Source organism: Vipera berus, assembly GCF_964194415.1.
Source record: "Vipera berus genome assembly, chromosome: W".
Lineage (NCBI taxonomy): Eukaryota > Metazoa > Chordata > Lepidosauria > Squamata > Viperidae > Vipera > Vipera berus.
In genome coordinates this window covers 63196306-63268394 of record NC_138210.1, presented here as the reverse complement: position 1 = coordinate 63268394, position 72089 = coordinate 63196306, and the positions used below count along the sequence as shown (strand labels likewise).

General features: G+C 45.3%; 1 protein-coding gene across 1 annotated transcript; it reads left to right on the top strand.

Annotated features, from left to right (window-relative positions):
- Nucleotides 1-25144: 25144 nt before the first annotated feature.
- On the top strand, nt 25145-45101 carry LOC308676806 (transcription factor Sp2-like). Its single transcript, XM_081342835.1, has 6 exons — nt 25145-25217; nt 31194-32144; nt 32517-32829; nt 35382-35556; nt 42818-43011; nt 44471-45101. The coding sequence occupies exons 1-6, from the start codon at nt 25155-25157 to the stop codon at nt 44569-44571; spliced, it is 1797 nt and encodes a 598-aa protein (XP_081198961.1). The 5' UTR covers nt 25145-25154; the 3' UTR covers nt 44572-45101.
- The last annotated feature ends 26988 nt before the right edge of the window (nt 45102-72089 follow it).

Genomic DNA, 72089 nt, shown 5'->3' with positions numbered 1-72089 from the left:
TAAAAGAAATAGTTCCGGCTTAAAAATCTACATGTTTTCTTAACATTTTCTCTAACCACATATGTATTTTTGACCAGAATTTTTTTGCTTTTAGGGCATGTCCACCAAAGGTGGTAGTATGTGCCTGGCTTTTGCCTACATTTCCAAGAATTGCTAGACATGTTTTTAAACATTTCCAAGAATTGCTAGACATGTTTTTAAACATTTTTGCTAATCTTGCAGGTGGTAAATGCCATCTATAAAACATTTTATATAAATTTTCTTTATAGGTAGCTGCCCTTGTTATTTTACAGTTTCTTTCCCACAAATTTTACCAATTTTCTAACTCTACATTGTGCCTGTCAGAACCCACTCCAATCCACATCTTAAGAAAGAAAGACTCTTGGAGACAAGATTGTCCAAGCAGGAACTTTTACTAAGACATAAATGGTAGAAGGTATAATAGACAGGATCTGAAAAATCTCTTCACAGATCGATATTTTTAAAGTGTCCTCAAGCAAAACCCCACCCCTCAGTTCATTTGGTCAGTTCCGGATCAGTCAAGTTTCAGGTGGCAGCCCCCTCATGGGAAAGGGAGAACCATTAGTCCAGACATGTCAAACACAAGGCCCGGGGGCCAGATCTGGCCCGTGAAGTGGTTTCATGCGTGAAGCCATCCTGGAAACAGTGAAGAAACGGCCCCCACTGCCTTGGACCTGGCCCAGAGAGCCTCCTCCTGCCAGAGACCCTGTTGTGATTCAGGGTCAGCCTGTGGGTTCGGCAGTTGGGTCGGACGACTCAGAGGAGGAGGGGGGTGTTGAAGACCTTGCTGATGATAGCCCTCAGGCAGGCCCCTTCCACTTGGTCACCATGGAGACCCAGCTGTGTGAGCCTGACAGTGTGGATGAAGATGACCCACAGCTGGCCCTGTTCAAGGACGCCTGACGCAGGAGGCAGTCAAGTAGGAGTAAACAGAGGAAGGCAATGGGGCTTCTCGGAAGGAGGCAGAGAGAAGCCACGCCCTGAACTCTTTATAAAGGACTTGTGTGGGGAGGGCTGGTTTGCTGAAAGCAACCACTCAGACAGTGTTTCAAAGCTCCTGTATCTTGGTTCGTGTCTTGTTTGTTTTTGTAATAAATTTGGCAGACGTCATTCCAGCCTCTTGCCGTTTGTAAAGGGGTTGCCTTTTCTGCAAGACCGGTAGCAGGCTGGTACAGAACAGTTTGCTTTCAGCCTTCCACCCCTTACTAATATTATGGAGCAGCTACGTGCTGAGAATGCCCAGCTCACCCAGCAACTCACTTTGCTGGCAGCTCAGGTGGCTCAACTGCAAGCTCAGGTTCATGCTGCACCCCCACCATCACCCCCACCCAGGAGAAAATGCCAAGTTGCAATGCCGGATAAATTTACAGGCACTCCAGAACTGTTTCCTGCTTTCCTGGGACAATGCCAGCTCTTTATCAGCGTGAGAGCAGCTGAATTCCCCACTGACCGGGATAAGGTGGGGTTTGTGTTAAGCCTTCTTTCGGGTGATGCAGCTCGTTGGGGCACGCCTCTGCTGGCTCAACCTAGCCCATTGTTGGACAACTTTGTGGGGTTTTGTGATCATATGCGTCTGATGTATGAGGACCCTATTAAGACGCAGACTGCTACTCGACGCCTGAAAGCTCTGAGGCAGGGTCAACGCCCCCTACAGGGCTATATCAGCGATTTTCGGCTGCTTAGCCAGGATTCTGCCTGGAATGAGGCTGCGCTTGTGGATGCCTTCCAGGATGGATTGTCGGAGGAGATGTTGGATGAGCTGGCCCGTGTGGATATTCCCTCAGACCTGAATGGGCTGATCCATCTCTGCCTGCGGATCGATGCTCGGTTGCAGCAGCGAAGGAGTCGCCGTGCCACCCCACAGACCCCTGCAGCCCCTGTTGTGCGTGAGCCCCCAGTTCAAAGGGAGGAGCCAATGGACCTGGGTGCCGCCAGGTCTCGTCTATCGGTGACTGAAATGAACAGACGACGATCGGGGGGGTTGTGTTTTTACTGTGGGGACCCTGGGCATTTGGCTGCTTTTTGCACAAAGAAGCGACAGCGGGCATCAGTGACCGAGCCTGCCCCGAGAAAGTCCCCTACTTTTCTGTCGGGAAACGCCCCGAGCCCGATCTAGACGGTGTGATAGATCGGGCGTCCCACAATAACACTGACCGACGTCTTTCCGATGCTGCCTGTGGACCTCCACGGCATCTGATTTTTGAGGCACGTCTGATCCTTCCTGGCAAGCCAGAGGGGATTCCAGTCCATGCCTTAATTGACTCTGGGGCCACTACAAATTTTATGGACTCAGCATTTGTGGCCAAATGGGCTGTTCCCCAGTGCCCGGTGGATCCGCCCATGTTAGTGGAGACTATCGATGGTCGAGTGCTCCTGTCTGGGCCAATTACGGCCGCCACGCAACCATTATGTATGGCCATCAGTTCCCATGTGGAGGCCATCCAATTCTATATCACCTCAGATCTGCATTTCCCCGTGGTCTTGGGACTGGTGTGGCTCCGGGCGCATGACCCACAGATCTATTGGTCACAGAACTTGGTCACCTTCCCAAGCTTGCAGTGCGTGGACCACTCCCGCCATATCTGTGCCGGCCAGGTGGAGGGTTCCCCAGGGGTTTCCTTGCCTCCCGAACTGTCCGGCTTTGCTGATGTGTTCAGCGAGACAGAGGCGGATCAATTACCCCCGCACAGGCCCTATGACTGCCCCATTGATTTAGTCCCTGATGCGCCTCTCCCAGTGGGGCGTTTGTACTCCATGTCGGACCCCGAGTTGGCTGCATTGCGGGACTTTCTGGAGAAGACTTTGGCTCGCGGGTTCATCCGGCCCTCGTCCTCGCCAGTGTCTGCACCCGTGCTCTTCATCAAAAAGAAGTCGGGCGAATTGCGGCTTTGCTGTGATTATAGGAAACTCAACGCCATCACGGTGCGCAATCGTTACCCGCTGCCCCTCATCCCCGAACTCTTGGACCGACTCCGGGAGGCTAAGATCTTCACGAAACTGGACCTGCGTGGAGCTTACAACCTCGTCAGGGTTCGGCCGGGTGATGAGTGGAAGACGGCGTTTGGTACTCGCTATGGACATTTTGAGTACACAGTGATGCCGTTTGGCCTGCCCAACGCCCCCGCCGTGTTTCAGCATTTCATGAATGACATTTTCCGGGATTTGTTGGATCAGTTTGTCGTGATCTACTTGGATGACATCCTGATCTACTCCCCGTCGCATGAGGTGCACCATCAGCATCTCCATCAGGTCCTGCAGCGACTCCGAGAACATCGGCTGTTTGCCAAGTTGGAGAAGTGCCAGTTCTACCGGGTGACCATCGATTTCCTGGGTCACCGCATTTCTCCTGAGGGCATCGCCATGGAGCCGAGTAAGGTTGAGTCTTTGCAGAGTTGGCAACCCCCGCGTCGCGTGAAGGATGTTCAGCGACTTCTTGGGTTCGCCAACTATTACCGAACTTTCATCCCTGGGTTTGCTGCCTTGACAGCCCCCCTCACCCGGCTCCTGCAGAAGAAGACTCGGTTCCAGTGGAACGCTCCAGAACAACAGGCTTTCCAGACTTTGAAGGAAGCCTTCATGAAGGAGCCCATCTTGAAGCATCCTGACCCGCAACGGCCGTTTGTCGTGGAGGCGGACGCCTCCGACATTGCCATTGGGGCGGTGTTACTCCAGGCAACGACGCCCAGCGGTACCCTCTTCCCTTGCGCGTACCATTCACGAAAACTGAACCCTTCGGAGCGCAATTATACAATCTGGGAGAAGGAGCTGCTGGCCATCAAAGCGGCGTTCGAGGCCTGGAGGCATCATCTGGAGGGAGCGCGGCATCAAATCGAGGTCCGGACGGACCATAAGAATTTGGAAAGCCTGCAGACCGCTCGGAATTTGAACCAACGCCAGATCCGGTGGTCTCTTTTCTTTGCGAGGTTTGACTTCCGGGTTCGGTACATACCTAGCGGGCACAATCAAAGAGCGGATGCTCTGTCCAGGAAGCCCGAATATTCCCGAGTGGAAGACAAGCTTCTGCCCAGGACAGTGATCCCCATCGAGTCTTTTGCTGTGGTGCGGGAGCCGGTTGATATACGGGCTCGGATCCGGGAGGCACAGCAGCAGGAGGTGTGGGTGGCTCAGTGGAAGGAGGAGGTGGGGCCAGATTCTCCTTGGACGGTCACGGATGGACTCTTGTATTATCGTGACCGGCTCTACGTTCCGGGAGGGCCACTCAGGGGATTCATCCTCAGCCAGTGTCACGATAACCCGGCGGCGGGGCATTTTGGCCTGTTCAAGACCCTGAACCTGGTCTCCCGTACCTTCTGGTGGCCCCGAGTCCGACACGACGTCCAGTCCTATGTTACCTCCTGCATCCCATGCAGGCAGGCCAAGTCAGCGACAGGGGCCCCGCCTGGATTACTGCAGCCCTTGCCGACACCCAAAAGACCCTGGGGGGCTGTGTCCATGGACTTTCTGACAGATTTACCCCCATCCTCTGGTTTTATGACAGTGTATGTGGTGGTGGACATGCTGACCAAGATGGCGCACTTCATCCCCTGTCGCGGCTTACCGTCAGCCCGCGCCACTAGTCATATGTTCATTCAGCAGGTGTTTCGGCTGCATGGCCTCCCTGATAGAGTCGTCTCTGATAGGGGGGCCCAGTTTACAGCCCGCTTCTGGCAGGAGTTGATGCATGCGTTGGATATCAAGATTTGCCTCTCGTCCGCGCATCATCCTCAAACTGACGGGGGAACCGAGAAGGTCATCGGTATCCTGGAACAATATCTGCCCTGCTACGTCAAGCTGCAGCAAAACAATTGGGTGGATTATCTGGCCATAGCTGAGTTTGCATTCAACAATTCACAGCACACCTCCACACAGATGACACCGTTCTTGGCCAATGTGGGATATCACTTTCTTAGTTGCTCATAAGATCAGAGAGAGATTGCCTTTCATTGATGTTATTGTGAGGGGCAACAAGCAGGCTAGATAAACAAAAAGTTACATCTAAGGAGAGGAAATGGAGATAATAAACTCCCATGCTTATTCCCTTTCCCCCTTGGGAATGGCAGAATCAAAGGGGGGGGGTGAGATTTGGGTTTGCACAGAAAGAGAGTTAGAAATGAAATATAAATGGATTCTGACATCCTGCCCTCCTTTTAAAAAAGGAGAGGTCCACCTGTAGAGGAAACAAAAATATAGATGTTAGCCCAGTTTGCTGGGATATTCTGTATGAAACTTCTTTAGGAACTTGGGTGCTCTAATGTGATGTTTATTGACCCACTCATTTTCTGAGGAGGGGAGGTGTTTCCAAGCTACTAAGTATTGAATTGCTCTGTGGTGTTTCCTAGAATCTAGGATTTCTTTTACCTCGAAGTGTTGTTCTCCTTCAACCATGATAGGAGGTGGTGGTGGTAGGGTTTTTGGTCGTAGGGTTGACTATTGTTCCCTTTTTAGTAAACTGCAGTGAAAAATTGGGTGTATCTGCCTAAGATTTTTGGGTAGTTCTAATTCTACTGTTACTGGGTTTATGATTCTTTTAATTGGAAAAGGTCCAATATATTTTGGTCCAAGTTTTTTACAGGGTTGTAGGGACTTTAGGTATTTTGTGGATAAATATACCATCTTTCCCACCCTGAATGGTGTGGGATCAACTATCTTTTTGTCTGCCTGTACTTTGTATGCTTGTCTAGCTTTGTCTAAAGCTTTCCTAATGGTTGGCCAGGTGTTTTGTAATTGTGCAATCCAATCCTTCAGCAATGGGATTTCCGGTTTGTTTGGGATTAGTTGTGGCATAGGGTTGAAACTTTGATCGGTGGCTATTTGAAAAGGAGTGTAGCCTGTGCTGGGGTGGACTGTGTTATTGTAAGCAACTTCTGCGAAAGGGAGTAGGTCCGTCCAAGTTGTTTGCTGGAAATTAATAAAGCATCCTAAATATTGCTCCAGTACTGAGTTCGAACGTTCAGTTGATCCATTAGTCTGAGGATGATGACTAGATGACAGTCCTTGGGTGGTTCCTAAGAGGGACAGAAATTCCTTCCAAAACTTTGATGTAAATTGTACTCCCCTGTCAGATATGATGCGTTGGGGTGCTCCATGCAGTCTGTAAATGTGCTGCACGAATAGTTCCGCTAGGGCTTTTGCTGTGGGAATCTTTTGGCACGGGATAAAGTGTCCCTGTTTGGAAAACAAATCTGTGACCACCCAGATGACAGTGTTCCCATTGCTTTCTGGTAATTCCACTATAAAATCCATGGCTATTTCTTTCCAGGGGGCTGAGGGGTTCGCCACTGGTTGTAACAGTTCGGGCGACTTCCCTTGCAGCCTCTTAGCCATCCCGCACATTTGACAGCTGGCCACGTAGCTTTGTATGTCCTTTTTCATGGATGTCCACCAAAATTGCCTTTTAGTTAAGTGTAAGGTTTTTACAAACCCAAAGTGTCCTGCTGATTTTGTATCATGGCACAACTGCATGAAATTGATCCTCTGGGTGGCAGGTATGTATAACTTCTCACCCACCCAGTGTAGTCCGTCTTTGATTGTGCACACATGTCTATTTTTCTGGAACCATTCATCAGTTTCCAAGGACTTTTGGAATTTTATTCCAGTTTGGCTATCCACCTGCGACTTTATTTTAGCTTGGGCCCTGGTGGTTACTGGTGCTGCCAGTTGTTGTTCGGGCATAAGTGGTTTAGAGTCAGTGGCCCATGTGCTGTTATATTGGGGCATGCGAGATAATGCATCTGCCAGGAAATTCCCAGTAGCGGCCGCCATTTTGAGTGCCACGATCGCATTGCTTTTACTCTAAAAAGGCTTGTGCAGCCTTCTTTGCTAGCTTCTGAGAAAGTGGGGGGTAGATTTCAGCCACCACCACCACCAAAAAAAAACAGACGTCAAAGGGGCTTACCTTGCCTTCCAGCTCAGGGAAGTTGGTCCCTGAGCCTCTGGTCAGTCGCAGGGGTCCTTTTTCAGACTCCTCCTCTCCCAATCATTGCAGAGGGTTCTGAGTTCAGATCCCTTCTGACTGTAGCACAATCATTGTTTGCCTTGCCTGAAACCTTTCAAAGTGGATGGTCAAGTACAGGAGGCTTCAACTGTAGCTCTAGGCCTCAACCTAGCTATCTCATTGTCCATTCCAACAGAAGAAGTGTGCTGGCCGTGCCATTCTTGGCCTTGCTGCCACCAACTAGGACTAGTGAGCTGGCTGTTATCACTGAGGTGATCTTGTCGCCACTAGGTATCTACCTGTGAGCTGGCTGTTATCACCGAATGAATGAACCTTTATTGTCAAAGTACAACCATGTATACATTGAGATTGGCTGAGCCTCCCTTCGTGCCCCACCACCACCACAACTCACAGTGAGAACAAACGCACCATCTTATTACACCATGTGAGCTAATTGCACAACACACTGGCCTCGCAAGTCAATCATGCATAAAGTTTATAAAATTATTTCCCGTTCAAGAGCCTAACAGCCCATGGATAAAAGCTGTTCTTCAGCCTGTTGGTACGGCTGGCTATACTCCTATATCTCCTACCCGATGGTAGGAGTGTAAAGAGATACCGACCAGGGTGTGAGTTGTCCCTGAGAATTTTCCTCACTCTTCCAAGGCAGCGAGCCCTGGTGATGTCATCCAGTGGTGTCAGGGGACAGCCCACAATGTCTTGTGCAGTGCTCACCACCCTCTGTAATACTTTCCTATCCGCGGCTGTCAGACCAGCATACCAAACCACAATACAGTACGAGAGGACTCTCTCTATAGTAGACCAGTAAAAGAGGGTCATTAGCCGTTGTTCTACCCTGTTCTTCCGCAAGACCCTGAGGAAGTGAAGTCTCTGTTGGGCCTTTCTGGCCCAACAGGTGATCTTGCTGCCACAGTAGACTTGGCCTGTGCTCCAAAGGTGCTTCAACTAGTCTTAAGGCCATCAGGAGCTTTGCAGGTGTGCCAGTTGTCCATTAAGTTGGGCCTGCAGCCACCATTGCCATAGAGTACTTATTGATCCCTGGGAGTGGCACACGGCCTCAGATCAGTACTCTACTCCTCTGTTTGAGATCCCTCTCAGCATTCCACTGAGATATCTCCCAATTGTGATGGCAGACAACACTGCACCTCAGGCTTCACACGGTGCCCCTACCACTCCTGTGCAATCAAAGCATAAGTCCTCCAAAATGGAGGCTGCTGGAAAGCTCAAGGCCAAAGCCAAGGCCATCTCTGGCAAAAGGTCCTCCAAGGCGGCAGAGAAAGCGGCCAGCAGGAGGCACCTGTTCTGTACCAGCCTGCTACCGGCCCTGCAGAAAGGGCAGGGACAACCCCTTTTTCAAGAAGGCAAGAGGCTGGAATTACGCCTGCCAAATTTATTGCAACAAAAACAAACGGAACAAGACAAACCAAGAAACAGGAGCTTTAAGAAACATGAACTATCCGAGCGGTTGCCTTCAGCAAACCAGCCCTCCCCACACATTCCCCTTATATAGAGTTCAGGGCGTGGCTTCTCTCTGCCTCCTTCCGAGGAGCCCCATTGCCTTCCTCTGTTTACTCCTAATTGACTGCCTCCTGCGTCGGGCGTCCTTGAACAGGGCCAGCTGTGGGTCGTCTTCACGCTGTCAGGCTCACACAGCTGGGTCTCCGTGGTGACCAAGTGGGAGGGGCCTGGCTGAAGGCTCTCATCAGCAAGATCTTCAACCCCCTCAGCAAGGTCTTCAACACCCCCCTCCTCCTCCTCTGAGTTGTCCGACCCAACTGCCGAAACCACAGGCTGACCCTGAATCACAAAACTATCCCGCACCGCAGGGCCCTTCCCCCGGGTCTGCCGATCCGGATGCAGTCGGGATGGAAATTGTTCATGAAAAGCGGTCACCAACGCAGGGGCATGAACGGCGGTCGCGTCTTCCCAGGTGAAGTCCTCTGGTCCGTAACCTTTCCATTCAATCAGGTACTGGAAACGACCTTTCAGCCAACGGGAATCCCTGATGCTGGCGACCTTGTACTCGGGGGTGCTGCCTCCATCACGAGGTCCTGATGGGGGAGGTTCCGCTCGGCGGAGTGGACAGGCCGGTTGCTCGGGGACCAACAGAGACCGATGAAGGACTGGGTGCACGCGCAGGGAACGTGGCAGAGTTAAGCGATAGGCGACCGGATTGATGACAGCCTCGACTGGGAACGGTCCTAAATATCGGTGATCTAACTTTCTCACCGGCCGTGTTGACGGTAGGTTCCTGGTGGACAACCAGACCCGATCTCCCACCGATAGTGGAGGCGTATCCCGTCTTGACCGATCAGCAAACCTTTTGTAATCAGCCTTGGCCTTCTCTAACTGACGTCGCACCAATCGATGGATCGCCTGTAACTCTGCCATGAAGTCGTTCGCTGCCGGCTCCGGTGAGTCCACGGGAGAAAGGGGGAAAAACCGGGGCTGATATCCCACATTGGCCAAGAACGGTGTCATCTGTGTGGAGGTGTGCTGCGAATTGTTAAATGCAAACTCAGCTATGGCCAGATAGTCCACCCAATTGCTTTGCTGCAGATTGACGTAGCAGCGCAGATATTGTTCCAGGATACCGATGACCTTCTCGGTTCCCTCGTCAGTTTGAGGATGATGCGCGGACGAGAGGCAAATCTTGATATCCAACGCATGCATCAACTCCTGCCAGAAGCGGGCTGTAAACTGGGCCCCCCTATCAGAGACGACTCTATCAGGGAGGCCGTGCAGCCGAAACACCTGCTGAATGAACATACGACTAGTGGCGCGGGCTGACGGTAAGCCGCGACAGGGGATGAAGTGCGCCATCTTGGTCAGCATGTCCACCACCACATACACTGTCGTAAAACCAGAGGATGGGGGTAAATCCGTCAGAAAGTCCATGGACACAGCCCCCCAGGGTCTTTTGGGTGTCGGCAAAGGCTGCAGTAATCCAGGCGGGGCCCCTGTCGTTGACTTGGCCTGCCTGCATGGGATGCAGGAGGTAACATAGGACTGGACGTCGTGTCGGACTCGGGACCACCAGAAGGTACGGGAGACCAGGTTCAGGGTCTTGAACAGGCCAAAATGCCCCGCCGCCGGGTTATCGTGACACTGGCTGAGGATGAGTCCCCTGAGTGGCCCTCCCGGAACGTAGAGCCGGTCACGATAATACAAGAGTCCATCCGTGACCGTCCAAGGAGAATCTGGCCCCACCTCCTCCTTCCGCTGAGCCACCCACACCTCCTGCTGCTGTGCCTCCCGGATCCGAGCCCGTATATCAACCGGCTCCCGCACCGCAGCAAAAGACTCGACGGGGATCACTGTCCTGGGCAGAAGCTTGTCTTCCACTCGGGAGTATTCGGGCTTCCTGGACAGAGCATCCGCTCTTTGATTGTGCCCGCTAGGTATGTACCGAACCCGGAAGTCAAACCTCGCAAAGAAAAGAGACCACCGGATCTGGCGTTGGTTCAAATTCCGCGCGGTCTGCAGGCTTTCCAAATTCTTATGGTCCGTCCGGACCTCGATTTGATGCCGCGCTCCCTCCAGATGATGCCTCCAGGCCTCGAACGCCACTTTGATGGCCAGCAGCTCCTTCTCCCAGATTGTATAATTGCGCTCCGAAGGGTTCAGTTTTCGTGAATGGTACGCGCAAGGGAAGAGGGTACCGCTGGGCGTCGTTGCCTGGAGTAACACCGGCCCAATGGCAATGTCGGAGGCGTCCGCCTCCACAACAAAGGGCTGTTGCGGGTCAGGATGCTTCAAGATGGGCTCCTTCATGAAGGCTTCCTTCAAAGTCTGGAAAGCCCGTTGTTCTGGAGCGTTCCACTGGAACCGAGTCTTCTTCTGCAGGAGCCGGGTGAGGGGGGCTGTCAAGGCAGCAAACCCAGGGATGAAAGTTCGGTAATAGTTGGCAAACCCAAGAAGTCGCTGAACATCCTTCATGCGACGCGGGGGTTGACAACTCTGCAAAGACTCAACCTTACTCGGCTCCATGGCGATGCCCTCAGGAGAAATGCGGTGACCCAGGAAATCGATGGTCACCTGGTAGAACTGGCACTTCTCCAACTTGGCAGACAGCCGATGTTCTCGGAGTCGCTGCAGGACCTGATGGAGATGCTGATGGTGCACCTCACGCGACGGGGAGTAGATCAGGATGTCCAAGTAGATCACGACAAACTGATCCAACAAATCCCGGAAAATGTCATTCATGAAATGCTGAAACACGGCGGGGGCGTTGGTCAGGCCAAACGGCATCACTGTGTACTCAAAATGTCCATAGCGAGTACCAAACGCCGTCTTCCACTCATCACCCGGCCGAACCCTGACGAGGTTGTAAGCTCCACGCAGGTCCAGTTTCGTGAAGATCTTAGCCTCCCGGAGTCGGTCCAAGAGTTCGGGGATGAGGGGCAGCGGGTAACGATTGCGCACCGTGATGGCGTTGAGTTTCCTATAATCGCAGCAAAGCCGCAATTCGCCCGACTTCTTTTTGACGAAGAGCACGGGTGCAGACACTGGCGAGGACGAGGGCCGGATGGAACCGCGAGCCAAATTCTTCTCCAGAAAGTCCCGCAATGCAGCCAACTCGGGGTCCGACATGGAGTACAAACGCCCCACTGGGAGAGGCGCATCAGGGACTAAATCAATGGGGCAGTCATAGGGCCTGTGCGGGGGTAATTGATCCGCCTCTGTCTCGCTGAACACATCAGCAAAGTCGGACAGTTCGGGAGGCAAGGAAACCCCTGGGGAACCCTCCACCTGGCCGGCACAGATATGGCGGGAGTGGTCCACGCACTGCAAGCTTGGGAAGGTGACCAAGTTCTGTGACCAATAGATCTGTGGGTCATGCGTCCGGAGCCACGCCAGTCCCAAGACCACGGGGAAGTGCAGATCTGAGGTGATATAGAATTGGATGGCCTCCACATGGGAACTGATGGCCATACATAATGGTTGCGTGGCGGCCGTAATTGGCCCAGACAGGAGCACTCGACCATCGATAGTCTCAACTAACGGGCGGATCCACCGGGCACTGGGGAACAGCCCATTTGGCCACAAATGCTGAGTCCATAAAATTTGTGGTGGCCCCAGAGTCAATTAAGGCATGGACTGGAATCCCCTCTGGCTTGCCAGGAAGGATCAGACGTGCCTCCAAAATCAGATGCCGTGGAGGTCCACAGGCAGCATCAGAAAGACGTCGCTCAGTGTTATTGTGGGACGCCCGATGTATCATACCATCTAGATCGGGCTCGGGGCGTTTCCCGACAGAAAAGTAGGGGACTTTCTCGGGGCAGACTCGGTCACTGATGCCCGCTGTCGCTTCTTTGTGCAAAAAGCAGCCAAATGTCCAGGGTCCCCGCAGTAAAAACACAAGCCCTCCGATCGTCGTCTGTTCATTTCAGTCACCGATAGACGAGACCTGGCAGCACCCAGGTCCATTGGCTCCTCCCTTTGAACTGGGGGCTCACGCACAACAGGGGCTGCAGGGGTCTGTGGGGTGGCACGGCGAATCCTTCGCTGCTGCAACCGAGCATCGATCCGCAGGCAGAGATGGATCAGCCCATTCAGGTCTGAGGGAATATCCACACGGGCCAGCTCATCCAACATCTCCTCCGACAATCCATCCTGGAAGGCATCCACGAGCGCAGCCTCATTCCAGGCGGAATCCTGGCTAAGCAGCCAGAAATCGCTGATATAGCCCTGTAGGGGGCGTTGACCCTGCCTCAGAGCTTTCAGGCATCGAGTAGCAGTCTGCGTCTTAATAGGGTCCTCATACATCAGACGCATATGATCACAAAACCCCACAAAGTTGTCCAACAATGGGCTAGGTTGAGCCAGCAGAGGCGTGCCCCAACGAGCTGCATCACCCGAAAGAAGGCTTAACACAAACCCCACCTTATCCCGGTCAGTGGGGAAATCAGCTGCTCGCCTGGAATGAGGCTGCGCTTGTGGATGCCTTCCAGGATCCCTCAAATTGCGGCTTTGCTGCGATTATAGGAAACTCAACGCCATCACGGTGCGCAATCGCTTGGACCGACTCCGGGAGGCTAAGATCTTCACGAAACTGGACCTGCGTGGAGCTTACAACCTCGTCAGGGTTCAGCCGGGTGATGAGTGGAAGACGGCGTTTGGTACTCGTTATGGACATTTTGAGTACACAGTGGTGCCGTTTGGTCTGACCAACGCCCCCGCTGTGTTTCAGCATTTCATGAATATTTTCCGGGATTTGTTGGATCAGTTTGTCGTGATCTACTTGGACGACATCCTGATCTACTCCCCGTCGCGTGAGGTGCACCATCAGCATCTCCATCAGGTCCTGCAGCGACTCCGAGAACATCGGCTGTTTGCCAAGTTGGAGAAGTGCCAGTTCTACCGGGTGACCATCGATTTCCTGGGTCACCGCATTTCTCCTGAGGGCATCGCCATGGAGCTGAGTAAGGTTGAGTCTTTGCAGAGTTGGCAACCCCCGCGTCGCATGAAGGATGTTCAGCGACTTCTTGGGTTTGCCAACTATTACCGAACTTTCATCCCTGGGTTTGCTGCCTTGACAGTCCCCCTCACCCGGCTCCTGAAGAAGAAGACTCGGTTCCAGTGGAACGCTCCAGAACAACGGGCTTTCCAGACTTTGAAGGAAGCCTTCATGAAGGAGCCCATCTTGAAGCATCCTGACCCGCAACGGCCGTTTGTTGTGGAGGCGGACGCCTCCGACATTGCCATTGGGGTGGTGTTACTCCAGGCAATGACACCCAGCGGTACCCTCTTCCCTTGCGCGTACCATTCACGAAAACTGAACCCTTCGGAGCGCAATTATACAATCTGGGAGAAGGAGCTGCTGGCCATCAAAGTGGCGTTCGAGGCCTGGAGGCATCATCTGGAGGGAGCGCGGCATCAAATCGAGGTCCGGACGGACCATAAGAATTTGGAAAGCCTGCAGACCGCTCGGAATTTGAACCAACGCCAGATCCGGTGGTCTCTTTTCTTTGCGAGGTTTGACTTCCGAGTTCGGTACATACCTAGTGGGCACAATCAAAGAGTGGATGCTCTGTCCAGGAAGCCCGAATATTCCCGAGTGGAAGACAAGCTTCTGCCCAGGACAGTGATCCCCGTATAGTCTTTTGCTGCGGTGCGGGAGCCGGTTGATATACGGGCTCGGATCCGGGAGGCACAGCAGCAGGAGGTGTGGGTGGCTCAGCGGAAGGAGGAGGTGGGGCCAGATTCTCCTTGGACGGTCACGGATGGACTCTTGTATTATCGTGACCGGCTCTACGTTCCGGGAGGGCCACTCAGGGGACTCATCCTCAGCCAGTGTCACGATAACCCGGCGGCGGGGCATTTTGGCCTGTTCAAGGCCCTGAACCTGGTCTCCCGTACCTTCTGGTGGCCCCGAGTCCGACACGACGTCCAGTCCTATGTCACTTCCTGCATCCCATGCAGGCAGGCCAAGTTAGCGACGGGCCCCGCCTGGATTACTGCAGCCCTTGCCGACAGCTAAAAGACCCTGGGGGGCTGTGTCCATGGACTTTCTGACGGATTTACCCCCATCCTCTGGTTTTACGACAGTGTATGTGGTGGTGGACATGCTGACCAAGATGGCGCACTTCATCCCCTGTCGCGGCTTACCGTCAGCCCGCGCCACTAGTCGTATGTTCATTCAGCAGGTGTTTCGGCTGCACGGCCTCCCTGATAGAGTCGTCTCTGATAGGGGGGCCCAGTTTACAGCCCGCTTCTGGCAGGAGTTGATGCATGTGTTGGATATCAAGATTTGCCTCTCCGCGCATCATCCTCAAACTGACGGGGGAACCGAGAAGGTCATCGGTATCCTGGAACAATATCTGCGCTGCTACGTTAATCTGCAGCAAAGCAATTGGGTGGACTATCTGGCCATAGCTGAGTTTGCATTTAACAATTCGCAGCACACCTCCACACAAATGACACCGTTCTTGGCCAATGTGGGATATCACCCCCGGTTTTTCCCCCTTTCTCCCGTGGACTCACCGGAGCCGGCAGCGAACGACTTCATGGCAGAGTTACAGGCGATCCATCGATTGGTGCGACGTCAGTTAGAGAAGGCCAAGGCCGATTACAAAAGGTTTGCGGATCGGTCAAGACGAGATACGCCTCCATTATCGTTGGGAGATCGGGTCTGGTTGTCCACCAGGAACCTACCGTCAACACGGCCGGTGAGAAAGTTAGATCACTGATATTTAGGACCGTTCCCAGTCGAGGCTGTCATCAATCCGGTCGCCTATCGCTTAACTCTGCCACGTTCCCTGCGCGTGCACCCAGTCCTTCATCGGTCTCTGTTGGTCCCCGAGCAACCGGCCTGTCCACTCCGCCGAACGGAACCTCCCCCACCAGGACCTCGTGATGGAGACAGCACCCCCGAGTACGAGGTTGCCAGCATCAGGGACTCCCGTTGGCTGAAAGGTCGTTTCCAGTACCTGATTGAATGGAAAGGTTACGGACCAGAGGACTTCACCTGGGAAGACGCGACCGCCGTTCATGCCCCTGCGTTGGTGACCGCTTTTCATAAACAATTTCCATCCTGACTGCATCCGGATCGGCAGACCCGGGGGAAGGGCCCTGCGGTGCGGGATAGTGTTGTGATTCAGGGTCAGCCTGTGGGGTCGGCAGTTGGGTCGGACGACTCAGAGGAGGAGGAGGGGGGTGTTGAAGAGCTTGCTGAGAATAATATTGAGGCTCCACAGAGCCCTCAGCCAGGCCCCTCCCACCTGGTCACGATGCAGACCCAGCTGTGTGAGCCTGACAGCGTGGATGAAGATGACCCACAGCTGGCCCTGTTCAAGGACGCCCGACGCAGGAGGCAGTCAATCAGGAGTAAACAGAGGAAGGCAATGGGGCTCCTCGGAAGGAGGCAGAGAGAAGCCACGCCCTGAACTGTATAAAAGGGGAATGCGTGGGAGGGCTGGTTTGCTGAAGGCAACCGCTTGAATAGCTCCTGTTTCATGGTTCGTGTCTTGTTCTGTTTGCTTTTGTATCCATTTGGCAGGCTTAGTTCCAGCCTCTTGCCTTCTTGTAAAAGGGGTTGTCCCTGCCTTTTCTGCAGGGCCGGTAGCAGGCTGGTACAGAACACTTTGGGGCTCATGGAGTACAGCCTGGGCTTTGGGAATTTTGCCCCGGGTTTGAATTCTATAGCACAGTCTGTGGGTCGGTGAGGGGGAAGCTCATCTGCCCATTCCTCACTGAAAACTTCAGCAAGGTCCTGGTGTTCTTCCGGTATTTCTGGTAACCCCTTCTCTTCCTTCACTAATGCTGTCTCCTCTCCTTGGGTTGGGGGGGTCCTTTGGGGTTTTAAGTTCCTATGCTCCCCCTCCAGGTCTGCTGTCCTCCAATTTACCCAGGGGTTCCATTTCTTCAATCATTCCAGCCCTAAAATCATTGGGCATTCCATGCCTGGGGTCAGTACAAATGTTATGTCTTCCTCATGGGTCCCCAGGGACAGGTGAACTGGTAATGTGGCTAGGGTAGCTGGTACCCCCCCCCCCGCTATGGAACCATCTAACTGGCCAAAGGAGATTGGTTGCTTTAGTCTCCTCACCGGAATGCCCAAATTCCCTGTTAGAAATTGTTGTGCAGAGGTCTCCTTGTGCTAGCAAAGGGTTGCACAAACAAGGAAGGGTACTGAGAGCAGTAAGAGTCACACAGTAACCAAAAGAGTACACTGAGTTGTGAAAACAAAGTATTTTACTTTTGAGGTGGTGTAAAAACAAAAATGCACGGTCAAAAAGAAAAACAGTCCAGGTCATACACAATAGTAACAGTCCAAGGATTATTCCAAATACTAAGTCTTCTTTCCGGTCCAGAGGTCAAATACACAGTTCAGGTTTATCACAGTAGTAAACAGTAGTAAACAGTAATAGTAGAGAGAGCAGTGAATTCAGAGAGAAAGAAGCTACGTTCCTAGCTCCCTCTTATGGCCATGAGAACATTTACACACCCATTGGCCAATTAACATCTTAAAGTCACAACATCCCATGTTATTATCATTGTTTCTTTGACTTGTTAATCTTCTATCTTTAAATTTAACAAAAATTTATACAGCTTCTTAATCAATTTTTCATCTGATGACAATAGTAACTGGTCAAACTGTCAAGCCCCTAGGCTCGACACACAGCCGGGTAGGGGGGGAAATACTCCGTTGTGCTGCCTCACTGACCTGCCAGCCACGTGGAGCTCTGCTGCTCAGCTGAGAGCCGGTACCATTACTGCCAGCCACTGGGCAGCCCACCGAGCAGCTGAGAGCCGGAGCCGTCAACGCTAGCAGCCAGGCAGCCTGCCAAGCAGCTGGGAGACCAGGATGTCAAAGCCAGCCATTGGAGAGCCTCACCTCTCAGCTGGGAGCTGCTGACCTGCTGGAAACGCTGGCCCCTGCGCTCAACGGCCGCTGAACAGCTGGGGAGCCGGGTGACAGCTCCCAGCTCATTGTAGGCAGGCTGGAGGTGATTTTCCTGGAAAGCCTCCCTCCCTTTTGGAACTGGCCATGCTTGCAAGGACAGTGAAGGACCTCACCGGGTGGCAGAGTGGACAGCAGAACAGACAGCTCCACGGACAGCAAGGGACAGCCAAAGGCTGTATCTGAGGAGGGGGGAGGGATTTATACACTACCACCAGGATGCTGGCTTGTTGGGAAGGGAAGGGTGGAACTGGGTGGGACTGCAGGGGCAGGATATATAGAGCACTGAGAGCAAACCACTCTCAGTGCTAACTTTGTTTGCTTTTCTAGCTTCTGTTAAATTCTGTGTTCCTGTTTCCTGGTTTCCTGGGTTTTTGTTCTGTGTTTGGTGGGGAAAGAATCCAGGACCGTTACGGACCTAACAGATTAAAGTTAGCACTCATCTGCTTCCTTACCCTTACCCTTACACAAGAGGCCACACCAGTGACTGCAGAAAGCAGTCCGGCTGAGGTTGCTGAGCCGGTGGTTCCTACTGAAGGAGGAGAGGCTCAGCCAGTGGTCTGGTCTTTATAAAAAACATATGTTTTGACATCTTTCTCATATCTCATTTGCATTTGCTGGTACGGCCACCATGATAGCTCAATGCCCTGTTCTTCCAATTCTTGTTTAGTTTGTAATTTCCCTTCAGTATTCAAAATGTCTCTATAAGTCACAGGTTTCTCTTAAGTTAATTAAATTTGGGTGCACAAACGCTTCTATTGTCAAGATCCATCCTGGTATTTTCATATAATTTTTTTTTTATCTTTTCCCATGTTAGAAGCAAAGCATTTCTTACATAGTGATTTTGAAAGTGTTTATGGATTTTGTTCTTCCCATGCCATAGGAAGGCATGCCATCCGAGTTGTAAGTCGTGTCCTTCTAAGTATAGTAATCTTTTGTGTCTAAGGTTTATCCATGCTTTTAGCCATGTAAATGCAGCTGTTTGATAATATAGAACCCAGTCTGGTAACCCAAATCCTCCATTTTATTTTGCTTCTTGTAACATTTTCAGTCTGATTCTGGCTTTTTTCCCTTGCCAGATACAGGTGAAACTCGAAAAATTAGAATATCGTGCAAAAGTTCATTTATTTCAGTAATGCAACTTAAAAGGGGAAACTAATATATGAGATAGACTCATTACATGCAAAGCAAGATAGTTCAAGCCGTGATTTCTCATAATTGTGATGATTATGGCATACAGCTCATGAAAACCCCAAATCCACAATCTCAGAAAATTAGAATATTACATGCAATCAATAAAACAAGGAGTGTACATACAACAATATCGGACCTCTGAAAAGTATAAGCATGCATACTGTATGTACTCAGTACTTGGTTTGGGCCCCTTTTGCAGCAATTACTGCCTCAATGCGGCGTGGCATGGAAGCTATCAGCCTGTGGCACTGCTGAGGTGTTATGGAAGACCAGGATGCTTCATAGCGGCCTTCAGCTCTTCTGCATTGTTCGGTCTCATGTCTCTCATCTTTCTCTTGGCAATGCCCCATAGATTCTCTATGGGGTTCAGGTCAGGCGAGTTTGCTGGCCAATCAAGCACAGTAATCCCACAGTCATTGAACCAGGTTTTGGTGCTTTTGGCAGTGTGGGCAGGTGCCCAGTCCTGCTGGAAAATGAAGTCAGCATCCCCATAAAGTTCGTCTGCGGATGGAAGCATGAAGTGCTCCAAAATCTCCTGGTAGACGGCTGCGTTGACCCTGGACTTAATGAAGCACAGTGGACCACCACCAGCAGATGACATGGCTCTCCAAATCAACACAGACTGTGGAAACTTCACACTGGACTTCAAGCATCTTGCAGTGTGTGCCTCTCCATTCTTCCTCCAGACTCTGGGTCCTTGGTTTCCAAATGAGATCCAAAAGTTGCTCTCATCAAAAAAGAGAACTTTGGACCAGTGAGCAACAGACCAGGTCTGTTTTTCTTTAGCCCAGGTAAGACGCTTCTGACGTTGTTTGTTGTTCAGGAGCGGCTTGACAAGAGGAATACGACATTTGAAGCCCATGTCCAGGATCCGTCTGTGTGTGGTGGCTCTTGATGCACTGACTCCAGCCTCAGTCCACTCCTTGTGAAAGTCCCCAACACTTTTGAATGGCCTTTTCCTGACAATCCTCTCCAGGCTGCGGTCATCCCTGCTGTTTGTGCACCTTTTTCTTCCACACTTTTCCCTTCCACATAACTTTCTATTAATGTGCTTTGATACAGCACTTTGGGAACATCCAACTTCTTTTGCAATTACCTTTTGAGGCTTTCCCTCCTTATGGAGGGTGTCAATGATGGTTTTCTGCACAACTGTCAGGTCAGCAGTCTTCCCCATGATTGTGATTCCTACTGAACCAGACTGAGAGGCCATTTAAAGGCTCAGGAACCCTTTGCAGGTGTTATGGCTTAATTAGCTGATTAGAGTGGGACACTGAGCCTAGAATATTGCACCTTTTCACAATATTCTAATTTTCTGAGATTGTGGATTTGGGGTTTTCATGAGCTGTACGCCATAATCATCACAATTATGAGAAATCACGGCTTGAACTATCTTGCTTTGCATGTAATGAGTCTATCTCATATATTAGTTTCCCCTTTTAAGTTGCATTACTGAAATAAATGAACTTTTGCACAATATTCTAATTTTTCGAGTTTCACCTGTAGGTATTGTTTGGAATAAAAAAAAGTAGTTTTGGTAAAATGTTCATTTTGTCCGTCGCTATTTTTCCAATATTGATAGCTGTAGATTTTTCCATTTTTCCAGGTCTAGTTTTATTCGTTTTAATAGTTTTACATAATATATTTTCTTTTATTTTGCACACCTTGGTGTTAATTATATCCCCAGGTATTTAACTTTCCTGACTACCTGGAGGTCTGTTTTTTCTGACAGTTGGTTTTTTTGTTTGTAAGGTTTTTGACTATCACTTTAGTCTTTTCTCTGTTTATTTTCACTCTTGCTACTTCTCTAAATGCTTCAATCTTTTGTCAATAATTTAGGGCTTGTCTCCAATGGGTCTTCTAATATAAATACCAAATCATCTGCAAATGCTTGTAGTTTATATTTTTCGTCTTTTATCTCCATTCCTTTAATTTCTGGGTCCTGTCTGACATTTCTATTCAGCACTTCCAACGTTAAAATTAATAATAATGGAGGTAGTGGACACCCTTGTCTTGTGCCTTTTTTAATATTAAAGTTCTTTGTGAAATCTCCATTTACTATTACTTTAGCCGTTTGTCTATGATAAATTGTTTTGATTATATTTTTGAAGTTTTCTCCAAAATCTATATAGTTTAGTTGTACCATAATTTGCCATTTAACATTATCATGATCTTAGTTTTTTTAATGTTGAGTTTGAAGCCAACTTTTGTACTCGCCTCTTTCACCCTCATCAAGAGGCTCTTTACTTCCTCTTCACTTTCTACTGTTAGAGTGGCATTATCTGCATATCGGAGGTTGTTGATATTTCTCCTGGCAATTTTAATTGCAGTTTGTGATTCATTCATTCAGCCTGGCATTTTGCATGATGTACTCTGCATATGGTCTTATTAGGGTGGTGCAAAGGAAGAAGTAATTCTGAATGCACAGGGACACTTGTGTTACACCTAGTGGCAAATCCTTAAGCTGTATCTTTTCTTAGGCTTGAAAAGATTGGTTTGAGAAGCACTGACAGGTATAACATGCTTCCATATATGCTCTGAATGACCTTTTCCCTTTGGAATTTTAGTCACAGGACTATGCAGGATGCACAAAACATTGCTTAGAAAAGGCTAAAAGATTGTTTCTTCTAGACCAGTGGTGGCGAACCTTTTTGAAACTTGAGTGCCCAAACTGCAACCCAAAACCCACTTATGCATCGCTGGGTGCTGGGGGTGTGGCCACTGAGTGGGCATGGCTATGGTAGTCATGGCAGCATGGTTGGGCATGGCCAGGGTGGGCGTGGCCACCTCGATGTCGCTCCTGGGGAGGGATGCCTGTGGGGGCTGGGCAGGGTTGAGGGAGATCCATGGGGTCTCTGGCGGGTGGGACAGTGGGCAGGAGGCTCATCATCTTGTTTCGGCAATGAGCCAATCAGATCACAGTAGGATTCAATTATTGTTGTCATGTATGGAAGCTGACAGGAGGACATTTGTCAGTGTGTTATGTGATTGCTATCAAGTTGGTTGGGGTTTTTTGTGTTCTTTCATTTAGTGAGCTTGTAAAAAGTAATAAAATTAAAGTAATGGTGCAAAGAGTTGACTGGTCGCCCAGAAAGCAATGTAAAATAGAATTATTAAGTGAACAAGGCTACAGTTATAAAGAAATTAGAAGGAAAATTGGTGGAAACTTAACCAAAGGTGGCATTTCTACTGTACACTTTTCCCAAAAGGTTTCCACAATTTTGGCCACTACTGTATGAGGGGGGAAATAAACAATGAAACAAGTGTCTTTGATTTTATAGGTTGATGGAAAAGTACTCATTCATTTTACCAGATGCTGAAAATAACAGAAATCTGAAGCAGAATGCCTCTACTAGCAGATGAAACTGATATAAAATCTGGATGAAGAATGGTCAATAAAGCATTCTTGGTTGTCTATTTTATCTTTCCTAATAAGGTGTAACCAACTTCCTCACTTAACTTTGCACAACCTGTGGGTCCCATGCCATTCCACATACCTGCTGCAATCTGAGTACTCTAGCTCGGGGCTTTTCCAGTTGCCTAGCAAGGGGTCAAAAACCTGACCACCCCCTCCCCAAAAAGGAAAAAAGTGATAAAGTACAGTAGTCCTCGACTTACAACAGTTACCTTAGTGACTGTTCGAAGTTACAAAGGCACTGAATAAAGTGGCTTATGACCATTTTTCACTTATGATTGTTGCAGCATCCCCAGGGTCATGTGCCTCCCCCTCCTTCTCATTCCCATCTCCTTCCTGCTTTCCTTCCTTCACTCCCTTCTTTCCCCCTCCCCTCCTTCATTCCTCTCTCTCTCCCTTTCTCCAAGGTGCAAACACATGTGTCCTCCTCACCCCCCCCACACCCCCACACCCCCGCTCACAAGCTTCTGCAAAGCGCAAATGGACTCCATTTTGCATTTAGGACAAGAAAGGGGATGGACACAAACTTACATTTTTGAATGGGATATCCGAGTGAAGGCACCTCCCTGCTAAGTTTGATTAATAAGGTAGCGTGGGAGGCTCAGAGAAGTCTTAAAGCGCCGGAAAACCCATTCCAGAGGGCAAAACCACCCCCCAACCTTTGCTCTCCAGCTGTTGTCTGATCCGAGAAGCCAAGGCTGAACTGGTTTTGCAAATTCGAGCTACAGCTTTTCCATCACACGCCACATCCACACAACCCGAGAGAGGGTCGCTCCTAAGGGGTGAACGACTTCAGAGGGGGGTGGAAAAAAACAACCAGAAAGGAGCAGCCGCCTGTCGCGAAGCAAGCTTGCTGCAGCACATTCGCTTCTCCCTCCTGCCTTCCGCTTAGTTGGAGCTTTTTCTTTCTTTTTTTCCCTTTGGAGGCGCAGATTTTCCCCTCCCAGTAAGGCGCGCATGTAGCAGATAAATCCAACCACTTCCTTGACTCTAACCTTCTTTTCTCCACATGGTTTTGGCCTGCAGCCTTGCTCTGCACGGAGGATGGAGACCCATTGGAGGCTTCCTGACCGAGGCTGTGGAGGGGCACCCAGCAGGGCAGGACAGCCGCCCATGGCCAGAACCACGGGTGGCGGCAAGGAGATGGCCTGGCTTCCCCTCGTCACTGCTGGCTGTCTGGGCTCTGTGGCCCAGCGCCCCCCCCTCCCACAGCTCGTAAGGCCAGAATCGCAGCTGGAGATCCGCGCCTCTTCTCAGCCTCAGCCCTGGAGGTGCGCTCGCCTCCTGCCAAAGCGCTGCTCGCCTTGCCTAGAGCCGCCCCACCTGGAGGCAAAGATCCGCACCACAATGAAAATGGCCATTAACTGGGACACACAAGGCGCGACCCCGACCTTACAAGCTGCGGCAGGAGGTGAGGCGCTGGGCCGCAGAGCCCAGACGGCCAGCAGCGACAAGGGGAAGCCGGGTCGTCTCCTTGCCACCACCCAGTGGTGGCCTCAGGGCAAGGCGGGCCGCGTTTCGGCGGGAGGCGAGCGCGCCGCGAGGGCTGAGGCCGAGAGGAGGTAAAGATCCACGCCACACCAAAACTGTCAGTTTCCCCCCGCACAGATGTCCTTTCTCCCGCTGCCGTTCCCCTCCCACCTGCCGTTTATCTCCACAGCTGTAAAAACTAGAGGTTTGCTTTTGGAACACTCCCCATATACAGAACTTGACAAATAAGAGTCGCCTTGTGGCGAGATGGGCAGCAAATAAGTTTTCATAATTAGAAAATAATTGCTACTTAGCAATTTAGCATGGATATTTATTTATTTATTTATTTATTTATTTATTATTTGGATTTATATACCGCCCCACTCCCGAAGGACTTGGGGCGGTGTACAGGGAAATTAAAACACTATATACAACACTATATACAACACTATATACAACAATATTTGTAGGATGTGTCAAGCCAGTAGCGAGTATTGTCATCTTTTTAGCTTATTACATACTACAAATGTGTAAGCACCAGAAACAATGCATATAGTTTTATTTTGGTGCTTACCATTTGTAAAGACTTTTGCTTAAATTCCATCTGGCTTTTAACCCTGCATTTATTTGGCTGATTGTTTTTTTATGGTGAGGTAGCAGAAAGTGAGAGCTTATTTTTTCTTCCCTAATGTGATAAACATCACCTGAATATAGTCCTACTAAGTATTGATGACATCACTGTCAAATTCTCTCAAATATGTTACAATTTTTTTCCAATGTAATAGTTGTTACACTACTTTTCTAACCCATACTGAATGCAGTCCAACTTCTGTTTATTAATCATTTTGATATCTGTCAGCTTCACTGGCAAAAAAATGCATAATGTGGGACAATCCCCCCCCCACGAGAATGAAATATTTGGGGGAATATTAAGAGAGGCAGAATATTATATTTCCCCTAAAGGAGAAGAGGAGAAACATGTTCTTAAAGGCAGAAAGCAGCCCCAGTCTTCCTGCTATAGTAAAAACAACCTCAAGCAGAAGCCTGAAGTCTTTAGAAATGGATGTTTTGTACCCATTAAGTAAGCCAGGCCACCCCATTCATAAACAAAACACCTTCAGCCACAGCTCCCACAGAAGGCTGGAGCTGATGGGATTAGAAAAACAAAGACTCCTAAAATCTACATTCCCCACCCAGCTCCAAGGACAGGGCATGACCTCCCAGGCACAATGGCAGTCAGGCAACAATAATTAGATACTAAAAGGGCACACTCAAGCATACGTCAAAGCATGTTTCAAATGAACAGGCATCTCAAATACAAAGCTCCAAAGAATGTATAAAAACCCACCTGCTCTCCATTTTGTCAGCCACCCCAGAAATATGCTGCTGTCACTAGTTTCTGGCTACCAAATAAACAGTGACTTCCTTTCCTGCAGCCTGCCTCCATTTTATTGCCAGCATCTTTCTCCTGGCTTGGAACTGGACCTGATTTTTCTTCCAACAATAAAATGGATTACAGTTCATTTAAATAAATACTTAAGTTGTGGATATAATTATCCAGTTTTATGCTGTGACTAATTTTAACAGACTGATGTATTATGACAAATTCAGTACCAATATCTTGTGCACGTTGAAAATATTGCTATCAATATTGAAAAATTCAAATTAATCACTTTTTTTGCAGATTTGGAGACAGTATGTCTGCCACTGCTGCAGTTAGCCCCAGGGAATACTTACAGCCTGCTGCTTCAGCAGCTCAGGTGGGTCATTTCTGTCCATGGTGTTACTGCATAAAAATGTGAATGTTTGGCTTGGAATCTTGCACTGTTGAAAGCTTTCTGGTGGAGGTGTTTACAGTAGAGAAGACTCCTACTAGCCTACAAATATGTTTGCTGATTTTATTTATTTGTTTAGAAAATTAGGCCAGAGGCAGATTTTAGTTTACCTAAAATCTCAGGGATTATTGCAAGTAATGCTATTTCAAATTAGTATTTCAAATTTCAAATATTTCAAATTCCAGTGTTGTTGTTGAACTTTATATTATATTACTGTATTAGATACTTGCATACCACAGTCCAGCAGCCCCCCAACCTTTTGGGCACCAGGGACCATTTCTGTGGAGAGAGGTTTTTCCATGGACCGGAGAGGGTGTGGTTTCATGTGCTCCCTGCATCCTGCAGATGGGGCTTCGCTTGTTTGTGCTGCCCGGTTTCTGGCATGCTGTGGCCTGGTGCTGGTCCACGGACTGGGGGTTGGGGACCCCTGCCATAGTCAATATTTTAGGTTGTTGGATTTATATTCCAGTTTGCGTTGTTAGACTCATAATACTAATCTGTAAATATTCACATTTAGAGCAACGTGTTGTGATACTTGCCAGTTAGTTATGATTCAACAAGTATTTGGTGGTCTAAGCAATTTCTTGATTTTTCAAGATTTCTTGCACTTAGAATTATATTTAATTTGGCAGAGCAAGTGACAAAGTACATGTGGCAGAAGTGAAAAAAGTATGAGAGAAAAATTGAGCTTTTCACTGTGTGTTTGGGACCAATACTCCCAAGTGGCAGCATCTATTGGGGAAAAAAAGTTTAGACTTAGTTATTACATAGATGAGAGTCCATAAGACATTCCCAGGGCTGTACGTTAGACTAGAAAATTGAAAAAACATCCAGAAAAAAGGTAGTGGCAAACCACTTCTGTTTCACATTCAAGAAAACTATTATTAGCATGTCCAAAGATTCAGCTGGGATTGAACTCAACCTAAGTATTTACTTTAGGATCAATACGTTGTATAATTCACTAATTGTGTTGGCTAGTAGTATAGAATGATGATTTTAGATATTTGCTGGAGAACTACACAGAGGAAAAATGTATGGCCGCTATCAGTATTTATATAAATGGAATTTCCAGAGGAATAACTGGTAAGAGTGTGCATGCTTTGAAAATGATTTAGAAGATATACTTCCAAATGTATTGGAGCATGAACTTACTATCTCTTTGAAGTAGCTGTGCCTTCTTTGGCTTCCACATGGATTTGAAAAGAGACACAGCTGACTTAAGGACTGCATCCTTAATGCAACTCCTTAAAGTAGCCACATTTGTTTTCAGGCTTGTGCAGAAGTCTGAAAGTTTAAAGAGATGCTATGCTACACAATCTGAAGCACTTCTTCCATATCATTTTTGAAGCAAGAATTATGCACAGCTTTAATGATTTACCAACATTGAAAACATGCAAAAAGATTCACAAGGTCAGTGCAATAAGATTATGAACTCTTGTAATAACAGAACTCTCCCTTTTATAAGTAATCAAGTTAATAAAGCATTGTAATGAAAAATGTTTCTTTGCTTTTTTCCATATAAGGAAGAGTTATTTTAACTGGAGACTTCATTTGAATCTAACAAAATATTTATTTTGTATTTCATTTTACTATGCCAATAACTCATTTATGAATTTTCCAGAGGGACCTTGGTGTCAACTATATGAGAAAGTGTGGTTGGCTATGGAATCTAGCAGAAAAATACTTTCTTTTATACGCTACTAATTATCAGAGAAGAGAAGCAGAAAATGCATCTGAAACCAGTACTGGTCTAAAGTTCAATAAAAAAATGCATCGCTCCTTCAACCCTTCCCAAGGACCTAAGAAACACTGGGTTCTGTTAACCCAAAGGTGCTTTTCAAAAGGAAACTGGACTTTCTTGATTTTTTTTCCTTGAAAACGTTTTGCTTCTCATCCAAGAAGCTTCTTCAGTTCTGAACTGAAGACGCTTCTTGGATGAGAAGCAAAACGTTTTCAAAGGGAAAAAACCACAAGAAAGTCCAGTTGCCTTTTGAAAAGCATCTTTGGGACAACCATGACCTGGATGATTGAGAATCTTCATAGACTTTTGGGTTCCATTAAGAACCTTGGAATGATATCTAAGCCAACTTTCATTAAACAACATGCAACATTTAGGTATATCCTCCCTTTTCCTGGGTGACATAGTAGAAGCATGTACAAAATTTTTGGTACATACATGTGTCCTTCTGTCTCCCTTTTAGAATGCAAAGATAGTAAGAAGCTGTGCTCTGTTCTATATTTTTGGAATATTGGAAAGAAATTATATAAAGTGGCTTACAACTCTGTCAATCCTAAATCTATTTCATAAATTTCCTCATTCCAGAGGCTTTAAGCATGTACAAAATCAAACCAAATTAAAAACAACAAAACTGTAAGCAGTAACAGACAATAGTGCAGACCTTCTCTGCTTAATCAGAAATCATTCAGAAAAATCAGGTTTTAACTATTCTTTGGAAGGTCATAAAAGGGAAGCAGCCATTAAGAACCTGCACTACCCTTGGTGGCTGTGGGAACGTTCTGAACAGACAATTTTTCACAAATAATGTTGCCCTTATAACTTTGTTCATTTTGGCAACAAGCAGCTTTACTTCCTGGGCTAGCTGCTAGCCCGCATCCCAGTTTCCCGAAGTCTTAACATTTCTACATTGGTTTGCCCAATGAAATCCCTTCTTGCATCTAGGACAAGGTTGTTTCGGGCGAACTCCAGATTTATTATTTCCCTGTCTGCTTCCAACACTATTCCCTCCTCCTGGAGCTCGACATTGTGCCTTAAAATGACCAGGTTTCCCACAGTTGAAACAATTACCCGTTTGTTGACCAAATTTTCCTTTTTGCAAAGCGTTAGCTAAAGCACTCATATTCCACACCCCTGTTCCCACAGAGGAACATGCTCTTAACATATCTGCTATTCCATAAGTTGGTTGACTCACTATATTAGTTAGAGCTTTTTTACAGTCTGCGTTTGCAGCTTCATAAGCCAATTTCAACAAAAGTTCTTGAACTGCTTCTGCATTATCAATTTGTTTCTCAATAGCCTCTTTCAATTTATCAATGAATTCTGGATAAGGCTCAGTTGGCCCCTGTCGGACATTAGTAAAAGACTTAGTGGGTTTGCCTGACTGAGGTACTTTTTTATACGCGCTTATCACACAACGGCCAATTACAGGATAAGCAGCATCAGGAATTCCTCCTACTTGTTGTAAAACAGTGGTAAATCGACCAGAACCATAAAGTTGATCTGGAGTGTAAGCCCCTCCAGAGTTGTTTCCAGCTACAATAGCGTTACGCTGATATTCAGAATCCCAAACTACATACTGTGCCGGTGTTAAAAGCATTCTCCACAAATCCTTCCAATCTTGTGGAACCATATTATATCCTGTAGATATCCCTTCTATGGTTCCTTGCACAAAGGAGGAATGCAATCCTGTCTCAGTTATACTTTTCCTAATTTCTCTCAAAATAGAAAAAGGCAATGGCTGCCAACGATATTGCCTATTTCCTTGACCATCTATATCCACTGTTACAGGAAAGGCCTCCAAACCTTCTACTAATTCCTCCGGTGACAATAACCCTTTCCCTTGGGCTTCATCAAATCCTGCTCTAACTACCCCAACTGCCCCTTGACTCTTTAAACTTTTTGTACTTGCTTCATCAACTTTTTTGGAACCCTCCAAATTGTTAATTTCAGGTAATGATGTATATGACTTGGATATTAACTTAATGTCCTCCGCAGCCTTTGGGGTTACTAAACGAGGCATTGGAGTTAACACATGAGGTAGTGGGGCAGAAGGTTCTGGTGAAAGGAACAAAGGATTAGAATGTGCTATTAAAGCTTCCAAAATTTTCTCCCAAAGAAGTAAATGATTAATTGAGGCTCTTGGTTCCTCATGTAAAATTTTCCCTATCCTTTTCCAATCCTGAACTTCTAAAGTACCTTGTTCAGGATACCAGGGACATTGAGCTGAAATAACCCTGAGTAAGTTTTCTATGTCTTCTAAACCTACTTGAGAAAAAGCAGGAAACGTATTCTTTAAGATCTGGCGTAACTCCTTCGCATGGAGTGTTTGTGACGCTGAAAAATCATTCCCCATACTTACTGAATATTCGGTCCCGTCCTGCAAGATCCGATGAAGTGCACTATGCCTATGCCAGGCGTAAGTCTGAGGGTCTCAAAGAATCACGTCGGGGTCACCACATGTGGTGGTCTCTCATGAAAAAAGACAGAGTCTTTCCTGCCTCGGGATGAGAGCCCAGAGCAATGTCCAAAGCTCTCTTTTATTCACAAGGAAAACAAACTCATTGGATTGAGCTCGTGTATAACAAAGAATCCCACTTCCCATTGGCTCTGAACCTGCAAGATACTCCCCTGGCTTGGTTATGTCAGCTGTATTTTAATAGCCAACAATTAGCTGATTCACCTTGTGCTGAACAGGTGGTTTATCATGGCTTGTTTCAGGAGACTGAAAAACAATTGTTTCAGCTGCGCTTCTGCAGCCTGCAATAATTTCCCTACATCTTTGTAAAAAAAAAAAGTCAAGCCATGATCAATTTGCTTTCCCTAACATTTTTTGTTATCTACAGACTATTCCCTTGATACTTCTACTAAGCATCCTTTTACATACTTCCAGTGTGAAACTGGACAGGTCAGAGTGGATAAAGGATAAAATAGAGCAGTATGCAGAAGGCCAGGTCTCAATAAAAAAAATAGGTTTCTCTACTCAAGTTATGAAAGGGCTACCTCATCTATTCATAAGGGGAAAAAAAGATCCTCTACCCTTGCAACAAAGGAGGTGGACAATATTATAAGTCTGAATGCTCCTTATTTACTTCCGCTTGGTATTTCATGTAAATGAATGGTGTTCTTTTTTTCTTTTTGATAAAAAGGAGGTTCTGATCATTTGTTCCTGGGGGAGGGGGCTCTCTTCTAAATAATTCCAAACTCCCTTGGCACCTGAGCTCCATTCAGAGTCAATGAATCACCCTCATTGTGTATGATACCAACCTAAGTTCTTACTGCATATGATTCTAACACAATACTAATTTGTTTGCAAAATGTTTATTGTGATAATTCAGTTTTGGGTGTTGCTTGACAAAAATGGTAAAAGGTTTTCAATGAGGAATGAATAAGATAAATAAGAATAAATAATGTTACTTTTTAAGGTATTAGATGCTTTGTTTCTACTGTGTGTGGCTATTATGTACAGAACACTGTGGGTCTCTATTATATAGGTAAAGGTAAAGGTTCCCCCGCACATGCGTGCTAGTCGTTTCCAACTCTAGGGGCCGGTGCTCATCTCTGTTTCAAAGCCGAAGAGCCAGTGCTTGTCCGAGGATGTCTCCTTGGTCATGTGGCTGGCATGACTAGACGCCAAAGTCGCACGGAACGCTGTTACCTTCCCACTGTAGTGGTCACTATTTTTCTACTTGCATTTTTACGTACTTTCGAACTGCTAGGTTGGCAGAAGCTGGGACGAGTAACAGGCGCTCACTCTGTTACGTGGCACTCAGGATTCGACCCGCCAAACTGCTGACCATCTGATCAACAAACTCAGCGTCCCAACCCACTGAGCCACCGTGTATACATTCATAATAATTCATATTTTGAATACATGTTAGCTGGAATGTTTTATGAACTCAAATTCATTGGAATAGATCCTAAATTAATCAGGTTTTTGTTCTTTGCACTTCATGAGCCTGAAGCACTCCTCATTAAGTTTGGATCCAACTCTGTTGATACTTGCTGATTTAAGAATCTGATGTAGTAACTTAATACAAGGCCCAAACTCTGTGTTATAAAACTCTGGGATTTTCTAATTCTTCAGCTGTGTTATATTATCTCTAGAAAACACTACTTTGTCTCCACTGCCTTTGACACAAGCTTTTTCTCTTCCATTTCTGTAGGATTCTCAGCCATCTCCGCTAGCCCTGCTTGCAGCCACATGTAGCAAGATTGGCCCTCCAGCTGTAGAAGCAGCTATTGTTTCTTCTGCTCCTCTTCAACCTGCCCCTCGGAAATTGGTTCCTATTAAGCCTGCTCCACTCCCACTAGGTTCTAACAAGAACAGCATTGGAATCTTATCAAAAGGAAACCTCTTCCAAATTCAAGGTTCTCAATTGGGCACCTCATATCCTGGTGGACAGCTGGTATTTACAATCCAGAACCCAGCTGTAAGCAGCAAAGGAGCCCGCTCCTCTGCCAATATCAAGTATCGGGCGGTACCACAGAACCAAACAGCATCAGGACAGATGATTCAGGTGCAGCAAAATTTGGGCAATCAAATACAGATTATTCCCAGCAACTTCACCCCTTCTTCTTCTTCATCATCAGCTCATAGGCCTGTGCCAATAAAGCCAGCTCCAGCTCATAAGTCATCAGCAGCTGCTCTCCACAACACAAGTAGTGTTGTCAAGTTAACTGGCACCAGTGGCAATGTTACACTTACTCTTCCAGTGAGCAATCTTGTAACTGCTGGGGAGACTAGTACTCAGACTCAAATTGTGCCTGACAGCCCCTCTAAGCCAAGCAGAAAAGCTCGAAAGAAAATGGTACCACAAGCTCAAACAACTGCAGTGGCTGTGACAGAGCAAGTTGAAACAGTCTTAATAGAGACTACAGCTGACAACATCATCCAGGCAGGGAACAATCTGTTGATTGTACAGAGTCCTGGCTCTGGGCAGCCAGCTGTGGTCCAACAGGTGCAAGTAGTTCAGCCCAAACAAGAGCAACAGGCAGTTCAGATACCCCAGCAAGCCCTACGGGTAGTCCAGGCAGCCTCAGCCACACTCCCTACAGTTCCCCAAAAGTCCCAACAAAACTTCCAGATCCAGACAATGGAGCCAATTCCCACTCAGGTATTTCATTGAAAGTCCCCCCCCCCCTTTTTTTGCTTTTGTTTTACAGATATAAATTCAAACTATCATTGACAAAAGAGCCTCAGTTACATAATGACTAGAATTCTTGGGTGCAAAGAGGCTAGGAAAAAACTCCAGTTCTTCTAATAGAAAAAAAATACTTGTCTGATTGTTTTCATATAAATACATTATTTAAGCACCAGTTTCCTATAAAAGCATTCATGAGGTATAAAAAATTTGGCATGCATCTATTATGATCCAGTGATTTGTAATCTGAAAACTTGGTGGGGGGAACTATACTTGGAGGTCAGGTTCTACTTTACTTCCACACTAAGGTGCATCCTGTGATTCATTTTTGTGTCATTCTTTCAGGTCTATTTCAAGATGCCTTCTGGTGAGCTACAGACAGTACTACTCCAAGAAGCTCCAGGCGTAACTGTGGCCCCTTCCCTTGCGGTCGCCTCAGCCACAACCTGCAGCAGTTCTGTACCCCGCAGTTCCCAGTCAGGAGGAAGTACCAAAAAGACAGGGGCTTGTAAAGAGCGTGCTCTGCCAAAGATTGCCCCTGCTGGAGGCATCAGCCTTAATGCAGCACAGCTTGCTGCTGCTGCTCAGGCAATGCAAACAATCAGCATCAATGGTGTGCAAATTCAAGGTGTTCCTGTTACCCTCACCAATACTGGAGGTGGGATATATGATGCAATGTTCCTGTGATGTGCAATATTTTAATTTGTGATACAGTATCTTGGTTTTTTAAATTGCTTGGAATGTTATCAGCAGCACAGAAAAATATAAGTAGAGTTATCTATGTATCTATTTACAGGAATTACAGTATATGGTCATGTATCTCATATAACTCTAACAATAAAAAACACAAAAACAGAAGTACCCTGCCCTACAGGTGCCAGACCAAACAACCTCCAAGTTCAACTTCCATCTTAGCACAATGCTAAGGTGCTTCAGCAAAGAGCCATGCCTTGAGGAATGGACACACCTAAGGAAAAAGCATTTTATGTTCATTTTAATTTTTGCACTCCCCAAAGACCATTTTATTTTTGTTTTATTCTAGTAATAGGTGGGTATGCCTAAATATAATGACATATTTATATTGTTATGCTATCATAGCTTGGTACAGGTAAAACTCGAAAAATTAGAATATTGTGCAAAAGTTCATTTATTTCAGTAATGCAACTTAAAAGGGGAAACTAATATATGAGATAGACTCATTACATGCAAAGCAAGATAGTTCAAGCCGTGATTTGTCATAATTGTGATGATTATGGCTTACAGCTCATGAAAACCCCAAATCCACAATCAGAAAATTAGAATATTGTGAAAAGGTGCAATATTCTAGGCTCAAAGTGTCCCACTCTAATCAGGTAATTAAGCCATAACACCTGAAAAGGGTTCCTGAGCCTTTAAATGGCCTCTCAGTCTGGTTCAGTAGGAATCACAATCATGGGGAAGACTGCTGACCTGACAGTTGTGCAGAAAACCATCATTGACACCCTCCATAAGGAGGGAAAGCCTCAAAAGGTAATTGCAAAAGAAGTTGGATGTTCCCAAAGTGCTGTATCAAAGCACATTAATAGAAAGTTATGTGGAAGGGAAAAGTGTGGAAGAAAAAGGTGCACAAGGAGCAGGGATGACCGCAGCCTGGAGAGGACTGTCAGGAAAAGGCCATTCAAAAGTGTTGGGGACTTTCACAAGGAGTGGACTGAGGCTGGAGTCAGTGCATCAAGAGCCACCACACACAGACGGATCCTGGACATGGGCTTCAAATGTCATATTCCTCTTGTCAAGCCGCTCTTGAACAACAAACAACGTCAGAAGCGTCTTACCTGGGCTAAAGAAAAACAGACCTGGTCTGTTGCTCACTGGTCCAAAGTCCTCTTTTCTAATGAGAGCAGCTTTTGCATCTCATTTGGAAACCAAGGACCCAGAGTCTGGAGGAAGAATGGAGAGGCACACACTGCAAGATGCTTGAAGTCCAGTGTGAAGTTTCCACAGTCCGTGTTGATTTGGGGAGCCATGTCATCTGCTGGTGTTGGTCCACTTTGCTTCATTAAGTCCAGGGTCAACGCAGCCATCTACCAGGAGATTTTGGAGCACTTCATGCTTCCTTCCGCAGACAAGCTTTATAGGGATGCTGACGTCATTTTCCAGCAGGACCTGGCACCTGCCCACACTGCCAAAAGCACCAAAACCTGGTTCAATGACCGTGGGATTACTGTGTTTGATTGGCCAGCAAACTCGCCTGACCTGAACCCCATAGAGAATCTATGGGGCATTGCCAAGAGAAAGATGAGAGACATGAGACCGAACAATGCAGAAGAGCTGAAGGCCGCTATTGAAGCATCCTGGTCTTCCATAACACCTCAGCAGTGCCACAGGCTGATAGCTTGCATGCCACGCCGCATTGAGGCAGTAATTGCTGCAAAAGGGGCCCAAACCAAGTACTGAGTACATATGCATGCTTATACTTTTCAGAGGTTCGATATTGTTGTATGTACACACCTTGTTTTATTGATTGCATGTAATATTCTAATTTTCTGAGATTGTGGATTTGGGGTTTTCATGAGCTGTACGCCATAATCATCACAATTATGAGAAATCACGGCTTGAACTATCTTGCTTTGCATGTAATGAGTATCTCATATATTAGTTTCCCCTTTTAAGTTGCATTACTGAAATAAATAAACTTTTGCACGATATTCTAATTTTTTGAGTTTCACCTGTACATGGCTTCCTGGCTTTCAGAGGCTGACTAGAATTAGAATTTGTAGCTATAAGCATTGCATTCTTTCTGTTCTGTGTATTGTTGGTTGTGGGGGAGATGGCAGTAAAGGATTCCATGCTTCCTATCTTCATGAGGGTGGAAAAGGTATAAAAGCCTTAGTTTTCATAATGTAGCAAAATTTGAAAATGTGCATTGGAGTTGGGTAGTAATGTTGTAAACAGGAGCAATGAAGGCTTGAAACTATAGGAGCAATATAAATGTGAGAGGAGAGATTGGGTGTCTGAACCCAAGCAGGAATGACATTTTGGAACCTTGTGAACCTGGGTGTTATTTCAAGCCCTGTGCAATTATGACATCCAAAAGCAAGGGGAGAAAATGGAACTCATATTACATGATAATTTCAGCCTGAGTTTGCATGGAGTTTTACTGAAATAGAGTCTCCATAGTTTAACAGTAGAAATTCCCAAGCCATATTTTCTGCATTCTTCTTTTTGCAGGCCAACAGCAGTTAACAGTGCAGAATGTTTCAGGCAACAATCTAACCATCAGTGGCCTGAGTCCTACCCAAATCCAATTACAAATGGAACAAGCACTCTTGGGGGACCTGCAGCTTGGGGAAAAGAGACGGCGGATGGCTTGCACCTGTCCAAATTGCAAGGATGGGGAGAAAAGGTAAAGTATGGGGATTGGGAGCAAAAGAGTGTTAAAGCCTTAAGGCTGCCAACAGCTTCAGTTCCTGCTTTGTCTAATTAATTCATACCCTTTCCCCTCTTGCTATCAAATTGTATTCTGGGACTTATAATAATAAAAGCAGAAATTTAAACAGTTAAACATGAATAAGATATGAAAATAGCCCCCATTGAACAAACCAATTTATTTAGCAGAAGCCCTGCTTCTCTTTTATTTAAGATGAATGAAAGTTGAAGAGTTTACTTTAAAGATATTACAAATAATTGGGAGGAGGTGAATATATTTAAATATTAAAAGTAATACAGTATTAATACTACTGTGTTCAGGCATTCAAAAGTGTATAGACTCTATTTTATTTTTATTTTATTTTAATTCCATTTATATCCTGCCCTTCTCCGAAGACTCAGGGCGGCTTACAAGCTTAGCAGTAGCCTTCATTCTATGTATATGCCTGCTTATTAGGGCTTTCATACACCCCCCAGGCGGCATTATTACAAAGTCAGCTTAATTGCCCCCAACAATCTGGGTCCTCATTTTACCTACCTTGGAAGGATGGAAGGCTGAGTCAACCTTGAGCCTGGTGGGATGCGAACCTGCACTAATTGCAGGCAGCTGGTGTTACTTAAGGAGGCATTAGCCCACTGCTCCACCAAGGCTCTATATGGAAGAGTTCAAATGAATATAAGCACACTAACTTCATCTTCTTCCATCATTGTCACTGCTTTCTAGTGCATCTGAGGACCTCCTTTATAGAAGTTCTTACTAAAATTTTGAACCTTGTGAAATCAGGATTTTAAAATGCGAAGAGAAAGCTCCATAAAAATGATTTATGATGCATTCACCCTTTACATGTAAAAGATAAAAAATGGATATTGTTAGTGCATATTTCCCTGTTTCACTTATTGCCTATAAAAACTGCATACTTTTGGACAGTAGTTTGTTGTACAGTGATTGATGTGTGGATGATGAAAAGATGGATATTTCATCAAGCAAGAAACAAATATTTAAACATGAAAGAGATTCTATAACAATGGTATTTGGTTACCCAGTTGTTAAACTATGATCTGTAGAAAGCTGTTTACAGGAAAAGGTATTCTTCTCTTGTCCAGAAATTGTTTGGATTTATGGGATTTTTTTCTGGTCACAAGTTTATTAAGTGACCAGATTCAACAAATAAGTGCATGTTTAGTTGAAGCTGTTGAGCTTATAAAACCATTTTTAAGAACAAGAGTTCATACAGTGTCTTCATTCTTTTAGAAATAGAGCATTAATTTTTGAATATGTGTATGTTGTCTCCTATAATACTTTTTGCAGTGTTTTTGAACAAATAAAAGTGTATGAAGAGACAGGATTGTTCCCAAGTTACTGATCTCTGAGAGAATTGAAACAGTATTGAATTGTTGCTCAGACTATAGAGATACCTTCGTGGGTGGACAATTCATAAAGGCTTTAGACATCTGTTTTTTTATTGAACAGAAAGGCTTGGAGCTTTGCTTTTTTCACAACCAAGATGATCAGCTTATTAAAAAGGATCATCTCAGTGGCAGAAAATACAGGTGAAACTCGAAAAATTAGAATATTGTGCAAAAGTTCATTTATTTCAGTAATGCAACTTAAAAGGGGAAACTAATGTATGAGATAGACTCATTACATGCAAAGCATGGTAGTTCAAGCCGTGATTTGTCATAATTGTGATGATTATGGCTTACAGCTCATGAAAACCCCAAATCCACAATCTCAGAAAATTAGAATATTGTGAAAAGGTGCAATATTCTAGGCTCAAAGTGTCCCACTCTAATCAGCTAATTAAGCCATAACACCTGCAAAGGGTTCCTGAGCCTTTAAATGGCCTCTCAGTCTGGTTCAGTAGGAATCACAATCATGGGGAAGACTGCTGACCTGACAGTTGTGCAGAAAACCATCACTGACACCCTCCATAAGGAGGGAAAGCCTCAAAAGGTAATTGCAAAAGAAGTTGGATGTTCCCAAAGTGCTGTATCAAAGCACATTAATAAAACGTTATGTGGAAGGGAAAAGTGTGGAAGAAAAAGATGCACAAGCAGCAGGGATGACCGCAGCCTGGAGAGGATTGTCAGGAAAAGGCCATTCAAAAGTGTTGGGGACTTTCACAAGGAGTGGACTGAGGCTGGAGTCAGTGCATCAAGAGCCACCACACACAGACGGATCCTGGACATGGGCTTCAAATGTCGTATTCCTCTTGTCATGCCGCTCCTGAACAACAAACAACGTCAGAAGTGTCTTACCTGGGCTAAAGAAAAACAGACCTGGTCTGTTGCTCAGTGGTCCAAAGTCCTCTTTTCTGATGAGAGCAACTTTTGGATCTCATTTGGAAACCAAGGACCCAGAGTCTGGAGGAAGAATGGAGAGGCACACACTGCAAGATGCTTGAAGTCCAGTGTGAAGTTTCCACAGTCTGTTTTTTTTATTGAAAAGTTTTACAATACATTTTATCTTTAACAATCCCTCCCCCCTCCTTCCACCCAGCCCTTCCTAACCCTCCCCCCTTCCCCCCTCCCCCCTCCCCGACTTCCCAGAGCTAAATACAAGGTATAAAAGTAAAAACAATCATAACCATATGTTAACAACAATAAACTATTAAGTCTAACGCACTCTAGCTCATATGAAATGACTACAAGCAATACTAATATCACATAAAAAAACTTATACAAATGCTAAATGAAACTTTTTGGTCCCATATTTGTTCTGGATATAATCAATCCACTTTTTCCACTCCATAATATAACGTTGTTGCGAATGGTCTTTCAAATAAGCCGAAATCTTTGCCATTTCCGCCAGGTCAGAAACTTTTAGAGTCCATTCTTCTATAGTCGGCAGTTCCACCTTCTTCCAATATTGACCTACTAAAAGTCTTGCTGCCGTAATTAAGTTCAGCATCAACTTGGTGTCCACAACAGTAGTATCTGTAATTATGCCCAATAAGAACAATTGCGGACAAAACTTTATCCTTTGCTTAAATATCTTCTGCATATTCCACCAGATTTTAATCCAAAAAGCTTTAACCTTTTTACAGGTCCACCATATATGAAAATATGTTGCGTCTTCGCCACCAGATCTCCAACATTTAGGTTGGTAATTCGGATACATACTTGCAAGCTTTTTAGGATCTAAATGCCACCTATAAAACATTTTGTAAAAGTTCTCTCTTAAATTTTGAGCTTGTGTAAATTTTACGTTCCTCACCCAAATCTTTTCCCAAGTGTCCATTGTGATAACTTCTTGAATATTCTGAGCCCACTTTATCATACAATCTTTAACAAGTTCTGTTTCTGAGTCAATTTCTATCAATGCAAGATATATCCGTTTGATATGTGCTGGACCCTGATTTCTAATTTGCTTTACCAAATTTTCATCAGTCATTGAGAAACCAATTTTCTGATCTTCTTTCCACCTGGCCCGTAATTGACCATATTGAAACCAAGTTTGAACAATCTTCTCATCTCGTAAAAAATTATACGGCTTCAAACACCATACGTTCCTCTCCAAACTTAAGATCTCCTTGTATGTAGTCACATCATGTTTGAAGCCAACATTTATGTTTTCTATTGCATGTTTCGGAATTGCCCATAAAGGTATCTTGTAATTTAGCTTATGTCTATACTTTTTCCAAACTCTCAGCAATGCCTGTCTTAAAATATGCACTTTAAACACATTATCTACCTTCTTATCATACAATAAATATGCATGCCAGCCAAATAACAAGTCGTGGCCCTCAAGATTTAATAATCTCCCTTGTGTTAAATTGATCCAATCACTTATTGCTGACAACGCAGCGGCTTCATAATATAATTTAAAGTTGGGCATTTTAAGACCACCTCTTTCGCGCGTATCCTGCGTAATCTTAAATTTAACTCGTGGCCTTTTCCCTGCCCATACAAATTTATTGATACCCTGTTGCCATTCCTCCAAATTTGAATCTTTTTTAAGAATAGGTATCATTTGAAATAAAAATAGAAATTTAGGCAAAACATTCATTTTCACCGCTGCAATTCTTCCCAGTAAAGACAATTGCAATTTTTTCCAACTCTCCAATTCTTTTTGAATTTTCCCCCATAGCTTTTCATAATTATTTTTATATAACTTTGCATTTGAGGGTGACAAATACACCCCCAAATATTTAACCCTTTTAACAATCTCAAATCCAGTTAACCCTTCTAAAAGGGCCTTTTGCGATACTGTCATATTTTTGGCTAATATTTTAGTTTTTTGTACATTAACCTTAAATCCAGAAACCTTCCCATATTGCGTTATTATCTCCATCAGGTCCACAACAGAATTTTCTGGCTGGGTCACCGTAACAACCAGATCGTCTGCAAACGCCCTCAGTCTATAATCCTGATCTCTAATTTGGATTCCCTTAATTTTTTCTGAATTCCGTATTTTAATCAATAATATCTCCAATGTTAAGACAAATAATAAAGGTGATAACGGACACCCTTGTCTTTCAATATTACATACTTCAGTCAAACTATTATTTAGTATTATTCGGGCAGTTTGTTTTTGATATAATGCCCTAATTGGTTGTAAAAATTTATCCCCAAAATTCATTTTATCTAAAACTTTCATCAAAAATTGCCAATCCAGTTGATCAAAAGCTTTTTCGGCATCTAAAAAGATCAGCGCCGCAGGGATCTGGTTGTTCCTTTCCAAAAATTCCACCAAGTCTACTATATGCCTCACATTATTTTTCATTTGTCTACCACTAATAAACCCGGTTTGGTCCCCATGAATCATCTGTTGCAAAACCCTCATCAATCTATTAGCTAAAACCTTAGCAAATATCTTGTAGTCCGTATTCAAAAGTGATATTGGTCTGTAATTTCTTACTTGAGTAACATCCTGATCTTCCTTCGGAATCAGGGAAATAAAAGCAGTTCTCCAAGACGGAGGCACCCTTCCTCCCCTTTGAATTGTCTGAAACAATTCCCTTAATGGCTTTAACACCTCCGATTGTAAATTTTTGTAATACACCGCAGTCAGTCCATCCGTGCCTGGCGCTTTATCCACCTTTAGTTGTTTAATTGCTAAAAGAATTTCTTCTTCTGTTATCAATTGATTAATCTCCTCCTTTTGTTCTTGTGTAAGAACCCGGATGTTGGCATTCTTCAGATATACGTCAATATCTACTTCATTGATCTTATCTTTAGCATATAATTTGGAATAAAAGTCCACAAAGGCTTCCTTAATAAGGTCCTGCTGATACACAACCTTGCCTTTATGTTCTATTTTATCTATGTTAGAAGCCCTTTGCTTCTTCCTTAACCTGTAAGCTAACCATCTGCCTGGTTTATTGGCATTGCAAAAAGTGTTATGTCTAGCAAACCGTAAGTTAGTTGCCACCTGATCAGCCATCAACTTATCAAATTGTCCTCTTAGCAAATTAATAACCTCTTTGATCTTCACATCCGATGGATTCAGAATTAGGGCCTTTTCTTTTTCCCTAATTTCATTCTCCAATTCTTTCCTCCTAAATTCCAAGTTACGTCTGTATTTATTGTTCATATATATTAACACCCCTCTCATATAGGCTTTACTAGCATCCCAAACCATGTCCATAGGAGTGCCCTTATTCATGTTAGTTTCAAAAAAGTCCTTCATCTGTTTTTTACATTCTTCCACGTTACTCTGATTTCTAAACAAGTTCTCATTTAAGCGCCAAGAGCGCCTATCTCTATTATCCTTATCAATCTCTAACCAAACTGGACTATGGTCAGACATAGTTCTTGGACAAATCTTTATCTTCTTAATCCTAGAAAAAAAAATCATTAGTCAGTAATATAAAATCAATCCTGGAAAAAGATTGGTGTCTATCAGAAAAAAAAGTGTAATCCTTTTCATGTAAATGTATTTCTCTCCAAATGTCTCGCAATTCCAAATCATCCTTCAAACAGTCCGTGTTGATTTGGGGAGCCATGTCATCTGCTGGTGTTGGTCCACTGTGCTTCATTAAGTCCAGGGTCAACCCAGCCGTCTACCAGGAGATTTTGGAGCACTTCATGCTTCCTTCCGCAGACGAGCTTTATGGGGATGCTGACGTCATTTTCCAGCAGGACTGGGCACCTGCCCACACTGCCAAAAGCACCAAAACCTGGTTCAATGACCGTGGGATTACTGTGCTTGATTGGCCAGCAAACTCGCCTGACCTGAACCCCATAGAGAATCTATGGGGCATTGCCAAGAGAAAGTTGAGAGACATGAGACCGAACAATGCAGAAGAGCTGAAGGCCGCTATTGAAGCATCCTGGTCTTCCATAACACCTCAGCAGTGCCACAGGCTGATAGCTTCCATGCCACGCCACATTGAGGCAGTAATTGCTGCAAAAGGGGCCCAAACCAAGTACTGAGTACATACAGTATGCATGCTTATACTTTTCAGAGGTCCGATATTGTTCTATGTACACTCCTTGTTTTATTGATTGCATGTAATATTCTAATTTTCTGAGATTGTGGATTTGGGGTTTTCATGAGCTGTATGCCATAATCATCACAATTATGACAAATCACGCCTTGAATTATCTTGCTTTGCTTGTAATGAGTCTATCTCATATATTAGTTTCCCCTTTTAAGTTGCATTACTGAAATAAATGAACTTTTGCACGATATTCTAATTTTTCAAGTTTCACCTGTAAATTGCTCCTTTCTCACTGCTCTTGGTAGCAATCTTGAACAGGTTGAATTGAGAGGAATGAAACTGCATTCAGAAATTCTGTGATTCTTTCTGTGGGTGATGTTTGAATAGGCGTAAATTTGCATCCATATGCACATGTGCAATACTAACAATTAATGTGACCCTCAGGGCTGAAAAGGCTGCATCTTCCTTGATAAACTAGGCAGCAGGTCTGGAACTGTTGAAAGGTTAATGGACTGGGGATGTGGGAGGGAGATGAATTACTTGAGCAGGCTTGGGTCTTTGCTTGGCACAATGAAGAGGATTCTTGGTAAATGCCAGTATAGCCAATGTCTGCTGTATTTTTATAAAAAGTACTTGTGAATCCTTGTTGGATCCTTTTTCAGAAACCGTAAGGGGTAGTCAATATGAAATTAGTTTGCTGTTTTGAACAATTTGGTATGAAGCTACTTCTTAAATTATCGGTGGAGGATACAGTAATTGATCTGATCCCTGAGATGTCACCACAGTAAAATCCACAAAGGCATCCATAACCTAGACTTAGAACCCCCCTTTCCCATTTTTCATTCTTTGTAGGTTGGGGGATCAAGGGAAGAAGAGGCACATCTGCCACATACCTGAATGTGGGAAGACCTTCCGTAAGACTTCCCTTCTGCGGGCTCATGTACGTCTACACACAGGCGAGAGGCCTTTTGTCTGCAACTGGGTCTTTTGTGGAAAGAGATTCACACGCAGTGATGAACTGCAACGGCATGCCCGGACGCATACAGGTCTGTCAAGTCATTTCTCTGCTTCTCTCTTCTGCTGCATCTCAGCTGTAGTTCTACTCATATGATGGATAGAACAAGTATAAAAACTAAGTACTCAAAGGGCATTTCATCAAACACATCTCAATTTCATCTCAGTCATCTTTACAATATAGATATGTTGAGCTGATTTAATGTTGAAAGACTTGATTTCAAAAAGGATGAAATTTATGTATATCAATTTATATGGCCACTTCTTTCTCAAACAGTGATTCTGGGTGTCTAACAGAATTGAAAGTACAATAAAAACAACCAGTCATCATAATATACATAAAATCAAGAAAGCAACAATTGCATCAGTCCCATGGGCCTTTTAACCTCCTCACTTGGGAAAATGGTCATGTTTTTAAGGGATACTAGCAGAGTTGGATCATGGAAAGTGTGATGTTCCATGGGGCATATGCTGCAACAAAAGTGCCTGCTTCCTGGTCTCATTCAATGACATTCTTTAATAAACAGGACCTGGAGCATGCCCCTTCTTTTGTTTTAATGGGGGTGGGTAGAAATAATCAGAGGCAGTCTTGCAAATATTGTCCTATGCCGTAAAGGGCTTTATAATCAGCACCTTCAATTGTACTTGGAAGCACACTAGAAGCTATTGCACCTCACAGAGTGCAGGTCTAACAGTGGCATATCATACTACTTAATGTATTCAATTAGTATTTTCCCAATAATTTTTAAATGTTCCATGTAGGAAGTGAGGTACCAGATTAGTCGTCTGTGTTTACATTTGTTGTGTTGGTATTTGCATTTTTTGTGTGGAGGAGTACATCACTATGAGATATCCCTTGTGGACTGGTATGATGCAGGGGTTTCCATGCTGTTAGTTCAGCCAGTTGTTTGTTAGAACCAGGTTGAGTTGTAGTTGAGTCCATTCTATGACAACAACTTCTTTGAGGCTAGGGGTGGTACCTTCAACCTTGAAGTGGGCAATGTGGTGTCCCCCTCCTCAACAGGCCAGCCTTGGACACAACAGTTTAAGACAGCTATTGTCTTGTCTCCCAATCTTTCCTTTTTAAGGAAGGTTGTTGAAATGGTGGTCAGACTTTAGTTGCAGAGGACCCTGGAGGAAGCAGAGTATCTGGAACCATTTCAGTTGGGTTTTAGGCCAGAATTTAGTACAGAGATAGTCTTCGTCACACTTGTAGATAACATGGGTACAATACATGTTATTGTACTTTTTCATTGTTAATTTTCCCCCCTAAAAGATTTCAGTTTTTCAATTGAATTGTACAATTTATATGTTATATTATAGGTGGAAAAAAATTCTGAAGTGATTTATCTTGGTCTGGTTTTTTTACATCTCAAAAACCTGGCATTTTAACGGGTGTGTAGACTTTCTATATCCACTGTATTTTGTCAGTGACTTTCATGTGTATGGCCCTTGTCATGTGTGCTCACTGTTCTTCCTTTCTCTGCCCAGGTGACAAACGTTTTGAGTGTGCCCAGTGCCAAAAGCGCTTCATTAGGAGTGATCATCTGACAAAGCACTATAAAACCCACTTGGTCACTAAGAACTTGTAGGGCTGGATGCAAGCAGGAAAAGTGAGGAAACGGTAGGGTGATGTGAGGTTTTTCACCCCTCATCATGAGAGATGTTTTCTGCGAAGGACAGAAAAAAATGCCCAAATAATTGTCCTGGCTGTGTGAAAGCTTTCCCAGTCATATCTGCCCAAGGAAAAATGTAGTGGCTGCTGCTCCGTCAATCAAACTGCCTTCACACTGGCACATTCCTTTGGAACTTCTTGGAGAATGCATCAGACTTCAAGGCTTGAACCTCAGATGGAGGAGCAACTCCATCTCCAAATAAGCTATCATCAGCACAAGCCCATTAGCAGACCTGGAAATTCAAGGCAAAACTCATTTATGCACCTTCCTCAGGAGCTTGCAGAGCCAGTGTCGTCCTCTGCTGCACCAAAGGAACTCCTTATGGGTTTGAGAGTAGCACCAGTGAAAATATACCCCACTTTTGTAATTTTGGTTCCTTTTCCCACTGTACTTGTGAAGCTTTTGAATGAGAGACAGGGAAACCATCCAAAATGGGACTCTGTCCCCCTGGCACATTCCTACTTTTTATTTAAAAATATATACATAAATACAGACACAAAAACGCATGCACACGCATTGCAAATTATGTATTGTAAACATTTTAAAAATTTGATAATTTCTTTATAAACAAAACAATCCTTTGCCCTACCTAACAGTGCAGGAACAGCCTAAAACCCCTACAGTGAGGGAAAATTATTTGATCCCCTGCTGATTTTGTACATTTGCCCACTGACAAAGAAATGATCTGTCTATAATTTTAATGGTAGGTTTATTTTAACAGAGACAGAATAACAACAAAAAAATCCAGAAAAAACACATTTCAAAAAAGTTATAAATTGATTTGAATTTTAATGAGTGAAATAAGTATTTGATCCCCTATCAATCAGCAAGATTTCTGGCTCCCAGGTGTCCTTTATACAGGTAACAAGCTGAGATTAGGAGCATTCTCTTAAAGCGAGTGCTCCTAATCTCAGCTTGTTACCTGTATAAAAGACACCTGTCCACAGAAGGAATCAATCAATCAGATTCCAAACTCTCCACCATGGCCAAGACCAAAGAGCTGTCCAAGGATGTCAAGGACAAGATTGTAGACCTACACAAGGTTGGAATGGGCTACAAGACGATGGCCAAGCAGCTTGGTGAGAAGGTGACAACAGTTGGTGCGATTATTCGCAAATGGAAGAAAGAAAATAACTCAATCTCCCTCAGTCTGGGGCTCCATGCAAGATTTCACCTCATGGAGTTTCAATGATCATGAGAACAGTGAGGAATCAGCCCAGAACTACACAGGAGGATATTGTCAATGATCTCAAGGCACCTGGGACCATAGTCACCAAGAAAACAATTGGTAACACACTAATAATTTCTTTATAAACAAAACAATCCTTTGCCCTACCTAACAGTGCAGGAACAGCCTAAAACCCCTACAGTGAGGGAAAATTATTTGATCCCCTGCTGATTTTGTACATTTGCCCACTGACAAAGAAATGATCTGTCTATAATTTTAATGGTAGGTTTATTTTAACAGAGACAGAATAACAACAAAAAAATCCAGAAAAAACACATTTCAAAAAAGTTATAAATTGATTTGAATTTTAATGAGTGAAATAAGTATTTGATCCCCTATCAATCAGCAAGATTTCTGGCTCCCAGGTGTCCTTTATACAGGTAACAAGCTGAGATTAGGAGCATTCTCTTAAAGCGAGTGCTCCTAATCTCAGCTTGTTACCTGTATAAAAGACACCTGTCCACAGAAGGAATCAATCAATCAGATTCCAAACTCTCCACCATGGCCAAGACCAAAGAGCTGTCCAAGGATGTCAAGGACAAGATTGTAGACCTACACAAGGTTGGAATGGGCTACAAGACGATGGCCAAGCAGCTTGGTGAGAAGGTGACAACAGTTGGTGCGATTATTCGCAAATGGAAGAAAGAAAATAACTCAATCTCCCTCAGTCTGGGGCTCCATGCAAGATTTCACCTCATGGAGTTTCAATGATCATGAGAACAGTGAGGAATCAGCCCAGAACTACACAGGAGGATATTGTCAATGATCTCAAGGCACCTGGGACCATAGTCACCAAGAAAACAATTGGTAACACACTACGACGTGAAAGACTGAAATCCTACAGTGCCCGCAAGGTCCCCCTGCTCAATAAAATACATGTACAGGCCCGTCTGAAGTTTGCCAGTGAACATCTGAATGATTCAGAGGAGAACTGGGTGAAAGTGTTGTGGTCAGATGAGACCAAAATTGAGCTCTTTAGCATCAACTCAACTCGCCGTGTTTGGAGGAGGAAGAATGCTGCCTATGACCCCAAGAACACCATCCCCACTGTCAAACATGGAGGTGGAAACATTATGCTTTGGGGGTGCTTTTCTGCTAAGGGGACAGGACAACTTCACTGCATCAAAGGGAAAATTGAGTCTTGGGTTAATGTCATGGTTCCAGTAGATGAAACCAATTAAAAGAACTTCAAGGCAAAGATTTCTTCCTTAAAGAACATTTATTCAGGAAACAAAGTATCAGCACTTACATAGTTGAACCCAAGACTGAGGTTCCCTCCCCCCCATACAAAATAACAAGTTGTAATTCCCACCCCAGAAAGGCTGTCATAAATCACATTCACCAATTATTCCAAAATGTGGGTGCTCCTCCCAAATTCTCAACCTGTCAAAACTTTTATCTAACATTGACCTTGAGTTCACACACAGCTGCAATTATGGCTAACTGAAAACACTCCAGCATTCCCCCCCCATCCTCCCTTCTACATCTGAATATCTCAAACAGCAGACAAAGCACAATGAAAGCAAAAGGTAAAATGGCTGCAATTTCTTAATGGGGCCATGTACCGTCAAATCTTGGGTGAGAACCTCCTTCCCTCAGCCAGGGCATTGAAAATGGGTCATGGATGGGTATTCCAGCATGACAATGACCCAAAACACATGGCCAAAGCAACAAAGGAATGGCTCAAGAAGAAGCAAAGAAATGATCAATTTATAATTTTAATGGTAGGTTTATTTTAACAGTGAAAGACAGAATAACAAAAAAAATCCAGAAAAATGCATTTTAAAAATGTTATAAATTGGTTTGCATTTTAATGAGTGAAATAAGTATTTGATCCCCTATCAGCAAGATTTCTGGCTCCCAGGTTTCTTTTATACAGGTTACCTGTATAAAAGACACCTGTCCACAGAAGCAATCAATCAAATTCCAAACTCTCTACCATGGCCAAGACCAAAGAGCTGTCCAGCGATGTAAGGGACAGGATTGTAGACCTACACAAGGTTGTAATGGGCTACAAGACTGTGGCCAAGCAGCTTGGTGAGAAGGTGACAACAGTTGGCATGATTATTTGCAAATGGAAGAAACAAAATAACTGTCAATCTCCCTTGGTCTGGGGCTCCATGCAAGATCTCACCTCGTGGAGTTTCAATGATCATGAGAATGGTGAATCAGCCCAGAACTACATGGGAGGATCTTGTCAATGATCTCAAGGCAGCTAGGACCATAGTTACCAAGAAAACAATTGGTAACACACTACACTGTGAAGGACTGAAATCCTACTGTGCCCACAAGGTCCCCCTGCTCAAGAAAGCACTTGTACAGGCCCCTCTGAAGTTTGCCAATGAATAGAATAGAGTTGGAAGGGACCTTGGAGGTCTTCTAACCCTAACCCTAACCCTTCTCAAGCAGGAGGACCTATACCATCTCAGGTGATTGTCCAGTCTCTTTTTAAAAACTTCCAGCAATGGAGCGCCCACGATTTCTGGGGGTAAGCTGTTCCAATGGTTAATTGTCCTCACTGTCAGAAAGTTTCTCCTTAAGTACAGGATGCTTCTCTTTTTGATCAACTTCCAACCATTGTTTCTCATTGTTCCTTCTGGTGCTCTGGTGAACAACCTGACCCCCTCTTCTTTGTGGCAGCCCCTCAGATACTGGAATACTGCTATCATGTCTCCCCTATTCTTTTCTTTAGACTGGCCAAACCCAAGTTTCATATGTTTTGGTTTCCAGGCCTTTGATCATCTTAGTTGCTCTTCTCTGAATTTTTCCAGACTCTCATCATCTTTTTTGTGATATGGTGTCCGAAATTGGCTGAACATCTGAATGATTCAGAGGAGAACTGGGTGAAAGTTGTGGTCAGATGAGACCAAAAATCAAGCTCTTTGGCATCAACTCAACTTGCCGTGTTTGGAGGAGGAGGATGAATGCTACCTATGACCCCAAGAACACCATCCCCACTGTCAAACATGGAGGTGGAAACATTATGCTTTGGGGGTGCTTTTCTGCTAAGGGGACAGGACAACTTCACTGCATCAAAGGGAAAATTGAGTCTTGGGTTAATGTCATGGTTCCAGTAGATGAAACCAATTAAAAGAACTTCAAGGCAAAGATTTCTTCCTTAAAGAACATTTATTCAGGAAACAAAGTATCAGCACTTATATAGTTGAACCCAAGACTGAGGTTCCCCCCCCCATACAAAATAACAAGTTGTAATTCCCACCCCAGAAAGGCTGTCATAAATCACATTCACCAATTATTCCAAAATGTGGGTGCTCCTCCCAAATTCTCAACCTGCCAAAACTTTTATCTAACATTGACCTTGAGTTCACACACAGCTGCAATTATGGCTAACTGAAAACACTCCAGCATTCCCCCCCATCCTCCCTTCTACATCTGAATATCTCAAACAGCAGACAAAGCACAATGAAAGCAAAAGGTAAAATGGCTGCAATTTCTTAATGGGGCCATGTACCGTCAAATCTTGGGTGAGAACCTCCTTCCCTCAGCCAGGGCATTGAAAATGGGTCATGGATGGGTATTCCAGCATGACAATGACCCAAAACACATGGCCAAAGCAACAAAGGAATGGCTCAAGAAGAAGCACATTAAGGTCCTGGAGTGGCCTAGCCAGTCTCCAGACCTTAATCCCATAGAAAATCTGTGGAGGGAGCTGAAGGTTTGAGCTGCCAAATGTCAGCCTCAAAACCTTAATGACTTGGAGAGGATCTGCAAAGAGGAGTGGGACAAAATCCCTCCTGAGATGTGTACAAACCTGGTGGCCAACTACAAGAAACATCTGACCTCTGTGATTGCCAACAAGGGTTTTGCCACCAAGTACTAAGTCATGTTTTGCAAAGGGGTCAAATACTTCACTCATTAAAATGCAAATCAATTTATAACTTTTTTGAAATGTTTTTTCTGGATTTTTTTCTTATTCTGTCTCTCACTGTTAAAATAAACCTACCATTAAAATTATATAGTGATCATTTGTCAGTGGGCAAACATACAAAATCAGCAGGGGATCAAATAATTTTTTTCTCTCACTATCAAAAAGCAGTTCTGTGATCTGATGGTGGTCTACAAACTAGGTGTGTTTGTAGACATAACGGATTTCTAGGGTATGTGTAGTAGCAGCCGCACTTTGTTCAAGGAAGTGGAAGATGTTCATATATGAAAAGGCACTCACATATATATGTGTTGCAGAGCTGTGGGATTGTAGCCATATATTCTGATGTAGACAATAAAAAGTGCAAGCAAAAAGCAATGTATAAGCCATATGGAAAATCTAGGGCAATCTGCAATTTTGCATTGTTCGGTTACATAGATGAATTGGAATTACAGTCCAATGCAGATTTGTACTGTCAAGCTCTGTTAGACATCATTAATGATGTGGCTGAAATGCAAGAACCCTTTTCAAAAAATTGAATATTCTCAGTCTTTCCCCATTTTTTATATCATGTTTACTTCACTGGATTTCCCTGAAGGGGAAAGAAATTCAGATGTAGGGACAGGAATTCAGACGAAGGAAAAAGAATTCAGACCTGAGTCGATAGAGAGCTTTGAACCAGCCAGGCAGCCTCATCTCCAGAAAAAGAACTCCCCCGAGCACTGCCCGCTGAACTTTTATTCACCTCCAATCTTACAAAAAGCTACATCAGTCTCATACCAAATAGGATACATAGAAATAATTGGATACTCAGGTGCTTATGAGATCACACAAAAACAAGATAGCATAAGATGCATGTGAAGTCTTTATCATAGCGTTTCCCAAACCTCCCACATGCCAGGCCCCCCTCCCAGCCAGGAGAGTGTTCTCTGCACTGAAGCTACAGAGAGGCCCAACTAGGGAAGACACGGAAAGGCTGAAAGGTGAAAAGCCAAATTCTTGGGAGACCAAATTCTGGCCGTTCCCACATTTCCCCCCTCCCCTTTTTTATATCTGATACAGCTTCTTTTGTGTATTATAGTGTATATTGTATCATAAACTATATAATACATTTAAGTGTTTGTTTCAAAAATATGCCATTTGTTTTGAGCTTTTAAATTAAAACAAAAATCCACTTTTTTAAAGTTGTAACTGCTTGAAGTATGTTTCTTTAAATGGCAAATCATTCTTTTTTTTAATTAATGCCATAACATGTCTGAGCTGCATGTAGCTTGCCTAAAAGGGTGTGGTAGGTTGGGGGAGAACCATCCATCTCTTGATGAATTGAAATGTCAGAATCACACCCAATCATAATTTGGGAACAAAGGATTATTTTTCTTAAGAGGATGAGAATGGAAAAATGGGTGGCTTGCGGACAATAAAGATGTAATGAGTAATTTTTACTCATTAAAGACTGCCCAGAGGCATTTTCATGCTCAGATTGTTTTGTCATGCAAATACAAAAAGTTGGTCAAAATGTTTTGGTTTTAATATGTCTCATTACCCCCTCACTCCCTTCATAAAAAAGTAACTTTCAAAAAACGCACTTGCAAACTTTGTATATGATAATTATCTTTGACCTGTTATATTCACTACATAGCATGCAGTGCTATTATGTTTATAATGTAGATCATAATGTTGCTGTCATGCTTAATTCATAGGTTCTGGGTGATTTCAACCTTCCATCCCTGGGCTGGTCATCAGAGTTAGCTCGGGAGTTCATGGCCTCCATGACGGCCATGGACCTGACCCAGATAATTCAGGGTCCGACCCATGGAGGGGGTCACACCTCGACCTGGTTTTCCTATCTGGGCAGTGGTTTGATGATCTGGGAGGGGGCTCGCCAAATATTGTCCCCCTGTCATGGTCCGATCATCACCTCCTACGGCTGGTCTTCCAATACGCTACCCCTCGCTGCTGGGCTGCGGAGCCGACGCAGGCGCCTGATGGACCCAGAACGGCTCCAGACAGCACTTGGGTCTATACCTATCTCCCTCACTCACAGCCCGGCCGATGCCTTGGTGGAGGCTTGGGAGAGGGCCGCCACTGAGGCACTTGACCGTGTTGTACCCTTGCGACCCCTGACCCGGTGCAGATCCCGATGGGCTCCATGGTTTTCTGTGGAGCTACGGGAGATGAAGCGTCGGAGACGGAGTCTGGAGAGCTGTTGGAGATCCAGCCGATCTGAATCTGACTGATTGCGACTAAGATCTTTTACTAGGTCTTATCTCGCGGCGATGAGGACAGCGAAGTCTAATTACTTCGCGGCCCTCATCGCATCCACAGATAATCGCCCGGCCGCCCTGTTTAGGGTAATCTCGTTCCCTCCTTAATCAGGAGGTGAGGGAGGAGCCCTTACAGGGGCGGGCCGAGGAGTTCAGCCAGCATCAGGCGGACAAAATTGCTCAGATTCGGACCAGTTTGGACTCTAACTGGGCAGAGTCTGACGGGGAGGAATCGAGCAGTCTTGAGAGTAGTATTATCTGGACTGAGTTTGATCCTGTGACTCCCGAGGAAGTGGACAGGATTATGGGGAGGCTGAGCTCTACCACCTGTTTATTGGACCCGTGCCCCTCCTGGCTGGTTTATTCAGCTCGGGAGGAGACACGAGGCTGGTTCCAGGCAGTGATATCTGCTTCTTTGAGTGAGGGTGTCTTTCCTGCCACATTGAAGGAGGCAGTGGTGAGACCCCTTCTCAAGAAGCCTGCCCTGGACCCAGCCATTTTGAATAACTATCGTGCGGTCTCCAACCTCCGCTTTTTGGCGAAGGTTGTTGAGAGTGTGGTAGCGCATCAGCTTCCTCTGTTCCTGGAGGAAACTGATTATCTTGACCCGTACCAATTGGGTTTCAGGCCCGGGTACAGCACGGAGACGGCATTGGTCGCGCTGATGAATGATCTCTGGCGGGCTCAGGACGGGTTGTTCCTCTGTCCTAGTCCTATTAGATCTCTCAGCGGCTTTTGATACCATCAACCATGGTATCCTGCTGCGACGTCTCAGGGGGTTGGGAGTGGGGGGCACTGTTTTACGGTTCTCCTCCTACCTCCTGGGATGTTTGCAGTCGGTGTTGACGGGAGGGCAGAGGTCCACCGCGAGGCCTCTCGTTTGTGGAGTTCCTCAGGGGTCAGTCCTCTCGCCTCTCCTGTTCAACATCTATATGAAGCCGCTGGGTGAGATCATTCGTGGTTTCGGGGTGGGGTATCATCAGTATGCTGATGATACCCAACTTTTTCTTTCCACCCCGAACCAACTCAGTGATGCCCTCGACGTGATGTCCCGTTGCCTGGAGGCGGTTCAGGTTTGGATGGGGAGAAACAGGCTCCAACTCAATCCTGCCAAGACTGAGTGGCTGTGCGTATCGGCATCTCGAGTGAATCATTCTTCTCCATCTTTAATGATGGGGGGTGAGGTGTTACCCCCCGTCGATAGGGCTCGTAACCTGGGCGTCCTCCTGGATTCACGGCTCAGTTTGGAAGATCATATAGGAGCCGTGACCAGGGGGGCTTTTGCCCAGGTTCGCCTGGTGCGCCAGTTGCGGCCCTATCTGGACCGGGATGCCCTATGTACAGTCACTCATGCGCTCGTGACCTCCCGGTTAGACTACTGCAATGCTCTCTACATGGGGCTGCCCTTGAGGACCACTCGGAGGCTTCAGCTGGTGCAGAATGCAGCTGCGCGAGTAGTAATGGGAGTGTCCCGATACTCTCATGTAACACCTCTTCTCCGCAAGCTGCATTGGCTTCCAGTTGCCCTCCGGGTGAGATTCAAAGTGCTGGTGATGACCTATAAAGCCCTAAATGGCATGGGTCCGGATTACCTTAGGGAGCACCTGCTACCAGCATCAGCTTCCCATCGTCCTGTGCGTGCCCACAGGGAGGGCCTCCTTAGGGTTCCGCCGGTTAGAGATTGCCGGCGGGTGATTCCCAGGGGGAGGGCGTTCTCTGTGAGTGCGCCCGCCCTTTGGAACGAACTGCCAATGGAGCTTTGGACTGCCCCCGACCTTCGCTCATCTCGCCGGGACTTAAAAACCTGGTTGTTTGAATTGTCTGGCCTGGACTGAGGGATTTTAAATTTTAAATTATTTTAATTAAATCATATTAAATTAAATTAAATTAATTTTGAAATTTTAATTTTTACTGTTATTATTAATTGTGGGCTTGTACTAATTTAATTCCATTTTATTCTCTTTTTTGTATTGTTTTAACTGCCCTGTGAACCGCCCTGAGTCCTTCGGGAATAGGACGGTATATAAATTCAACTAATAAATAAATAAATAAAATAGTAACAGTGAATCATCATGGAATGCCATTTCAAGCTGCCTTGATTTTTAAAAGTAAAACCTTATATACCATTTACACAAGCTGTTGTCAGAAAGTCAAATCTTCCAACTTCTATTTGGGGACTTAGAATATATATAATGCAATTCTCACTTTTGACTGTCATTGTAAAGCTTGAAACCCTCAACATCTCAGGGATTCTCACACATTTTCTCCCATCTTGGTAAAAAGCAGTGATCTAAGTAGGCAGGCAAGAAAGAAAAATCCATATTGTTATGCTCCAGTTTTGAAACTTGTCTTATGTATAACCAATACAATATTAAAAGCTAAAGACCTGAGACCATACAGTGAGGGAAAAAATATTTGATCCCCTGCTGATTTTGTATGTTTGACCACTGACAAAGAAATGATCAATTTATAATTTTAATGGTAGGTTTATTTTAACAGTGAAAGACAGAATAACAAAAAAAATCCAGAAAAATGCATTTTAAAAATGTTATAAATTGGTTTGCATTTTAATGAGTGAAATAAGTATTTGATCCCCTATCAGCAAGATTTCTGGCTCCCAGGTTTCTTTTATACAGGTTACCTGTATAAAAGACACCTGTCCACAGAAGCAATCAATCAAATTCCAAACTCTCTACCATGGCCAAGACCAAAGAGCTGTCCAGCGATGTAAGGGACGGGATTGTAGACCTACACAAGGTTGTAATGGGCTACAAGACTGTGGCCAAGCAGCTTGGTGAGAAGGTGACAACAGTTGGCATGAATATTTGCAAATGGAAGAAACAAAATAACTGTCAATCTCCCTTGGTCTGGGGCTCCATGCAAGATCTCACCTCGTGGAGTTTCAATGATCATGAGAATGGTGAATCAGCCCAGAACTACATGGGAGGATCTTGTCAATGATATCAAGGCAGCTGGGACCATAGTTACCAAGAAAACAATTGGTAACACACTACACTGTGAAGGACTGAAATCCTACTGTGCCCACAAGGTCCCCCTGCTCAAGAAAGGCCCCTCTGAAGTTTGCCAATGAATAGAATAGAGTTGGAAGGGACCTTGGAGGTCTTCTAACCCTAACCCTAACCCTTCTCAAGCAGGAGGACCTATACCATCTCAGGTGATTGTCCAGTCTCTTTTTAAAAAAGCACAATGAAAGCAAAAGGTAAAATGGCTGCAATTTCTTAATTGTCACAGCGTTGACAGATGGGGCCATGTACCGTCAAATCTTGGGTGAGAACCTCCTTCCCTCAGCCAGGGCATTGAAAATGGGTCATGGATGGGTATTCCAGCATGACAATGACCCAAAACACATGGCCAAAGCAACAAAGGAATGGCTCAAGAAGAAGCACATTAAGGTCCTGGAGTGGCCTAGCCAGTCTCCAGACCTTAATCCCATAGAAAATCTGTGGAGGGAGCTGAAGGTTTGAGCTGCCAAATGTCAGCCTCAAAACCTTAATGACTTGGAGAGGATCTGCAAAGAGGAGTGGGACAAAATCCCTCCTGAGATGTGTACAAACCTGGTGGCCAACTACAAGAAACATCTGACCTCTGTGATTGCCAACAAGGGTTTTGCCACCAAGTACTAAGTCATGTTTTGCAAAGGGGTCAAATACTTCACTCATTAAAATGCAAATCAATTTATAACTTTTTTGAAATGTTTTTTCTGGATTTTTTTCTTATTCTGTCTCTCACTGTTAAAATAAACCTACCATTAAAATTATATAGTGATCATTTGTCAGTGGGCAAACATACAAAATCAGCAGGGGATCAAATATTTTCCCCTCACTGTAAACATGTAGTGTTTGGTGGCTGTATTAATTTATAGGAAAGGATGGCTGAAGAACTTATATGTTAACATATCTCATTCAGCTCCAACAATCAAGCTGGCCAACATCCAAATAAAATCACCTAAATATCACAATAATACAAAGATAAGAAAAAGAGAACATACGAGGGTTAGAGACAATCCATACTGCTGATATTACTCTCAAAATACTTAATAAAGGAGCAATACTACATACAGGTGAAACTTGAAAAATTAGAATATCGTGCAAAAGTTCATTTATTTCAGTAATGCAACTTAAAAGGGGAAAACTAATATATGAGATAGACTCATTACAAGCAAAGCAAGATAGTTCAAGCCGTGATTTGTCATAATTGTGATGATTATGGCTTACAGCTCATGAAAACCCCAAATCCAAAATCTCAGAAAATTAGAATATTGTGAAAAGGTGCAATATTCTAGGCTCAAAGTGTCCCACTCTAATCAGCTAATTAAGCCATAACACCTGCAAAGGGTTCCTGAGCCTTTAAATGGTCTCTCAGTCTGGTTCAGTAGGAATCACAATCATGGGGAAGACTGCTGACCTGACAGTTGTGCAGAAAACCATCACTGACACCCTCCATAAGGAGGGAAAGCCTCAAAAGGTAATTGCAAAAAAAGTTGGATGTTCCCAAAGTGCTGTATCAAAGCACATTAATAGAAAGTTATGTGGAAGGGAAAAGTATGGAAAGAAAAAGGTGCACAAACAGCAGGGATGACCGCAGCCTGGAGAGGATTGTCAGGAAAAGGCCATTCAAAAGTGTTGGGGACTTTCACAAGGAGTGGACTGAGGCTGGAGTCAGTGCATCAAGAGCCACCACACACAGACGGATCCTGGACATGGGCTTCAAATGTCGTATTCCTCTTGTCAAGCCGCTCCTGAACAACAAACAATGTCAGAAGTGTCTTACCTGGGCTAAAGAAAAACAGACCTGGTCTGTTGCTCACTGGTCCAAAGTTCTCTTTTCTGATGAGAGCAACTTTTGGATCTCATTTGGAAACCAAGGACCCAGAGTCTGGAGGAAGAATGGAGAGGCACACACTGCAAGATGCTTGAAGTCCAGTGTGAAGTTTCCACAGTCTGTGTTGATTTGGGGAGCCATGTCATCTGCTGGTGTTGGTCCACTGTGCTTCATTAAGTCCAGGGTCAACCCAGCCGTCTACCAGGAGATTTTGGAGCACTTCATGCTTCCTTCCGCAGACGAGCTTTATGGGGATGCTGACTTCATTTTCCAGCAGGACTGGGCACCTGCCCACACTGCCAAAAGCACCAAAACCTGGTTCAATGACCGTGGGATTACTGTGCTTGATTGGCCAGCAAACCCGCCTGACCTGAACCCCATAGAGAATCTATGGGGCATTGCCAAGAGAAAGATGAGAGACATGAGACTGAACAATGCAGAAGAGCTGAAGGCTGCTATTGAAGCATCCTGGTCTTCCATAACACCTCAGCAGTGCCACAGGCTGATAGCTTCCATGCCACGCCACATTGAGGCAGTAATTGCTGCAAAAGGGGCCCAAACCAAGTACTGAGTATGCATGCTTATACTTTTCAGAGGTCCGATATTGTTGTATGTACACTCCTTGTTTTATTGATTGCATGTAATATTCTAATTTTCTGAGATTGTGATTTTGGGGTTTTCATGAGCTGTACGCCATAATCATCACAATTATGACAAATCACGGCTTGAACTATCTTGCTTTGCATGTAATGAGTCTATCTCATATATTAGTTTCCCCTTTTAAGTTGCATTACTGAAATAAATGAACTTTTGCACAATATTCTAATTTTTCGAGTTTCACCTGTAAAATTAACAGTATCGAGTCCATAGAGATTTCAGAGGCCAGCATATTGCACAGGGATAGGGCAGTTGTTGGAAAGGTCTCTGGATCCATTCTCAACCTGTTGAGAAAGGGGTATCCAGATCATCCTTTCATGGATTGATCAGAGAGCACAAGTCCCCTGAGTGAGGGATTTTGCCATACTTAAATAATTGGCACCTATAAGTCTTTTGACCACAAATGATTTTTCTTATGCTCCCCTTATGCCTGCCTCTCACCTGGCCTATTGTTACTAAGAGGACCCTGTGCTCAAGAGACTACGGATCTATCTGATCTATTTTATCTAATCTTATTTTACCTCAAATGTAAGCAACTGTAGTCAGCTGGGTCAGACAAACCAACCCTGGTGATCCATTGGGGGACAGATATCACAGATCATCCTCACACCCAAACACATAGTTTTAACCACAGCATTACACCGCCTCTCCAGAAAGAACTGCTCACAAACCTCTGTCTATCCCAAGGGTAGGCAACCTTGGCTCTTTTGTGACTTGTGAATTTCAACTCCGAGAATTCCTGAGCCAGCCATGCTCTGGGAGTTGAAGTCCACGAGTCACAAAAGAGCCAAGGTTGCCTACCCCTGGTCTATCCTGTAGCTATCACAGAACATATATGACTGGTGTTACTAGCACTAATTAATATAACTACTGTATATAGTGTAAATTTCATCTGACCAGCTTAAAGGGTCCTTGAGATTTTGCCTACTAACAGCCCTAATTATCAAAACAACACATTTGCATTATTCCAGGACAAGCTTGCAAATTACCACTGGGCACCAAATTGTTAATACCATGATCTAACTTTATTATAATACTTGCTTCAGCCTGGCTTTACTTCCAGCACTGAGAATTCAGCATGACAGGGCAAACCACATTTCCCAACTCCATTCATTCCCCTGTGATTTTCCCCATTTATTTCAAGTTTCATATTATTGGTTTTGATTTTAAAGACTTGCAACCTGCCTCATCTCCAAAGTTAGTCAGCAATATCACAACAAGAAAGTCCCTAAGCATGAGGCAGTTGGTAAGCAACGACTACTTGTATCCAACCTACATCCCAGACCAATCACAAGTCATCCTGACAAATAATGAAATATAGTTTATTAATAACATTGTTTTTTAATTAGATTATAAATATTTTTTTACTGAATGCAATGTTTTTTAACAGAAAAGTATAATCTCATGAATTCCTAAATACACAATGTTGATTAGGGGCAGGAAAGGATTTTAATTTACAAGCATACGAAGCCATTACTAAACCAACTGTAAGAAATACAGTTTCAAAATGATTTTTCCAGGCAGTTTCTGTAATGGATCCACGCATTACTCATTGTTAAAACTATCCGCTCCAAGTGGGATATACACTGCCCAAAATCTCTCACTGTAAAAAACAACAACAATAGGGGGTTTTTTAGTAGCCAGAACTATTTTTAACTATTTTCAAAGAGGCAATCATTTAGCAAATTGTAGAAAACCAGTTTTAAAATATCTTTTTAAAACTTACAGTACAACCTTATATTTGTCAGCTCAGAAATAAATCACCCTGAGTTCCATGTGGCTTTTTTATTGCCAAGGGATCAGATACAAAGATTGTAGTTTTAACAATTTTATTAATAGTTTAAACTAAAGTCCACTTTATCAGAAACATTCTAGGTTGACAAGACATAGATATTTGAGCTGAAGTTTTAACAAGGGAAATGAAATGCATTTATACAAGCTGTAATAATTATATAAAAGTCTAAATGTCTGCAATTGTTACAATAGTTGTTAATAAAGTACTGTTAAAGTTATCACAAATTCATTATTATTGGTGAGTTAATACAGGGCTTTTCAACCAGTTGTACGCGTACCACTAGTGGTACGCAAGCACCTGGCTGGTGGTATGCGTAGGACGGGTTGAACAGCACTTTTTAAAAAAATGTAAAAAAAAATGTAAAAAAAATGTAAAAAAGCGTGTTTTTTTACTAACCTGCTTTCAGCTGCATTCCCTTTCTCCATTCGCTTCTCAGCCTTCGCCACTCATTTGTGGGACAAAAAATAAAAGTTCCATGAGACTTTATAACTTCTCCTGAGATCTCACGAGAAGTTAGAAAGTCTCATGGAACTTTTTTTTTCTTTTTTACTGATACTCCCACAAACATGTGGCGAAGGCTGAGAAGCAAACGGAGAAACGGAATGCAGCTGAAAGCAGGTTAGTAAAAAAAATGCTTGGGGGAGGTGAGGGCATCTGGGCAGGGGTGCCAACCTTACCCTGCATGGTGGTGGGAGGGTTAATGGCATGCGCAGGGGGCCCCAGGAGGAGCTGCGCAAAGCAGGTGGAGGGGAGGCCAGGCAGATTGCGGATGCCGGCAGCGGTGGCAGCGCAGCGCGGAAGGCGAACATGCACGTGAGCGGGACAGATTCCGAGTGCCTTCCGAGCCCCCTGCTCGGGGCTTTTGAGCGCCTTCCAAGCACCCTGCGTGGGGCTTTCGAGCACCTTCCAAGCGCCCCGTGCAGGGTTTCCGAGCGCCTTCCAAGCCTCCGACTCAGGGCTTTCGAGCCCCTTCTAAGCCCCCCGCGCGAGGATTCCGAACACTACGTGCAGGGATTCCAAGCGCCGTGCAAGCACCCGGCGCAGAGCTTCTGAGCGCCTTCCGAGTCCCCTGCTCGGGGCTTCTGAGCGCCCCATGCGGGCGGCTACTGAGCACAGCTCAGCTGTAGCTGCACACACCGAGCCTGGCTTCTGAGCGCCCTGCGCTCCCTGTCCTTCAGCCAAGATTGCTAACAAAGTGCAGGTGGCCCAAACAGCCCTGTGCTCTTGCATCCGAGCCCAGCACACGGGGCCCTCTTTTCCCAGTTGTGCTTACAGTCAGAGATCAGGCCTCACACAGAGCCAGGCATGAGAGTCTTCTCCCTCCAACCATGGCAGGAGGGCCGCCCAGAACAAGGAGCTTGGCGCCAGTCCACAGAGGCGCCGCCAGGGATACCCATAGCCTCCCGCAGGCCGTGCTGACAGTGGCCAGAGTCCCACCCCTTGCAAGAAGGCGGAGAGGCAGCTGGCTGCTTTTCCCTGCTGGGAATGGAAATGGGAAATGTTCGACTTCAGGCATGGTTACCGAAGCTAACGAACTGCCTTCCTACCATACTTCCACATTCTTCGCCTCTCTGCTTTGTTCCTCTGGAGAAATCCCTGTGTTTGCAAAAGAGGCATAAGTGATGGCCCTTTTGCAAGCAGGAAATCTTGCAGGTCTCCTCGAAAGGAAGGAAACCCCAGATGTGGGGCAAGCCAGGGAAAGACTGTGTGTGTGTGAGGGGGAATCCCCGGCTGCAATTCCCGTACAAGATTTCCTGCTTGCAAAAGGGCGATCACTTCTGCCTCTCTTGCAAACACAGGGATTTCTCCAGTGGAGGATGCCAGCAATACAGGGTGGGGCTGCAGGCAAGGAAGGGAAACCCCTTCTCAGAGCATTCAGGATGGGGAAACCCCCTGCCCCACCACCTGCCTTCTTCTTTTTTTGTGCAAGTTGGAGGAGGAAGGAGGAGGTGCAGAAGCAGCGGGCGAGATTGCAGCCCAGCCCAGAGAAGGGGAAGGAAGAGCCAGTTGGAGAATGCATCTTTCTCCCCCACCCCTGGAGAGAGAAGTCCCCCTTGCATACCTGCCACCCTGGCAGCGCCACGCAAAGCTGCCAGCCACGTGACACGCCTGGCCGCAGCGGGTCAAGTAGGAACCCTGGGCAAAGGAGGGGCGTGCACACAGCCACCTTTAAGCATGCGCTCTCCTCCGCCTCTGCATGTGGACTTCGCCCCCGGCTACTCCGTGTGATGAGAATGTGCCTCTGCGTGCCAAAACCAGGCTGGGGTCTGGGCGGCATAGCGCAGGACAATGGGAGGGAGGGAGGGAGGGAAGGAAGGAAGGGACAAAGAGGGAAGGAAGGGAGGGAGGGAGGGAGGAAGGCAGGGAAGGAAGAAAGGGACAAAGGGAAAGGAGGGAGGGACAATGAGAGGGAGGGAGGGACAATGGAAAGGAGGAAGGGACAAAGAGGGAGGGAAGGAAGGAAGAAAGGAAGGAAAGAAGAAAGGAAGGGACAATGGGAGAGAGGGAGGGAAGGAAGGCACCCACCCCCCTCCACCAGAGACCCACGGATTTCCCCCCCACAGGCACCCTGCAACCTGAGTGATGACCTGGCCACGCCCCCACCCAGCCATTGACTTCGCTTGTCAAAAAGTTGCAAAAGTTGATCACATGACCCTGGGACACTGAACATCATAAGTATGAATCAGTTGCCATGCATCTGAATGTAAATCACATGACCCTAGGGATGCTGGAACAGTCATAAGTGTGAAAAATGGTCATAAGTCACTTTTTTCAGTGCCGTTGTAACTTCGAACAGTCACTAAGAGAATTGTAAGTCGAGGACTACCTGTACTTTATCATTTTTTTCCCTTTTTTTTTGGTCAAGTTTTTGACACCTTGCTGGGCAACTGGTGGCACTTGGATCTTGCCTTATCCTAAAAGTGGTACAATGGGTGAAAAGGTTGAAAAGCCCTGAGTTAATACATCAAGTGGAACAACATTGATTCTCTCAGTTTAGACTTAGTGGAAGAATTTCTTGAAAATTCAGTTTCATGCTGGTTTCCTTTTGAAATTCCTTTGTTCAATACTACTTTAAAGTCAGCTCGATTTCCTGTTCAATAGAGTTCACACATCTTATGAAGACTCTAGTCCACATGTATTTATACCCTATTATATTTAAATTTATTGCCCTCCCAACTCCAGAGTGCACTGATGTTGGGTAGCCAATATATTTATATTAGTAGTAACAATAATAAATATATTAAATCTTTAAGGTACAAATAGTCCTCAACTTACAACCACAATTGGGACCAGCATTTCCGTTGCTAAGCAAGGTGGTTGTTAAATGAGTTGCACCAATTTTATTGCCTGTTTTTGCTATGGTTGTTAAGCAAATCTTGGCAGTTGTTAAGGGAATCATGCAGTTATTAAGCAAACTCGACTTCCCCTATGGACTTTGCTTTTTGGAAGCCAGCTTGGGAAGGTCACAAATGGTGATCACATGACCCCAGGATGTTGCAACCACTGTAAATACATTCCGGTTGTCAAGAGCCTGAAGTTAGATCACGTGAGTGTGGGGATGCTGTGATGGTCATAACTGCAAGGACCGGTCATAAGTCACTTTTTTCAGTGCCATTGTAACTTTGAATAGTCACTAAATGAACAGATGTACCATAATATTGTTTTTAGCATATATACTACATTATGTTAGCTGATTTCATATAGGATTGAAGTGAATTTGAAGGAGACAAAAAAGGTCAATATGGAACAAAAACTTAATTAAAAACCAATGCCCTTAAATCCCCCTTCAGCACAATCAATGTTTGCCCTCAAATTCTTCATCAAATCATATTAAAAACATTTTTGCTTACTTCTGCAATCCAAAGCTATCTGGATCTTCTGCAACCCAAGTAGGATTTCATCCAATGTAACCTTCATTGGAGATCTACTGAAATAGGGTGGATTGGTTTGTGTCCCCATCTCTTTTGTGTCAGAATCTTTGGTTGAGGAGGGTGGGTATTCAATACCATCATCTTCCAATGGATGGAGTTGTGCTCCCACGTACAAAGCCAGTTTGCAATCTGTGAGGTCTTCTTGGGCTCACAGATGGAGATCATGTCCAGGAAAGCCTTTGCATAGTTACGTGTTTTGTGCCAGTTTCAACTTGCTTGGACCAGGAGGTGGTGCCCACACTCATGCCCTTGCCATCTCATAAATGCACTACTGCAAAGCCATTCAGAAGTTTAAAGTGACTCAGCATGCAAGTGCCCAGGCATATCTAGATTTGCTCATATAACACCTCTACTGCAGAATCTGCACTGGCTTCCAGTCAGCATCAGGATACAAATTTAAGGCACTGGTTATCATTTTTAAAGCCCTACATGGCTCAGGGCCTAGTTAGTTTCAAAACTGCCTGCTCCAAAATGAATTTTCCTCTCCTCTAAGACCTGGGAGAGAGGCTCTACCGAAAGTCCCATGTCCCAGTTCCATCTGTGGGAACTCTAAGATAGGGCCTTCTCAATGGTAGTAATCCTCCTTTGGAATAACTCCCACTCCATACATATGGACCACCACTTCTCCAATGCACTTCCACAAAGAGGTGAAAACCTGGTTTGGGGAAAGAGGATTTTGAGAATGCTAACTTTGGAGTCTTTACCTGTTAGATTATGGCATAATGGTTTCCACTGTATTCTGCTTGTTCTGTTGATTTCATCTCTCTTTTTGTTGTATATGGCTCAGAGCCATTTGGAGTGGAGTAGCATTAACATGACAGAACTAAATATATAAGGTTGGGCCAAGCAACTGAAAAAGTGTGTGAGTGTGAGCAAACCATCCCTCCTTGAAGTGCTATACAGTAATAGCTACATATATTTCCTGTGCCTGCTTTTTTGAAGGCTTTCTCCAGCTGTCTGCATGTGTGTATATACAGACAATGCTACTGCTGGGACCATCAATGCAGACAAGTGGTTGTGAAGATATGTACATAGAGGTAGTCCTCGGTTAACAACCACTCGTTCAGCGACTATTTTTTTAAACAATTTTTATTAGTTTTTCAATTTACAACCTATACAGGTGAAACTCGAAAAATTAAAATATCGTGCAAAAGTTCATTTATTTCAGTAATGCAACTTAAAAGGGGAAACTAATATATGAGATAGACTCATTACATGCTGTTGTGATTCAGGGTCAGCCTGTGGGATCGGCAGTTGGGTCGGACGACTCAGAGGAGGAGGAGGAGGGGGTGTTGAAGAGCTTGCTGAGGGGATTGGACAGCTTGATGAGAGCCCTCAGCCAGGCCCCTCTCATGTGGTCACGACGCAGACCCAGCTGTGTGAGCCTGACAGCGTGGATGAAGATGACCCACAGCTGGCCCTGTTCAAGGACGCCTGATGCAAGAGGCAGTCAATCAGGAGTAAACAGAGGAAGGCAATGGGGCACCTCGGAAGGAGGCAGAGAGAAGCCATGCCCTGAACTGTATTTAAGGGGGAATGCGTGGGAGCGCTGGTTTGCTGAAGGCAACCGCTTGAAAAGCTCCTGTTTCTTGGTTCGTGTCTTGTTCTATTTGTTTTTGTAGCAATAAATTTGGCAGGCGTAATTCCAGCCTCCGGCCGCCACGCAACCATTATGTATGGCCATCAATTCCCATGTGGAGGCCAACCAGTTCTATATCACCTCAGATCTGCATTTCCCCGTGGTCTTGGGACTGGCGTGGCTCCGGGCGCATGACCCACAGATCTATTGGTCACAAAACTTGGTCACCTTCCCAAGCTTGCAGTGCGTGGACCACTCCTGCCATATCTGTGCCGGCCAGGTGGAGGGTTCCCCAGGGGTTTCCTTGCCTCCCGAACTGTCCGACTTTGCTGATGTGTTCAGCGAGACAGAGGCGGATCAATTACCCCCGCACAGGCCCTATGACTGCCCCATTGATTTAGTCCCTGATGCGCCTCTCCCAGTGGGGCGTTTGTACTCCATGTCGGACCCCAAGTTGGCTGCATTGCGGGACTTTCTGGAGAAGAATTTGGCTCGCGGTTTCATCCAGCCCTCGTCCTCGCCAGTGTCTGCACCCGTGCTCTTCGTCAAAAAGAAGTCGGGCGAATTGTGGCTTTGCTGCGATTATAGGAAACTCAACGCCATCACGGTGCGCAATTGTTACCCGCTGTCCCTCATCCCCGAACTCTTGGACCGACTCCGGGAGGCTAAGATCTTCACGAAACTGGACCTGCGTGGAGCTTACAACCTCGTCAGGGTTCGGCCGGGTGATGAGTGGAAGACGGCGTTTGGTACTCGCTATGGACATTTTGAGTACACGGTGATGTTGTTTGGCCTGACCAACGCCCCCGCTGTGTTTCAGCATTTCATGAACGACATTTTCCGGGATTTGTTGGATCAGTTTGTCGTGATCTACTTGGATGACATCCTGATCTACTCTCCGTCGCGTGAGGTGCACCATCAGCATCTCCATCAGGTCCTGCAGCGACTCCGAGAACATCGGCTGTTTGCCAAGTTGGAGAAGTGCCAGTTCTACTGGGTGACCATCGATTTCCTGGGTCACCGCATTTCTCCTGAGGGCATCGCCATGGAGCCGAGTAAGGTTGAGTCTTTGCAGAGTTGGCAACCCCCGCGTCGCGTGAAGGATGTTCAGCGACTTCTTGGGTTCGCCAACTATTACCGAACTTTCATCCCTGGGTTTGCTGCCTTGACAGCCCCCCTCACCCGGCTCCTGCAGAAGAAGACTCGGTTCCAGTGGAACGCTCCAGAACAATGGGCTTTCCAGACTTTGAAGGAAGCCTTCATGAAGGAGCCCATCTTGAAGCATCCTAACCCGCAACAGCCGTTTGTCGTGGAGGCGGACGCCTCCGACATTGCCATTGGGGCGGTGTTACTCCAGGCAACGACGCCCAGCGGTACCCTCTTCCCTTGCGCGTACCATTCACGAAAACTGAACCCTTCGGAGCGCAATTATACAATCTGGGAGAAGGAGCTGCTGGCCATCAAAGTGGCGTTCGAGGCCTGGAGGCATCATCTGGAGGGAGCGTGGCATCAAATCGAGGTCCGGACGGACCATAAGAATTTGGAAAGCCTGCAGACCGCGCGGAATTTGAACCAACGCCAGATCCGGTGGTCTCTTTTCTTTGCGAGGTTCGAATTCTGAGTTCGGTACATACCTAGCGGGCACAATCAAAGAGCGGATGCTTTGTCCAGGAAGCCCGAATATTCCCGAGTGGAAGACAAGCTTCTGCCCAGGACAGCGATCCACGTCGAGTCTTTTGCTGCAGTGCGGGAGCCGGTTGATATACAGGCTCGGATCCGGGAGGCACAGCAGCAGGAGGTGTGGGTGGCTCAGCAGAAGGAGGAGGTGGGGCCAGATTCTCCTTGGACGGTCACAGATGGACTCTTGTATTATCGTGACCGGCTCTACGTTCCAGGAGGGCCACTCAGGGGACTCATCCTCAGCCAGTGTCACGATAACCCGGCGGCAGGGCATTTTGGCCTGTTCAAGACCCTGAACCTGGTCTCCCGTACCTTCTGGTGGCCCCGGGTCTGACACGACGTCCAGTCCTATGTCACTTCCTGCATCCCATGCAGGCAGGCCAAGTCAGCGACAGGGGCCCCGCCTGGATTACTGCAGCCCTTGCTGACACCCAAAAGACCCTGGGGGGCTGTGTCCATGGACTTTCTGACGGATTTACCCCCATCCTCTGGTTTTACAACAGTGTATGTGGTGGTGGACATGCTGACCAAGATGGCGCACTTCATCCCCTGTCGCGGCTTACCGTCAGCCGTATGTTACCACTAGTCGTATGTTCATTCAGCAGGTGTTTCGGCTGCACGGCCTCCCTGATAGAGTCGTCTCTGATAGGGGGGCCCAGTTTACAGCCCGCTTCTGGCAGGAGTTGATGCATGCGTTGGATATCAAGATTTGCCTCTCGTCTGCGCATCATCCTCAAACTGACGGGGGAACCAAGAAGGTCATCGGTATCCTGGAACAATATCTGCCCTGCTACGTTAATCTGCAGCAAAACAATTGGGTGGACTATCTGGCCATAGCTGAGTTTGCATTTAACAATTCGCAGCACACCTCCACACAGATGACACCGTTCTTGGCCAATGTGGGATATCAACCCCCGGTTTTTCCCCCTTTCTCCCGTGGACTCACCGGAGCTGGCAGCGAACGACTTCATGGCAGAGTTACAGGCGATCCATCGATTGGTGCGACGTCAGTTAGAGAAGGCCAAGGCCGATTACAAAAGGTTTGCTGATCGGTCAAGATGGGATACGCCTCCACTATCGGTGGGAGATCGGGTCTGGTTGTCCACCAGGAACCTACCATCAACACGGCTGGTGAGAAAGTTAGATCACCGATATTTAGGACCGTTCCCAGTCGAGGCTGTCATCAATCCGGTCGCCTATCGCTTAACTCTGCCACGTTCTCTGCGCGTGCACCCAGTCTTTCATCGGTCTCTGTTGGTCCCCGAGCAACCGGCCTGTCCACTCCGCCAACCGGAACCTCCCCCATCAGGACCTCGTGATGGAGGCAGCACCCCCGAGTACGAGGTTGCCAGCATCAGGGATTCCCGTTGGCTGAAAGGTCGTTTCCAGTACCTGATTGAATGGAAAGGTTACGGACCAGAGGACTTCACCTGGGAAGACGCGACCGCCGTTCATGCCCCTGCGTTGGTGACCACTTTTCATGAACAATTTCCATCCCGACCGCATCCGGATCGGCAGACCCGGGGGAAGGGCCCTGCGGTGCGGGATAGTTTTGTGATTCAGGGTCAGCCTGTGGGATCGGCAGTTGGGTCGGACGACTCAGAGGAGGAGGAGGAGGGTTTTTTTGAAGAGCTTGCTGAGGGGATTGGACAGCTTGATGAGAGCCCTCAGCCAGGCCCCTCTCATCTGGTCACGACGCAGACCCAGCTGTGTGAGCCTGACAGCGTGGATGAAGATGACCCACAGCTGGCCCTGTTCAAGGATGCCCGACGCAGGAGGAAGTCAATCAGGAGTAAACAGAGGAAGGCAATGGGGCTCCTCGGAAGGAGGCAGAGAGAAGCCACGCCCTGAACTGTATTTAAGGGGGAATGCGTGGGAGGGCTGGTTTGCTGAAGGCAACCGCTTGAAAAGCTCCTGTTTCTTGGTTCGTGTCTTGTTCTATTTGTTTTTGTAGCAATAAATTTGGCAGGCGTAATTCCAGCCTCTTGCCTTCTTGTAAAAGGGGTTGTCCCTGCCTTTTCTGCAGGGCCGGTAGCAGGCTGGTACAGAACACATGCAAAGCAAGGTAGTTCAAGCCATGATTTGTCATAATTGTGATGATTATGGCGTACAGCTCATGAAAACCCCAAATCCACAATATCAGAAAATTAGAATATTACATGCAATCAATAAAACAAGGAGTGTACATAGAACAATATCGGACCTCTGAAAAGTATAAGCATGCATATGTACTCAGTACTTGGTTTGGGCCCCTTTTGCAGCAATTACTGCCTCAATGCGGTGTGGCATGGAAGCTATTAGCCTGTGGCACTGCTGAGGTGTTACAGAAGACCAGGATGCTTCAATAGCGGCCTTCAGCTCTTCTGCATTGTTCAGTCTCATGTCTCTCATCTTTCTCTTGGCAATGCCCCATAGATTCTCTATGGGGTTCAGGTCAGGCGAGTTTGCTGGCCAATCAAGCAAAGTAATCCCACGGTCATTGAACCAGGTTTTGGTGCTTTTGGCAGTGTGGGCAGGTGCCCAGTCCTGCTGGAAAATGAAGTCAGCATCCCCATAAAGCTCGTCTGCGGAAGGAAGCATGAAGTGCTCCAAAATCTCCTGGTAGACGGCTGCGTTGACCCTGGACTTAATGAAGCACAGTGGACCACCACCAGCAGATGACATGGCTCCCCAAATCAACACGGACTGTGGAAACTTCACACTGGACTTCAAGCATCTTGCAGTGTGTGCCTCTCCATTCTTCCTCCAGACTCTGGGCCCTTGGTTTCCAAATGAGATGCAAAAGTTGCTCTCATCAGAAAAGAGGACTTTGGACCAGTGAGCAACAGACCAGGTCTGTTTTTCTTTAGCCCAGGTAAGACACTTCTGACGTTGTTTGTTGTTCAGGAGCGGCATGACAAGAGGAATACGACATTTGAAGCCCATGTCCAGGATCCGTGTGTGTGTGGCGGCTCTTGATGCACTGACTCCAGCCTCAGTCCACTCCTTGTGAAAGTCCCCAACACTTTTGAATGGCCTTTTCCTGACAGTCCTCTCCAGGCTGCGGTCATCCCTGCTGCTTGTGCACCTTTTTCTTCCACACTTTTCCCTTCCACATAACGTTTTATTAATGTGCTTTGATACAGCACTTTGGGAACATCCAACTTCTTTTGCAATTACCTTTTGAGGGTTTCCCTCCTTATGGAGGGTGTCAGTGATGGTTTTCTGCACAACTGTCAGGTCAGCAGTCTTCCCCATGATTGTGATTCCTACTGAACCAGACTGAGAGACCATTTAAAGGCTCAGGAACCCTTTGCAGGTGTTATGGCTTAATTAGCTGATTAGAGTGGGACACTTTGAGCCTAGAATATTGCACCTTTTCACAATATTCTAATTTTCTGAGATTGTGAATTTGGGGTTTTCATGAGCTGTACGCCATAATCATCACAATTATGACAAATCACGGCTTGAACTATCTTGCTTTGCATGTAATGAGTCTATCTCATATATTAGTTTCCCCTTTTAAGTTGCATTACTGAAATAAATGAACTTTTGCACGATATTCTAATTTTTCGAGTTTCACCTGTATATCTAAAAAAGCATCATGGTACCTGGGTAGTTATCAATTGAATAACAGAGGTTTCAATACATAGTTCAGGTTACATTATCATAGCATCCTTCTCTATTTCCCTCAACATTCAATACAACATATTTAAAATAACAAATTTCTAAGCATAGCGTGGTCAATTTAAAGAAGACTTTGTCAGTCCAATTTCAATGAAGTATATCTATATCCTGTTATTAGATTTTATCTAATTTTGATGTTAATTGTAGTATCCAGGTTTAACATTCAGGCCAGGAATGTATTAACAAAGGAGATCAGGGTAGCAAAGAGAAGCTCCTCCAAAAACCTGAGAAATCAGTTCCCAGCTAATGAAACTGCAACTTTGTGGAAAAGCCTGAAGAACATCATTGGCCTCAGCAGATCTCTCTCCATTATTGAAAAGAATTACCAACTTGCAGACAACCTGAATGTGTTGTACTGCAGGTTTCAGAGGAGATCACCATCATCTTCCTCTACCTACCCCACCTCAGGTACACCAACAGTAAGTAATTTTCCTATGCCTATCTCAATATCTCCAGCCCCGCCACCTCTGGTAATCCTACAGGTGAAACTTGAAAAATTTAACCTTTGACTTCTCAAATAGTATTCACAACCCAAAATTCCCTTATTTTATTACACCAAAGATTGTATCATCTAACATACACCCAATAGTTAAATAGCTAACTTCTACCTAATAAACATTGTTTGTTTCATAACCTGATACATCATAAGTTACCAATCAGAGAGCCTATATTTATCAATCTACTACTACGTATACATACCCAAAATTTTAACATCAAAGATAGGATCCATAAGCCAATTATCCATTATGTCAATATATACATTTATAATATTTGGAATAAGCCTAATAAGTACTTAAAACACATTTTAATTCTATCTCACGAATATTTTCTATTTCAGATCCTAATAAGTCACTAATTACTAACAAAATGACCTATAATAGTTCTCTAGGAATTCATTTTTTAAATCTAACTCTAGGTTTCTTTTTTTGCTAGTCGTGTTTCCAGACCAAAGGCTTTAAATTGCCAAGTAGGTCTTCCTTTGCTCGCATGCATATTATTTGCACCAGAGGAGGCCATCCAATCATCAGTGATGTACAAAGGTTGAACCATTTATAGTCATTATATTGTTGCCATGTTAATTCCACTCTCTTTATTTGCTCTAACATCTCTGTCTGCAGTTCAGTCTGGATTCTTCTTCCATCTGGGTTAATCTGTTTTAAGGAGAAAATCTTATCCAGTTTTATAGTTAGTAGTTAACTGTCCAGGCTTTCCACAGGTTGTCTTAGTTGGTCTTCAGCGTCCTCTGTGTTGGCATCACTGTCTTGCCTGTAGTGTACTTCTGAAGTTATAGGCTCTTTAGAAAGGATCAAAAGTTGAGTATTAAGTTTTTCCCTAGTTTGTTGTTGGTCTTTAGCAGTGTTTTTTTTTAAAGAAAAAAGTGCCAGAACTCACACACGTCATACAACCCGCCTTGCCTATCCTACAAGGTTCCATTGAAAAAAGGTGCCGGAACTCCGTTCTGGGCATTCTATGTCAAAAAAAGCCCTGGTCTTTAGGATTGTCTGTCATAGTAGTAGTTCCTTGTACTTTAATAATTATAGGTTCTTTGAGTAAAGTCAGGTTTTGGATAATAGTTTTTTCAGTACTTTGTTGTTGTTGCTTATATTCCTCTGTCTCAATAGTAGTATCTTCCAAGTTTGTTATATTCTGAAATGTAAATTCTTTTTTTTTTATTGAAAAGTTTTACAATACATTTTATCTTTGACAAAACAAAACAAAACCCCTCCCAACCCCCTCCCCTCCCACCCCCTTCCCACTCCCCAACCCTCCCCAGCCCCTCCCTCCCTTCCCCCTCCCCCCTCCCCGACTTCCCAGAGCTAAGTACAGGGTATAAGAATACAAACAATCATAATCTACCTTATGCAAACAATCATAAACTATTAAAACTATCGCACTTTAACTCAT

Coding starts and splice junctions, on each gene's coding strand:
- LOC308676806 (XM_081342835.1), top strand. CDS start 25,155: ATGTCTGCCACTGCTGCAGTTAGCCCCAGGGAATACTTACAGCCTGCT. Junction 32,145..32,516: donor TGGAGCCAATTCCCACTCAG/GTATTTCATTGA, acceptor TCATTCTTTCAG/GTCTATTTCAAGATGCCTTC. Junction 32,830..35,381: donor TACCCTCACCAATACTGGAG/GTGGGATATATG, acceptor TTCTTTTTGCAG/GCCAACAGCAGTTAACAGTG.